At 44.6% G+C, this 72,089-nt stretch overlaps 1 protein-coding gene across 1 annotated transcript; it reads right to left on the bottom strand.

Moving 5' to 3' along the window:
• Positions 1 to 20,061: 20,061 nt before the first annotated feature.
• On the bottom strand, positions 20,062 to 55,318 carry LOC143767528 (uncharacterized). The gene is made up of 12 exons (XM_077255939.1): positions 55,211 to 55,318; positions 55,048 to 55,130; positions 54,840 to 54,965; positions 54,671 to 54,756; positions 54,498 to 54,590; positions 34,687 to 34,767; positions 32,876 to 33,006; positions 32,567 to 32,746; positions 32,358 to 32,484; positions 32,177 to 32,274; positions 29,003 to 29,093; positions 20,062 to 21,845 (listed from the first exon to the last, which is right to left on the bottom strand). The coding sequence occupies exons 7-12, from the start codon at positions 32,945 to 32,947 to the stop codon at positions 20,512 to 20,514; spliced, it is 1,902 nt and encodes a 633-aa protein (XP_077112054.1). The 5' UTR covers positions 32,948 to 33,006; positions 34,687 to 34,767; positions 54,498 to 54,590; positions 54,671 to 54,756; positions 54,840 to 54,965; positions 55,048 to 55,130; positions 55,211 to 55,318; the 3' UTR covers positions 20,062 to 20,511.
• Positions 55,319 to 72,089: the final 16,771 nt, after the last annotated feature.

Genomic DNA, 72,089 nt, shown 5'->3' with positions numbered 1-72,089 from the left:
TTCTGTTTTTGGGCTCCTGTCATGATTCCCCAATGGCATGGGAACATCAGAAACACAAAATAACAGACTAGCCCTCGAGTGATGGAAACTCAAGCTGACCGTGACCTAAATCTACCACACAACTAACAGTAGCCAGGAAGCATTCCTACGGCTGCCTAGATGCCATGCGCCAGCCGGAGAACTAACTACGCCTGGAAGAGGAAGGAACAGACCTGGCTTACCTCTAGTGAAATTCCCCAAAGATGATAGTAGCCCCCACATATATTAACGGTGAGTTCAGAGGAAAAGACATACACAGTATGAAGGTAGATTTAGCAAAGCGAGGTCCACTTACTAGATAGAGGAAGGATACAAAAGAGGACTTCACGGTCAGCTGAAAAACCCTTTCAAAAACCCATCCTGAAATTACTTTAAGACTCCTGTGTCAACTCATGACACAGGAGTGGCAATTTCAGTCCACAAGAGCTTCCAGTAACAGAAAATGACAAACTGTAAACTGGACAAAAAATACAAAACAAAAAGGACAAGAGTCCACTTAGCTGATCAGCAGACTGGTAGCAGGAACATGCAACTGAAAGACTCAGGTTTAGTGTTGAGCGATACTTTCCGATATCGGAAAGTATCGGTATCGGAAAGTATCGGCCGATACCGTCAAAATATCGGATCTAATCCGATACCGATACCCGATCCCAATGCAAGTCAATGGGACGAAAATATCGGAATTAAAATAAACCCTTTATAAACTTGTAGGTTCAATCTACATGAAGGAAAACAACTAAGAATAATGTAGGATGTATTGGGGGACGTGGCGGAGACATTAAAGGCACAGAGGTTTAGCCCAATGTAATAGAATAGCAGGTTTTTTTTTTTTTTATGACGTTCGGCGTTAGAAAGATTTTGACTATGTAAATTTTTTTTTTATTTTGTCAGATATTGATGTTTCACTACTTCCACGCCCTTCACCTTCTTTTTTACTTCTCCCACACTTTCTTCTTCATTATCCTCATCATCAGCTTCTTTGACATCAACTTCTTCACCTTATTCATCTTCTTCTTCATCTTCTACCTATTATTTTTTTGGTTACATTGTTCATATTCTTTTTATTTTACTATTATCTTCATCATATTCTACTTCTTCATCATATTCTTATTTGTGACAGGCATTCCCGTAGTTGTTATCTATAAAAGTTTGAAGATTACACCTTCCGTTCTGCCTGTCACAAAAGAGTTACATTTGTCCGCGTTCAGTTTGGCCTGCAGCATCAGGCTTTATCCAGGGGCACCACGAGGAGGAACGGACTCACCTCCATACACTGCTTAGTCTTCTTCTGCTTATAATTTAGATAATATTTTTTGCTCTGATATTTAGTGTTATGCTTAATGTTCTTCTGCTCTTTGTTCTGCAGCCTCTTGTTCTTCTGCTTCTCGGTCTTCCAGGTCGTCGTCGTCTCCAGGGTCGTCGTCTCCGGGGTCGTCGTCATCGGGGTGGTCTTCAGGGTCGTCGTCTCCGGGGTCGTCGTCATCGGGGTGGTCTTCGGGGTCATCGTCTCCAGGGTCGTCGTCATCACGGTGGTTGTCGTCTCTGGTGTCGTCGTCATCTTAGGGGTGGTCTTCCGGGTCATCGTGTTTAGTCTCTTGAACTTGGAAATGTAGCAGAAGGTACAAGAAGGCTGAGAAAATGCCGAGAACCAGCTGATGGAACTGGAACTCGGATGGCTACCCGAAGGTCCAAGAGCCAATGGAACTACCGAGGACCAGCTGACGTTACTGGAACCCGGTTACTAAGCAGGAGGTACCCATGCCTGAAAGCACTACCAAGGACCACCTGACGTTGGTGGAACTCGGATACCCAGAGGGAGGCACCTAAGCCAAAGGCTCTGCCCGGAACCAGCTGACGGTACTGGAACCAGGATGGGGAGCAGAAGGTACAAGAGCAAAAGACACTGCCGAGAACCAGCTGACGGTGCTGGAACCCGGATGGGTAGCCGAAGGTCCAAGAGCCAATGGAACTACCGAAGACCAGCTGACGTTACTGGAACCCGGTTACTAAGCAGGAGGTACCCGTGCCTGAAAGCACTACCAAGGACCACCTGACGTTGGTGGAACTCGGATACCCAGAGGGAGGCACCTAAGCCAAAGGCTCTGCCCGGAACCAGCTGACGGTACTGGAACCAGGATGGGGAGCAGAAGGTACAAGAGCAAGTGTCTGCGTGGCTTTTGCAGGACACGATGCCGGCTGCACAGCAGGGGAACAGCTGGCGGTGCTGAACCCCACTGACACATTGGCTGGTGTTTTTCTCTGTGCAGCTAGCAGTACCGGGCCCCAACTGGCGGTGTTAGAGCCCGGGGTCAGCAGGAGGAGGAGATGGAGCAGAGTGTAGGCCGAAGTCTGCACTGGCGGCAGCTTTGGGTCTGTTGTGCCTGCGTGGCTGTTGCAGGACACGTTGCCGGCTGCACAGCAGGGGAACAGCTGGCGGAGCTGAACCCCACTGACACATTGGCTGGTGTTTGGCTCTGTGCAGCTAGCAGTACCGGGCCCCAACTGGCGGTGTTGGAGCCCGGGCTCTGCAGGGGGAGCAGAGTGTAGGCCGAAGCCTACTTGAACCAATTTCAAAGGTAACCTTTAACCCCCCCTCAGGGGTTACAAAGTAGAAGAGCCACAGCTTATGCAGCAGTAGTGCTGCACAAGTCAAAGGTTGCTCTTTTAATTTTGCTCCTTGCACACGCTGAATGAAACACGTATAACATTTAGCCCTTTATACAGTCAAACTGTGTTGGAGGCGCGAGTTCCCTTTGTAATGAGACGCAGCACAGATGTCAAGAATCCCACCTTGGTGCTGGGTGCAGCCTCCTGAGCGTTGTTATTTGCTGTACAGGAGTCTGCGCTGTCGTGTTATCCCCTGGCCTAGCGCTGTTAGCGCTGCCCATCTTCTGACCTCATTTAATGTCGGCCGCTGCGGTTCGCGATGACCATGAATCCCAGCCCCGCGGTGTCTTAACATTGTTAAAACACTGCGGGGCTGTGATTCATGGCCTGGCGCAGCACATATGTTCGCCTCTCGCACTCGGGTCCTTACACCCGCTGCAGACTGTGCGGCGTCAGCTGATCCCTTATCGCATGCCACGGCCATGAAGCCGCACAGTCTGAAGAAGGCGGAAGGAGATGAGGGACAGGCGAACTGATGCACTGCTCATGCCAGTCCCCTCTTAAATTTAATTAATGAATCACTCATTACAACATCATACGGCAGAGAGTTCCATAGTCTCACTGCTCTTACAGTAAAGAATCCGCGTCTGTTATTATGCTTAAACCTTCTTTCCTCCAGACGTAGAGGATGCCCCCTTGTCCCTGTCTCAGGTCTATGATTAAAGAGATCATCAGAAAGGTCTTTGTACTGTCCCCTCATATATTTATACATTAAAATAAGATCACCCCTTAGTCTTCGTTTTTCCAAACTAAATAGCCCCAAGTGTAATAACCTATCTTGGTATTGCAGACCCCCCAGTCCTCTAATAACCTTGGTCGCTCTTCTCTGCACCCGCTCCAGTTCAGCTATGTCTTTCTTATACACCGGAGACCAGAACTGTGCACAGTATTCTAAGTGTGGTCGAACTAGTGACTTGTATAGAGGTAAAATTATGTTCTCCTCATGAGCATCTATGCCTCTTTTAATACATCCCATTATTTTATTTGCCTTTGTAGCAGCTGCCTGACACTGGCCACTGAATATGAGTCTGTCATCCACCCATACACCCAGGTCTTTTTCATTGATGGTTTTGCCCAGAGTTTTAGAATTAAGCACATAGTTATACATCTTATTACTTCTACCCAAGTGCATGACCTTACATTTATCCCCATTAAAGCTCATTTGCCATTTATCAGCCCAAGCTTCTAGTTTACATAAATCATCCTGTAATATAAAATTGTCCTCCCCTGTATTGATTACCCTACAGAGTTTAGTGTCATCTGCAAATCTTGAAATTCTACTCTGAATGCCCCCTACAAGGTCATTAATAAATATGTTAAAAAGAAGAGGGCCCAATACTGACCCCTGTGGTACCCCACTGCTAACCGCGACCCAGTCCGAGTGTGCTCCATTAATAACCACCCTTTGTTTCCTATCCCTGAGCCAGCTCTCAACCCACTTACACATATTTTCCCCTATCCCCATTACTCTCATTTTATGTATCAACCTTTTGTGTGGCACCGTATCAAAAGCTTTGGAAAAGTCCATATACACTACGTCCACTGGGTTCCCTTGTTCCAGTCCGGAACTTACCTCTTCATAGAAGCTGATCAAATTAGTCTGACATGAGCGGTCCCTAGTAAACCCGTGCTGATACTGGGTCATGAGGTTATTCCTCTTCAGATACTCCAGTATAGCATCCCTTAGAATGCCCTCCAGGATTTTACCCACAGTAGAGGTTAAACTTACTGGCCTATAATTACCGAGTTCAGTTTTTGCCCCTTTTTTTGAATATTGGCACCACATTTGCTATACGCCAGTCCTGTGGTACAGACCCTGTTATTATGGACTCTTTAAAGATTAAAAATAATGGTCTATCAATGACTGTACTTAGTTCCTGCAGTACTCGGGGGTGTATCCCATCCGGGCCCGGAGATTTGTCAATTTTAGTGATTTTTAGACGCCGCTGTACTTCCTGCTGGGTTAAGCAGGTGACATTTAATGGGGAATTTTTATCACTAGTCATATTGGCTGCCATGGGATTTTCTTTTGTAAATACTGATGAAAAAAAGTCATTTAGCATATTGGCTTTTTCCTCATCCTCATCCACCATTTCACCCAGACTATTTTTAAGGGGGCCAACACTGTCATTTTTTAGTTTCTTACTATTTATGTAGTTAAAGAATATTTTGGGGTTATTTTTGCTCTCTCTAGCAATGAGTCTCTCGGTCTCAATCTTTGCTACCTTGATTTGCTTTTTACAGAATTTATTTAATTTTCTGTATTTATTTAATGCCTCATCACTACCTACTTCCTTTAATTCTCTAAATGCTTTCTTTTTGTTCCTTATTGCGCCCCTAACAGCTCTATTTAGCCATATTGGTTTCCTCCTATTTCTAGTATGTTTATTCCCATACGGTATATACTGTGCACAGGTCCTATCCAGGATGCTAATAAACGTCTCCCATTTTCTTTGTGTATTTTTGTGTCTCAGGATATCGTCCCAGTTAATTGCACCAAGATCCTCTCTCATCCGTTGGAAATTTGCCCTCCTGAAGTTTAGTGTCCTTGTCACCCCCCTACTACCCATCTTATTAAAGGTTACATGAAAACTTATTATTTTATGATCACTATTCCCCAAGTGACCCCCAACCCTTATATTTGATATGCGGTCTGGCCTGTTGGTTAATATTAGATCTAGCAGTGCCCCCCTCCTTGTTGGGTCCTGAACCAGCTGTGAAAGGTAATTGTCTCTCATAGTTGTCAAAAACCGATTACCTTTGCTGGAACTGCAGGTTTCTGTTCCCCAATCTATTTCAGGGTAGTTGAAGTCCCCCATAATAATGACTTCTCCTTGAGTCGCAGCTTCATCTATTTGCTTTACGAGGATATTCTCCATTGCTTCCATTATTTTTGGAGATTTATAACAAACCCCTATCAGTAATTTATTATTTTTTCCCCCTCCCCTTATCTCCACCCACAGGGACTCCACATTTTCATTAAATTCACCTATATTATCACGCAGGATGGGTTTTAAGGAAGATTTTACATATAGACACACCCCTCCCCCTCGCTTATCTGTACGGTCATTTCTGAACAGGCTATAGCCCTGCAAGTTAACAGCCCAGTCATGGCTCTCATCCAGCCACGTCTCAGATATCCCCACCATGTCATAATTATGCTCCAACAACATTAGTTCTAATTCGTCCATTTTGTTGGCGAGGCTTCTGGCATTAGTATACATGAACTTGATGTTACTCTCTGTACCTCTATTCTTTCTTAAATTATTAACTGTTCTAACCCCACCCCCCATGCCACCGCCACTCCCAACTTCCTTATTTGTGCCCAGCTCTCTATCTGCACTATCTTCCCCTCCTATAAAATGAATACCCTCCCCCCCAATCCGTAGTTTAAACACTCCTCCAACCTTCTAACCATTTTCTCCCCCAGCACAGCTGCCCCTTCCCCATTGAGGTGCAGCCCGTCCCTAGCGTAGAGCCTGTAGCCCACTGAGAAGTCGGCCCAGTTCTGCAGGAACCCAAACCCCTCCTTCCTACACCAATTCTTGAGCCACTTATTAACCTCCCTAATCTCCCGTTGCCTCTCTGGCGTGGCACGTGGTACAGGCAGTATTTCGGAAAATACCACGTTGGAGGTCCTTGCTTTCAGCTTGCAGCCTAATTCCCTGAAATCATCTTTAAGGACCTTCCACCTACCTCTAACTTTGTCATTTGTGCCAATGTGCACCATGACTGCTGGGTCCTCACCAGCCCCTCCCAGTAATCTGTCCACCCGATCAGCGATGTGTCGGACTCGAGCGCCAGGTAGGCAGCACACCGTCCGACGATCCCTGTCTTTGTGACAGATTGCCCTATCTGTTCCCCTAATAATTGAGTCCCCCACTACCAGCACCTGTCTGGCCTGCCCTGCTCTCCTATTTCCCTCCTTACTGGAGCAGTCACTCCTCCGGCTTTCAGAGGACATGCCTGGCTGCAGCAGTGCTACCCCTGTACTGGCACCCCCCTCATCTGCCAACTTAGCAAACTTATTGGGGTGTGCCAGATCAGGACTAGCCTCCCTGGCACTCTTCCCTCTAGCCCGCCTTCTATCTGTCACCCAGCTAACTGCCACACTGTCCTGCAGCTCCATCCTACCATCCCCCTCCTCATCTATCCCATTGAGCGTCTGCTCTGTGAGCAGAAGACTCCTCTCCATATTGTCTATGGATCTCAGTGTTGCCAGCTGCACATTTAGATCCAAAATCTGGGCTTCCAAATGGTTGGAGTTACACTAGCGTATAGCATCCGATGGAAGATGCTAATGACTCTCGGCTCCTGCTCTGCTGCGAGCGGGAGCCAAGTGTCATCCTCTCACACAGAGAGGATGGGAGCACAATGGAGGCGGAGAAAGTAATTTCTCCATCTCCTCCTCTGCCAGCGTCGATGTTTATCGCTCCACAATCAGATGATATACGAGTGATGTGCGTTATGTCACTCGCATCCATAGACTCATATGGGTGTGAATGAGTTGAATCTCTGTGCCAATCGCAGCATGCTGTGATTGTTCTCACATGCTGATTCGGCATGAGAAAATAATCGCTGATGTGAGCTGCTCCATAGATTAACACTGGGCCAAGTGCTATGTGATGTTTTTTCGCATAGCACTCGACCATATTGTATGGTAGTGTGACTCCGACCTAACACACTCATTCACAGGTGCTTGCCGCTCTTCGAAAAGTCCTAAGTTCCTCACATCCCATTAACTCTACACAAGCCATAATTAACCATAATACTCTTTATTTTTCACACAACTATATGCACCAATACCAAACATCGCAACACGCCAATCAATAAAACACCCGCTAACTCTTTATATAAACCACCTACACTCTTCCACACACTGTTTGCATAATCACAGTCCCACATCGTATGCCATACAGTCTCACATCCACCATACCCTTCTCTCAGGCACATGTCCGTTCTCATCAGATTTCTTCTCTTCTAAACCTGTCTCACAGGCACCTCATTCCTATATATTTTTTCCATGACATTCTTAGACATTCTAAACTCATTCATCGGAACACTCAGTAAATCATGCTTCCTCACAAACTTCTCAATCACCTCCTACCAGAAAGGACACTTGAAAGCAACAGGCACGCTAGCATCCCTCTTTCTCCAACATAAGCCATACAACATCCAACCAGCTGAAAAAATTGCCATTTACGCTCCCTTATTTTTTTATTCAACAAAATAACTACCGTTTTAATACACTGAAGCCCCCAAAAAATCTCAGTGTTTGGAAAGGCCATGCCACCATGGTGACAAGCCTGAAAAAGACTCTCTAGCTTAAGTTTTTCTATTTTAATGCACCAGAAAAGGGTAAAAACTAACTTCTCCACTCTTGATTTTTCTATAAGTTGGAGGAAAATCTGTCGCAATAAAAAGCAAATCAGAACAATCTCCGCTTTTATGATCAAAATTATGCAAGTCAAGGTCCAGTCTCTCAGGCACCAAGAACATATCTTATATTCTATAAGCAATCCACACTCCTCCCAGGTCTCATTACCTTCCAAATCCTTAGTAAATACTACTCCCAGCACTTTGATAGTACCCTCCTCACACTTTATCCCTCTTACCCCCAAAACATTTAAAACTACATTTATTCCAATTCACTCTTAAGCCAGATGCACCACAGAAAAAATCCAAAGCAACTTAACCCTACTCATAGCCGTAACACTTTCACTCACAGCCACAACATCATCAATTTATCCAAGAACTTTCACATGCTTACCACCATTCCCAGATACCAACAATCCTTGCATCATTATGTCACGTCACACCAAACATAACAAAGGTTCAAACACACATACAACAAGAGAGGGAACATGGGACACCCTGCCTTACACCAGACATAATATTCACTTTCTCACTCAGCCACCCGTTAACAAGAAACTCACTTGACACACGACCATACAAAGACATTATCCCATTTTCAATTTTTTAGGAAATCCCATTCTCTCCAGAGCTTTAAACAAAAACACATGCAAAACCCTATCAAACACTTTCTCAAAATCAATTGCAAGAACCATACACTTCTATTTCCTCACTGTGCAGTCTCCAATCAAATCCCTCAATAATAACAAGATATCACTCATACTCCTACACACTTAAACCTCATCTACAATACAACCCATCACCTCCCACACGATTCGCCAACAATTTGATGTAGTTTTGTAATCGGAATTTAACAATGTTATAGGTCTCCAATTCGCTAAATATTTTCTCTCTCCTTTCATAGATTCACACAACTTACATTCTCCCACATATACTTACATATCTCAGTCAAATCAGCACCCAGAAAATCCCATGGTTTCACATAGAATTCTACCAGCAATCCATCTTAACCTGATGTCTTACTTTTTTTAGCACTCTTCATCACATTTTCCACTTTATCCATAATCACATCCTTATTCAAAATATCACATCCTCCATTATCCAACTTATTCTCTAACCCATTTAGGACTTCTGTAACAAGACCAGAATCAATCCATTTTTTAACATATAACTTGCTATAGAAGCCATTCACCTCCTTTATCACATTCTCACCTGACACACATAATCTGTTCCTATCCAGGACTTTATTCATATCAACCTTCATTCTATTCATTTTCTTAAAAAAGAACCCCGTGCACTTCTTATTTTTCTCAAGATGTTCTATAGTGATGAGCGAGTATGCTCGTTGCTCGGGTATTTGTTAGTGTTTGGAGATTTAGTTTTCGTCCCCTCAGCTGAATGATTTACAGCTAATAGCCAGCCTAAGTACATATGGCCGTTGCCTGGTTGTTAAGGAATCCCCACATGTATTTAAGCAGGCTAGTAGCTGTAAATCATGCAGCTGAGGTGACGAAAACTAAATCTCCGAACACTAACAAATACTCGGAGGTCACCCGATCGTGCTCAGGAAAACCCGAGCAATGAGTATACTCACTCATCACTAATGTTCTATTTTGGTACGATAAATTATTTATTTCCCATTTTCATCCATAACACACTTTAATTCAATCTTCGTCTCAACTCACAAATCAGACACATCCATCACACTTGCTCCACACTTTCTTAACCAGCCTATCGGCCTGTTTAAATAATTAAATCTGCTCCAATAAATTGCAGCTTTTTTTATAGCCCCATTTTTTGAAGAATTTTTTGCAACACACTTTAACCCAGTCCCACAATTCAGAGCATACATGCAAAATTCCTTCCACTTTCTCCGCTCTTTATACTTTGTTTTCAATTAATTTATCACATCCTCATCTTCTAAAAATCCTACATTCATCTTCAATACACCACCCCAATACACACGGTCATCACTCGCACTAAACACAACTCTCAAACACTCATGATCAGAAAAAGGTACAACATTTTGTTCAAAATTCACACACACAAAATTATTTGTGGAAAATAACATTTTATCTTTTCTAGATGCAATACCATCCCTATCACCATGGTATGTCAGCGGTGGTGGGATGCCAAATTCCAGAACAGCAGCATTAGAAGGGTGAAATCACAAATAAAATTGGATAACTTTTTACCAGTTATTTCACAATTCCCTTCTTTAATGCAATTAAAGCCCCCAACTAAAACTGAAAGCATTTTGCCTGGGAGCTTCCATTAGAGCCAGTAGCTCTTTTTTTGTCCTTCCCTGATGGACAGTACACATTAATAATTCTTACCCGCCACCCGCTATAGCTAACATGTGCAGTTATACATCTACCAGCATCTACTACCGTGTAGTTATCTAAACTAATCTACCCGTTACTCATTAATATCCCTGCACTGTTTGTCTGTGGGAATGCCTAAAAAAGCATTGGTGACAGGAGAGAGAGTAACTACGTTCACTCACTGAACTTGTCCAATCTTCACAGGCGTCCACCTAATCCATTCTGGGCATCTCACAGGAAGTTCAAGGCTCCTCGTCCTCGGAGGACCTCACCAAAGTGATTTCACTTTGACCTCCACAACTGGCCATCTCCTCCTCAGTAGCTATCCAAGACACATTGTGGGACTTGCCAAGTGAACTGTCCAACTACCCCTCCCCGCAGAGATCAGTCTGATGAGGGCGCTCACACTCAACTTCAGCAAGTTCCAAACTTGCTGCCTCTGGGTCTGCGAGATTCTGTTTGGGGCAGGACCTCCTCGTGTGCATCCATGATTTCAGGCGGCTCAGGTTCCTCATTAAGATCTGGGACTGTAACCTGTGGAATGTCAACAACAGGGGGCGCAGTCACCCCACCTGAGACTTCAGCATAACACCTAGGACTGGTCCTGGCCTTACAGTCCCTATACTTATGGCCCTCCTCACCGCAAGCATTTGCACATAACGGCCATATGGCCAGAACCATTGCAATTCCTGCAAGTTGGCATCTATCTGCAACTATCCTGGGTCTGGCTAAAATTCTTAGACTTCCTGCAGTACATCGGGGCATTCTGGAAAAAACAAAAACACTATTCTTCTTAAATGAAAAATTAAGAGGGGGTAATGGATGCTTCCTAAGCTTTGGGAATCCATCCCAAATCTCACTAAAAAAATTTGTACTTCCTGGTCCAGAGCCCTTCTCCATTCAGGACCCTGTGGGAGTCCTGAACATAAATACAATGCCTTTTTAAAAATAAAGTAATGTAATTTTGTAGGGAAACAAAAGGGTTACGGATAAAACTACAAGTGCAACACCCCCTTTGCACAGTAAAGGTAAGAGCACAGGAATTGCAACTTCATTTTTCACGGCAGTAAACAAATTCTGGCAAGCAAGCAAAGAAGAGAGCACCAGGACATACCTACATTCCCTCCGGCAGGCATATTATCTCAGACTTCAGAATCTTCAGGATGTCATAAAACACCATGTTGACCAAAATATCCCAGAGAAAAATGCATCTTCTTATCTTCAGCAATGTCAATCCTGAGTCCATTTTTCTCCCAGGTATCCCTGGCCCGGGAACTTACATCAGGAGATGTAAGGATATCGCACCTGCGTGTAGCGGAGACCCCAGATCCCGCCCCGCAGTGTGTTATGATGTATTCACACTGCGGGGCTGGGAATCTGGCACCTGCACAGTGAAGCGGGTCACCGTGCTCCACTGAAGATAGTGCCGATTTCTCGCGAGATTTGTGAAGTTTCGCGAGTCTTCGGCACTCGGCAATCTTCAATGCCCGAGAACAAATTGCAGAGCGCAGGCACCATTGACGTTATGACAAAGAGATGAGGCAGCGCACGGAGGACAGAGGGGGATGATGGACGGCTGCGAGGCGGTTGAGTCAGGGGGAGAAAACATACCTCCCTGACTCAATAGAGGTATGGCGGGAAATTTATAAAAGTCATTATTTCAGCTTTCCTAGGAATAATAAACATAAGAGCCACCTTCACAGAATGAAGCCTTAGTGCTGCTGAAGGTGGCTCTTTTACTTTAACCCCTTCGCGACATGCGCCGTACTAGTACTGCGCTGCCGGCACTGCATTAGTGCCAGCCGCAGTACTAGTACGGCACCCCGATCACCGCGGTCTCGCGCTGAGCGCCGCGGTGATCGGGTGCGGGTGTCAGCTGTATATGACAGCTGACACCCCGCAGCAATGCCCACGATCGGCGCTGTCGCCGATCGCGGGCATTTAACCCCTCTGATGCCGCTGTCAATAGTGACAGCGGCATAGAGGGGGATCGCGCAGGGACGGGGGCTCCCTGCGCTCTCCCACCAGAGCAGCGCGATGAGATTGCGCTGCTCCGGTGACCTGGAAGGAGTCCCCGGATCCAAGATGGCCGCGGGACTCCTTCCGGGTCATAAGATGACCCTGCTTGCCGGCGTCTGCTGAGAATCCTCATAGCAGGCGCCGGCAAGCCTGTGGAACGTGCCTGTCACATCGGTGATCAGACAGAGTGCTGTGCACACTGTCTGATCACCGATCTGTGATGTCCCCTCCTGGGACAAAGTAAAAAAGTAAAAAAAAATTTTTTCCACATGTTAAAAAAAAAAAAAAAAAAAATTCCTAAATAAAGAAAAAAAAAATAAATATTATTCCCATAAATACATTTCTTTATCTAAATAAAAAAAACACCACCCAATAAAAGTACACATATTTAGTATCGCCGCGTCCGTAACGACCCCACCTATAAAACTATATCACTAGTTAACCCCTTCAGTGAACACCGTAAAAAAAAAAAAAAACGAGGCAAAAAACAACGCTTTATTCTCATACACCGCCAAACAAAAAGTGGAATAACACGCGATCAAAAAGACGGATATAAATAACCATGGTACCGCTGAAAACGTCATCTTGTCCCGCAAAAAAAAAGCCGCCATACAGCATCATCAGCAGAAAAATAAAAAAGTTATAGCTCTCAGAATAAAGCGATGCAAAAACAATTTTTTTTTTATATAAAATAGTTTTTATTGTGTAAAAGCGCCAAAACATAAAAAAATTACATAAATGAGGTATCGCTGTAATCGTACTGACCCGAAGAATAAAACTGCTTTATCCTTTTTACCAAACGCGGAACGGTATAAACGCACCCCCTAAAAGAATTTCAGGAATTGCTGGTTTTTGTTCATTCCGCCTCCCAAAAATCGGAATAAAAAGCGATCAAAAAATGTCATGTACCCGAAAATGGTACCAATAAAAATGTCAACTCGTCCCGCAAAAAAAAATATCTCACATGACTCTGTGGACCAAAATATGGAAAAATTATAGCTCTCAAAATGTGGTGATGCAAAAACTATTTTTTGCAATAAAAAGCGTCTTTTAGTGTGTGATGGCTGCCAACCATAAAAATCCGCCCAAAAAACGCTATATAAGTAAATCAAATCCCCCTTCATCACCCCCTTAGTTAGGAAAAATAATAAAATTTTAAAAAAATATATTTATTTCCATTTTCCCGTTAGGCTACTTTCACACTAGCGTCGGTACGGGGCCGTCGCGCTGCGTCGGCCCGACATACCGACGCATACTGTGCAAGCGCCGCACAACGGGGGCAGCGGATGCTGTTTTTCCACGCATCCGCTGCCCCATTGTGAGGTGCGGGGAGGTGGGGGCGGAGTTCCAGCCGCGCATGTGCGGTCGGAAATGGTGGACCGTCAGCACAAAAAAAGTTACATGGAACGTTTTTTGCTGCCGGCGGTCCGCCACAACATGACGCAACCATCGCACGACGCTTGCGACGTGTGTCAATATGTCGCTAATGTTAGTCTATGGGGAAAAAACGCATCCTGCAGATGACTTTGCAGGATGCGTTTTTTCGCCAAAACGACGCATTGCGACGTATGCAAAAAAACGCTAGTGTGAAAGTAGCGCTAGGGTTAGGACTAGGGTTGGGGTTGGGGTTAGGGTTTCAGTTAGAATTGGGGAGTTTTCACTGTTTAGGCACATCAGGGGCTCTCCAAATGCGACATGGCGTCCAATCTCAACGCGTTTGTTTGCGTTAAAAACGCATGCGTTTTTATAGAAAAAAAACAGAACACACACTGAAAAGTCACCCACCACCATCAAGGTGATAAAGGGATCCAAACCCTAACCCTACCCCTAAACTCATCCCTAACCGTTTAATGAACATTTTCTGACAGTCATAGTGCCACGTATTTCAGTGCCACGTATTTCAGTGCCACGTCTTTCAGTGCCACGATATTTCAGTGCCACGTCTTTCAGTGCCACGATATTTCAGTGCCACGATATTTCAGTGAAATACGTGGCACTGAAATATCGTGGCATTATAAGTGCCACGTATATAAGTACGTGGCACTGAAATATCGTGGCATTATAAGTGCCACGTATTTAAGTGCCACGATATTTCAGTGAAATACGTGGCACTGAAATATCGTGGCATTTACGTGAAATACGTGGCACTTAAATATGTGGCACTTAAATACGTGGCACTTATATACGTGGCACTTAAATATCGTGGCATGTACATGAAATACGTGGCACTTATATACGTGGCACTTATATACGTGGCACTTATATACGTGGCACTTATATACGTGGCACTTATATACGTGGCCACTGAAATATCGTGGCACTTATATACGTATATAAACGTATTTCAGTGCCACGTATTTCAGTGCCACGTATTTCAGGTTAGGGGTAGGGGTAGGGTTAGGGTTTTTTGGTTTTTTCTTGTTTTCTTGTGTTTTTCTATAAAAACGCATGCGTCTAAAAAAACGCATGCGTTTTACCGCGATTACATGCGTTTTTTCACACATGCGTTTTTAAAAAAAACGCATGCAGATAAAAACGCAAGTGTGAAACCAGCCTTACCCTTGGGAAAATAAAAACATGGGGGCTAAAATATAATTTTCGTGGAAAAAAAAATATTTTTTATTTTCGCGGCTCTGCGTTATAAACTGTAGTGAAGCACTTGGGGGTTCAAAGTTCTCACAACACATCTAGATAAGTTCCGTGGGGGGTCTAGTTTCCAATATGGGGTCACTTGTGGGGGGTTTCTACTGTTTAGGTACATCAGGGGCTCTGCAAATGCAACATGACACCTGCAGACCAATCCATCTAAGTCTGCATTTCAAACGGCGCTCCTTCCCTTCCGAGCTCTGCCGTGCGCCCAAACAGTGATTTATCCCCATATATGAAATATCAGCGTACTCAGGACAAATTGGACAACAACTTTTGTTGTCCAATTTCTCCTGTTACCCTTGGGAAAATAAAAATGTGGGGGCTAAAATATAATTTTCGTGGAAAAAAAAATATTTTTTATTTTCATGGCTCTGCGTGATAAACTGTAGTGAAACACTTGTTGGTTCAAAGTTCTCACAACACATCTAGATAAGTTCCGTGGGGGGTCTAGTTTCCAATATGGGGTCACTTGTGGGGGGTTTCTACTGTTTAGGTACATCAGGGGCTCTGCAAATGCAACATGACACCTGCAGACCAATCCATCTAAGTCTGCATTTCAAACGGCGCTCCTTCCCTTCCGAGCTCTGCCGTGCGCCCAAACAGTGGTTTATCCCCATATATGAAATATCAGCGTACTCAGGACAAATTGGACAACAACTTTTGTTGTCCAATTTCTCCTGTTACCCTTGGGAAAATAAAAATGTGGGGGCTAAAATATAATTTTCGTGGAAAAAAAAATATTTTTTATTTTCATGGCTCTGCGTGATAAACTGTAGTGAAACACTTGTTCGTTCAAAGTTCTCACAACACATCTAGATAAGTTCCGTGGGGGGTCTAGTTTCCAATATGGGGTCACTTGTGGGGGGTTTCTACTGTTTAGGTACATCAGGGGCTCTGCAAATGCAACATGACACCTGCAGACCAATCCATCTAAGTCTGCATTTCAAACGGCGCTCCTTCCCTTCCGAGCTCTGCCGTGCGCCCAAACAGTGGTTTATCCCCATATATGGGGTATCAGCGTACTCAGGACAAATTGGACAACAACTTTTGTTGTCCAATTTCTCCTGTTACCCTTGGGAAAATAAAAATGTGGGGCTAAAATATAATTTTCGTGGAAAAAAAAATTTTTTTATTTTCATGGCTCTGCGTGATAAACTGTAGTGAAACACTTGTTGGTTCAAAGTTCTCACAACACATCTAGATAAGTTCCGTGGGGGGTCTAGTTTCTAATATGGGGTCACTTGTGGGGGGTTTCTACTGTTTAGGTACATCAGGGGCTCTGCAAATGCAACATGACACCTGCAGACCAATCCATCTAAGTCTGCATTTCAAACGGCGCTCCTTCCCTTCCGAGCTCTGCCGTGTGCCCAAACAGTGGTTCCCCCCCATATATGGGGTATCAGCGTACTCAGGACAAATTGCACAACAACTTTTGGGGTCCAATTTATCCTGCTACCCTTGGGAAAATAAAAAATTTGGGGCAAAAATATCATTTTTTGTGAAAATTAATATTAATTTTTTTACGGCTCTACATTATAAACTTCTGTGAAGCACTTGGAGGTTCAAAGTGCTCACCACACATCTAGATTAGTTCCTTAGAGGGTCTACTTTCCAAAATGGTGTCACTTGTGGGGGTTTCCACTGTTTAGGCACGTCAGGGGCTCTCCAAACACGACATGGGTTCCGATCTCAATTCCAGCCAATTTTGCATTGAAAAGTCAAGTGGCGCTCCTTCCCTTCCGAGCTCTGCCATGTGCCCAATCAATGGTTTACCCCAATATGTGGGGTATCGGCGTACTCAGGACAAATTGTACAACAACTTTTTTGGTCCAATTTCTCCTGTTACCCTTGGTAAAATAAAACAAATTGGATCCGAAGTAAAAATTTTGTGAAAAAAAAGTTAAATGTTCAATTTTTTTTAAACATTCCAAAAATTCCTGTGAGTGCAGTTTTTAGAATGGTGTCACTTTTGGACATTTTCTGTCATATAGACCCCTCAAAGTCACTTCAAGTGTGAGGTGGTCCGTAAAAAAAATGGTTTTGCAAATTTTGTTGCAAAAATGAGAAATCGCTGGTCAACTTTTAACCCTTATAACTCCCTAACAAAAAAAAATTATGTTTCCAAAATTGTGCTGATGTAAAGCAGACATGTGGGAAATGTTGTTTATTAACTATATTATGTGATATAACTCTCTAATTTAAGGGCATAAAAACGAAAAATTTGAAAATTGCTAAATTTTCATAATTTTCGACAAATTTCTGTTTTTTTCACAAATAAATGCAAGTCATATCGAAGAAGTTTTACCACTATCATAAAGTACAATATGTCACGAGAAAACAATCTCAGAATCACCAGGATCCGTTGAAGCGTTTCAGAGTTATGACCTCATAAAGTGACAGTGGTCAGAATTGTAAAAATTGGCCGTGTCACTTAGGTGAAAACAGGCTTTGGGGTGAAGGGGTTAATAGGCCCTGGGGGGTGACAGGTTCCCTTTAAGATGGTTCACATCTCTTTGTACACTTCCATTTTACATATAGGCAGCTTTAGATTGCTAGCTCCTGTTTTCTTGTGCAAATGGGAGAGGGGAGCAGGAAGAAGAGTTTGGTATTGGGTCTTCTGTTACTCTTACAGTAAATTGGTGTGATAAAAAAGAAGGGGGATGGAAGTGACTTCAGAGATTTTTTATATTTCTATGACACCGGGCCATGTCAGTATAATCAAAACTAGAGCATACACAGATAGATAGTGACTGTGAAAGGACTTCTTTAGTACAGTCTCCAAAGGAAATACTAAAGCACCTATCCTGAGGCAATCAGAACAATGTCTAGCTAGCAATTTGCCAAAATGTATTGGTCTTTTTCAAAGAAAACGTCATTGCTCTAGAAATCATCATTCCATCTGGTCCAATTCCCAGGGCGAAGAAAACTCCACATATATGCACACATGGTCAAAATTGTTGGTACCCCTCGTTTAATGGCAGAAAAACCCACAATGGTCACAGAAATAACTTGCAATAATAAATAAAAAAGTAATAATAAATTAAAAAACTATGAAAATGATCAAATAAAAGTCAGACATTGTTTTTCAACCATGCTTCCACAGAATTTAAAAAAAAATAAAACTCATCAAATAGGCCTAGACAGAAATGATGGTACCCTTAACTTAATATTTTGTTGCACAACCTTTTGAGGCAATTACTGCAATCAAATTATTCCTGTAACTGTCAATGAGACTTCTGCAACTCTCGACAGGTATTTTGGCCCACTCCTCAAGAGCAAACTGCTCCTGTTCTCTCATTTTTGAAGGTTGCCTTTTCCAGACGGCATGTTTCAGCTCTTTCCAAAGATGCTCAATAGGATTTAGGTCAGGGCTCATAGAAGGCCAATTCAGAATAGTCCAATGTTTTCCTCTTAGCCATTCTTGGGTGTTTTTAGCTTTGTGTTTTGGGGTCATTATCCTGTTGCAAGACCCATGACCTGCAAATGAGACCAAGCTTTCTGACACTGGGCAGCACATTTCTCTCTAGAATCCCTTGATAGTCTTGAGATTTCATTTTACCCTGCACAGATTCTAGACACCCTGTGCCATATGCAGCAAAGCAGCCCCAAAACATAGCAGAGCCTTCTCCATGTTTCACAGTTGGGACAGTGTTCTTTTCTTGATATGCTTCATTTTTCTGCATGCGAACATAGAGCTGATGTTCCTTGCCAAAAATTTCCATTTTTGTCTCATCTGTCCATAGGACATTCTTCCAGAAGCTTTGTGGCTTGTCAACATGTACTGTAGTTTGGCAAATTCCAGTCTGGCTTTTTTATGATTTTTTTTTTAACAACGGTGTCTTCCTTGGTCGTCTCCCATGAAATCCACTTTGGCTCATACAACGATGGATGGTGCGATCTGACAAAGACTATTTCAACCCCCTTACACCCCAGCAAGACAAGGCATCTCTTCTTTTGGTCACATACATAGGCCATGTTAAACAGGCTAAATAGCCTTTATGGATAGTGGTAATATTGACTATCATATATACCAATATTCCACTTTGCAGTCGGTACACTGAGGAATGTCCGATTGACCGAAACGTTTGCATGTATATCTTTTACTACAACTCGTGGATTACATTAAATTTCTACCTAAGCAATTTCTTGTGCGCCAAGTTTATTCTACAAGTAAAGCACGGTTTGGGAACCTACTTGAGCACCATTCTGTATCTGTGCTTACTTTCAACATTTTTATCTCCTCAGTGCAAGACATATGAAAGCCTGCATAGAGTTTGCTAAAAAACACATGAAGGATTCTCAGACTATGAGAAATAAGATTCTCTGGTCTGATGAGATGACGATAGACCTTTTTGGTGATAATTCTAAGTGGTATGTGTGGAGAAAACCAGGAACTGCTCATCACCTGCCCACTACAATCCCAACAGTGAAACGTGGTGGCAGCATCATGCTATGGGGGTGTTTTTCAGCTGCAGGGACATGACGACTGGTTGTCACTGAACGAAACATGAATGCACCCAAGTACAGAGATATCCTGGATGAAAACCTCTTCCAGGGTGCTCTGGACCTCGAAGGCTTACCTTCCAACAAGACAATGACCCTAAGCACACAGCTAAAATAACAAAGGAGTGGAATCAGAACAACTCTGTGACCATTCTTGACTTTTCCAGCCAGAGCCCTGACCTAAACCCAATTGAACATCTGGAAAGACATGAAAATGGCTGTCCACCAACATTCACCATCCAACCGGACAGAACTGGAGAGGATCCCCAAATCCAGGTGTGAAAAACTAGTTGCATCATTCACAAGAAGACTCGTGGCTGTACTAATTCAAAAGGATGATTCTACTCAATACTAAGTAAATGGTCTGAATACTTATGACCATGTGATATTTCAGATTTTCTTTTTTAATAAATTTGCAAAAATGACTACATTTCTGTTTTTTTTTCAGTGAAGATGGGGTTCAGAGTGTACATTATTGAGAAAAAAAAATAACTTTTTTGAATTTACCAAGTGGCTGCAATGAAACAAAGAGTGAAAAATGTAAAGTGGTGTGAATATTTTCCATACCCACTGTAAATATACAACTGAGAAATATTCAATGAAGACGGAATATTGCATTTAATATGCTTTTTAGATAAGAGGCATATTAGTAACTGTGTTTATTGTTATTCAAATGTAAGTTCTCACTTGCATTCTCATTTTCTTAATTGTCATTACATTGACTGTTATGTATTCTTTTGTACAGTTTGTCAAAAATATATGATTTCTCTCTGTGTGAGCTTTCCTTTGTGGTCAACAAAAAAATGGATTTTTGAGCAAAGCATTTCTGACCTTCTAGGTATGAGAATGACTTTTCCCTTTTTGTGATATTTGGTGTTTAGTAAGACTTCTTTTGTTGGTAAAATATTTCAGACCTTCTGAACATGAACATTTTTTTCTACTTTGTGTGAGTTCTCTGATGTCTAAAAAAATTTGATTTCTTTGCAAAACATTTCCCACATTCTGAACATGAAAATGGTTTCTCCCCTGTGTGACTTCTCTGATGTGTAACAAGAATTGATTTATATGCAAAACATTTCCCACATTCTGAACATGAAAATGGCTTCTCCCCTGTGTGACTTCTCTGATGTGAAACAAGATATGATTTATCTGCAAAACATTTCCCACATTCTGAACATGAAAATGGCTTCTCCCCTGTATGACTTCTGTGATGTTTAACAAAATAGGCTTTATCTGCAAAACATTTCCCACAATCCGAACATGAAAATGGTTTCTCCCCTGTGTGAGTTTTTTGATGTGTAACTAAATGTGATTTAAATGTAAAACATTTGTTACATTCTGAACATGAAAATGGCTTCTCCCCTGAGTGACTTTTCTGATGTGCAACAAGATATGATTTATCAGCAAAATATTTCTCACATTCTGAACATTCAAATGGCTTCTCCCCTGTATGACTTCTCTGATGTCTAACAAGATTTGATTTATCTGCAAAACATTTCTCACATTCTGAACATGAAAAAGGTTTCTCCCCTGTGTGAGTTCTCTGATGTATATCAAATTGTGATTTGTGTGCAAAACATTTACCACATTCTGAACATGAAAATGGCTTCTCCCCTGAGTGATTTTTCTGATGTGCAACAAGATATGATTTATCAGCAAAATATTTCTCACATTCTGAACATTCAAATGGCTTCTCCCCTGTATGACATCTCTGATGTCTAACAAGATTTGATTTATCTGCAAAACATTTCTCACATTCTGAACATGAAAAAGGTTTCTCCCCTGTGTGAGTTCTCTGATGTGTATCAAATTGTGATTTGTTTGCAAAACATTTCCCACATTCTGAACATGAATATGGCTTCTCCCCTGTGTGAACTCTGTTTTGTCCAACATGCTGCAATGTATGGTTAAAATATTTCCCATACTCTGAGGAAGAAAATCCTTTCTCTGTGTGAATTTTTGGTTGTGTAACACAAGAAGTTTTGAAGGTAAAACTTTGTTCATATTCTAAACTTGAAATTTGCTTGTTTGCTGTCAGAGCACTACAATATTTAACTCCGCTTTTGTGAATTTTATTTTTCTTAATCGTCTGTGATGAATCAAAAGATAGCAAATGTCTAAAAGGATCAAATGATAGATCTTTGCTGTGAAAGGATGACGGTATATCTGGAATAGTGGCATAGACATCAGTTACATCTTGATTGATATCACGGTCATCTGATTTAAAAATTGTAGATGCCAATTGTCCCTCTGATCTCCCGTTAAAATCATCTGTCAAGAGAAAACATTATTTTTAAATAAATTATGATGAATTATATTTTTGTAACATTCTGAAAATACCTAAAGAAATTGTAAGTTATGTAGAAAAATTCAATTATTTGCTAAGACAAAATCAGTTAAAAGTCTATCAATAGACTTTGAAAAGCAATATGGCTTCTGTAAACCAATTCAGGAAAATCTGGAGTCTCAAAGCTAAATATCCCCCTCGATCCTGAGCCTTAGGGTATGTGTCCACGTTCAGGATTGCATCAGGATTTGGTCAGGATTTTACCTCAGTATTTGTAAGCCAAAACCAGGAGTGGGTGATAAATGCAGAAGTGGTGCATATGTTTCTATTATACTTTTCCTCTATTTGTTCCACTCCTGGTTTTGGCTTACAAATACTGATGTAAAATCCTGACCAAATCGTGGTGCAATCCTGAACGTGGACACATATCCTTACAGTGTGCCCAAAGTCTGTTAGCTTCCATGTTTAGCATTGCAGTAACGAGAAGACTCCACTTAAACATTTACAGTGTGCGTGTCCCCAGAAGCACAAGCTGGGCACCACTTATCGGGCACTAAAATGGCATATTTGCAATTTTCATTCTCCAACATCCAGTGTATGCTAGTTTACAGAGAATATCCGTGGAGTAAAAATAGTCACTACCCCTTAAGATGAAGCACCTTAGGTGATCTGCAAATGGTGCTCCCCAAATATTCAAGCAAAATCTGTATTCCCAATGCCAAATGGCATACCTTTCCTTCTGAGCCATGTCATGTGCCCAAACAGTATGATATTTATTATTATTTAGGAGAAGCTGCAAAATATTTTGTGGTGTCCATTTTTTTCGATTTCCCCTTGTAAAATGTTTATAAAATGAAGCTATATCAATATTTATTGTGATAACCCTTTAGGTGTACATTTCCTGAATATTGCTTATGATGCTATGAGGAGTGCAATTTTCTACAATATAGGCCCTAAAAATAACTCAAAATGTGATTTGGTCCCCAAAAAGTCTTAGTTACTTACTGGTAATGGGAATTTTTGGAGCCCATGACAGCACCATAAAAGAGGTCCGCCCTTCAAGGACAGGAAACCTACAGACATAAAATGGCGACACCTCTCCCACGCATCAGTTGGATTACAGAGCATGAGAGGACTTTCCATGGTTAATTGCAAAATATATGCCAATCCAAACAAACTAATTTCTCAAAAGTGATTATGTACAATGAAGAAGTGTTCACCCACACGTGACGGGAGGGAATACAAGGGTGCTGTCATGGGCTTCAAAAAGTCCTGTTACCGCTAAGTAACTAAGACTTTATTCGATCCCCCATGACAGCGCCATGAGAGAATTACAGAGAGGTAAGAATTTAGGGAGGGACCACAGCCTGAAGCACCCCTCTCCTAAATGTGAGGTTGAAAGGGACATCTAGATCAAGCATATAATGTCTATAAAAAGTTGAAGGAGAAGACCATGTAGTTGCCTTACAAATTTATTCGATCGAAACCTCCCATCTTCTCGGTCAGGAGTCAGCCCATGTGGAGTGCGCCCTCAAACCTTCTGATGCTGCCTTACCACTTGATGTATAAGCTAATGAAATGATCCACCTAGCTAAAGTGCCTCTTGAAATTTTAAGTCCCTTCCTAGTACCCTGGAAGGACACGAATAAAGAATTATCCCTTTTCCAAGGATTAATAACTGACATGTAATCTAATACATCTAGCGAATGGAGCTTCTCCTCTTTCCAATTCTTAGCGTTGGGAAGGAAGAACTATCTTCTGTAACCTATGGAATTTAGAAGCTACCTTTGGTAGGTAAGATGGATCTGGCTTCAAGAAAACTCTATCCTCCAAGTAGTGGGTGTATGGTGGATTCTGGAATGGACTGAATATCACTAACCCTTCGGGCAGATGTCAAGGCTATGAGAAGGGCTGCTTTAAGGGAAAGAATCTTTATTGGGGCTGACTCAATGGACTTAAAAAGTGATTCTGTAATAGCTGTTAGGACTAGGTTAAGGTCCCGTGGCATTATCCTCGCTTTAAGTATGGGCCTAGTTGTAGCTGATGCCTTAATAAATCTAGCTACCCAATAATTCCCTGCCAGATCATAACTAAACAGGGTCCCCAGAGCAGACATCTAGACTTAGAGAGTTTTAGTGGATAGTCCCATCTCAAGACCATTTTGTAGGAACTCCAAAATCTGACCTATAAGGACTCCCCCTCCCCCAAAAAATCTTTGAATTTGAGGTGGACATAAATTTCTTCCAGGTTCTGGTGTAAATTTTGGTGGTGGACACTTTCCTGCTCCTTAGTAGAATGGCTATCAGATTAGAAGAAAACTATTTTTCCCTCAACAATGCCCTCTCAAATTCCATGCTGTGAGATGTAGGCTGGACACTCTTGGATGGCAGACTGGCCCTTAAGGAAGGAGATCTGGGAGCTCCAGTAATAACCATGGATCGGTGATTGACATAGTCCTCAGCCACGAAAGACATCATCTTTTGGGCCAAAAGGAGGCAATTACAATAATCCATGCCTTGTCCTCTCTGACCTTCCTTACTACCAATGACAACAGGGCTAACGGAGGGAAGGCATAAACCAGAATGAAGTCCCACCGGACAAGGAAGTCATCCACCACCAGTGGATCTTCTTTGGGGTCAAGAGAACAGAACTGTTCTACCTTCCTGTTCCCCCTGGTGGTGAAGAGCTCTATGTTTGGACCACCCCACATCTCCACAATCTGCCTGAAGATGGCCTGATAAAGAACCCACTCTCCCTTCCTGAGTTGTTGCGACTCAAAAAGTCCCCTCTGATGTTCTCTCTTCCTCTTATGTGAAGAGCTGTTAATGACAGGAAATGGTTATCTGCTATCTTGTATATCCGATCTGCCACTTCCATTAAGAGTGTGAATAGGATCCCACCTTGGACAATGACCTCACCAAGATGGGCCCCCCAACTGTAGGGCTAGCGTCTGTAGTGACTACTTTAAATATATGATTCACCCAGGGAACCCACCTGGATAGATTAGAGAAATCCAGCCACCACACAAGGCACTGTATTGAGGATGGAGATATAGATATTATACCTTCCAGGTACCCCCCTAAGAGAACTGTCATTAAGCAAGACGTCCCACTGTAAGGCTCTCCTATGAAATGGATCCCTCCGGGCATGCCCCACCTGATACCAGCCCATGCGGGGCGCCTTTGGGCCGCGTCACCAGGACCCACCCAGAACGCGTCCAATGGGCCTGCCCTGGGTGCGTCACCAGGGCCCACCCCGAATGCGTCGTGGGAGCATGCCTCAGCCTGCAGCCACAGCCTGAAGACACCGCCAGCTGGCTCCAGACCATACTTATCTGTCTTCGGGGCAGACCGCTACCGAACTGGTACTCCGGATACCTGCTCCGTCCACAACCGTGCACTCCCACTGGCCCAATGTGGTGCTTCCAGGGACTCTGCACAGGATGAGGCAGAGGACCCCTGCTGCCTGAACCAACCAGCCAGACTTGGGAATAACTCCTTCTTCGACAGATATGTCTGTAGAAGTTCACCCGTCAAGGGCAGGAAACCAACTGATGCATGGGAGAGGTGCTGCCTTTTAGGTCTTTAGGTCTCCCATCCTTGAAGGGCGGATCCCCTCTCTCGTGGTGCTGTCATGGGGCCTCGAATTAAATAGGTTTTGTAAATTTCTTTGTACATATGATAATGGGTTGTTTAAGCCTTTTAAAGTCCTAAAAATATAAAAGGATGTTTGAAAAATGCTCTTGATATTTTAGTAGAACTACAGAAGTGCTATTTATTCAATATTTTGTGTGGTATTACTATTTGTTTTAATGGAATACAACATCAATGTTTAAAGTTTCTAATTCTTCATAATATAGGCAAATTTCAGATTTTTCCATAAATAAATTCAAAACAAATTAAGCTAAAATTACCAGTAGCAAAAAGCACAATGTGTCACGGAAGCAAAACCCTACAATCTTAGAATCGCTTGTATCAGGTTAAAAGGAAGGTGCCGCATTTTTATATTATTAAAAAAAACTAAAAATGTTAAATTTCTTAATTTTATGACATATTTTCAAGTGCACAGTATTTATATTTTTTTTTAGAAATTTATTTTGCAGACTCTGGGGGCTGCCATTTTGCTTTGCAAGAGTGTAAGAGTCGCTGCACGACACTTACACTTTCCAAATACGGCTGCCCTGGGCATAGAAATCAGTGGTCAGATGCCAACCCTATCTATAACACTGTATCTGCATTAGCTGTGATCTGGGCACACCCTCCTGGGCTGTCCAGGTCACAGCTATGGGAGGAGATCGTGGCCATTTTGTTGTAGCCCACAGCGTATCCTGTAGGCTTTAGTTTACCCTGTCATTGCACACACAGCGCTGCGAGATCATGCTGGCAAATATCACCATTACCCCGCAGCTGTTACTCACACCCACGGTAATACTACCGACCGTCACCCGCTGTAACGCCACCGCCGGTACTGTCGGTCACAGCGCTGTGGAATCATGCTGACAGATGTCAGCGTGACTCCGCAGCTGACTGTGACTCGCAGCGATGACTTGCGGTAAAAAAAAGCTGATGAGACTACTTCTCCCATTGGCCTATGTCTGATGGTAGAGTAGTATCATCTGCTGGCGGCTGTGCTCACAGTTAAAAATAAAAACCCATTATACTCACCTCACACCAAATCCCCGACGCTCTCGTCTCCTAGAAATAATGTAAAATAATAAACCAACCTATAATCCTTGTCTGCCATAGTCCAGGTAATCCAGATTGTCCCACGATGATCTCACATGTAGAACAGTCACATCGGGAGATATGACCGCTCTACTCGGCCGCCGGCGATACACTGGCAGGAGGTGATCTCCCCTCCAGTGCATCACTGCATCACTATGAGAGTTCACCGGAGTTCATTAGCTCGGTGCTCTCACTTACGGCACCGCTGTGTGAGAATTTTCCCATACAGCAGTGGTGCCGTAAAAGGAGAGCACCAGAGCTAATGCACTCCGGTGAACTCTACCTTACCTCCTATCAGTGCATCACCGTCGGTCTTTGAGAGCGGTCATATCACTGATGTGACTGCTCTTAAAGTGATCAGGATCATCATGGGACATTATGGATTATCTTCTTGTCGGACAGGTGAGGAATATTTGTGGCTTATTTTATTTTTGTTGCAGGAGACAAGGGAGTCAGGGATTAGGCATTCGGTAAGTGCCTGTGCCTGGTCACTATCCCTGCTATGCACTCCTCTCCCGCTGCATATCTCTCTCCCCATAAGTCGCTCTCCCTCCTATGCACTCCTCTCCCCCTTACATGTCTCTCTCCCCATGGGTCGCTCTCCCTCCTATGCACTCCTCTCCCCCTGCACGTCTCTCTCCCCATGGGTCGCTCTCCCTCCTATCACCTCCTCTCACCCCTGCATGTCTCTCTTCCCATGGGTTGCTCTCCCTCCTATGCACTTCTTTCCCCCCTGCATATCTCACTCCCCATGGATCGCTCTCCCTCCTATGCACTCCTCTCCCCCCTACATGTCTGCCTGATATAGCGAGCAGCACCAATCAACAGAATCCTTGCTGCCTGCCATCCTCGGTGACTGTCTACTTGTCAGTATAACTTTGCAGACATCACACACATGTCAGCAGATTCAGCCCATAATTACTGCAGTGCAGTAATGTGAGCTAGTTGTACACTAGGTTTTTGTCAAATTTCAGTAGCTGCTCCCCCTAGTGTTTAAAAGTGGAAATACCAAACCTTTTAAAATTATTTTTCACACTTTACTAAATTATAAACAAATGCTAAGAATTTTAAAGAAAATGCAAACATTAATTCTTTACATATTGTCAATTGCTGAAAAAAAAATTTTTTTTGATGCCACCTTACCCTTAAAGCATTTTAAAGTTATTGCTACTGTGGTAGATCAAGACACTGGACTACACACTGAGTTAAATAAAGGAACACTGTCTCTTTAAGTCTCTAACTGGTTTATTGGGGGTTCTGAGTAAGCCAGTGCCGAGGTAGCAAAAATAAACAAGGCCTTTCTGGTCTAAGGAAAAACAAAACAGACCATTCAGGAAAAAAACACACTGGTTCTGTTTCCTTGTCAGGACACACACAGTACTCGAGTTCCATTCTCCAGGTCTACTGAACCCCTAATGACTCAAAAGGCTGGCTATTGATATCCCAAACCACACCATGGAGTGGAGATATAGTGAACAATCTCCCACCCGCTCTATGGTTGTTCACAAAAACCCAGCCCTTAAAATGGCCGATTAACCCCTCTCAACACATTGTGTGCTGGAGGAAACTTCAAAGTTTCAAATCACTGAAGCTAGTAACCTCAGTGAAACATATCTCTCCTCCAGTACTTTGCTAGTGACTTGGCATGGTGTGACAAAGTGACACATGTCAGATGAGAAATATGGGGCTTGGTAAGGAACAAAACTGGCTGCAGCAGAAAACGCAACAGATTTAAATGAGAGGATTTTGTGCAATAACTACTGTAGACAAAAACTGTGACTTCTCTGGATAATTATATTATGTGACCTGCTAGCTGTCAACAATCCAAACTACCGTAGTGGACAATATTTTCTGTCAAATAAGTTTCCTTAAGAAATATTAGAGATTTAGAGAGAACTTTTCAACATAGTGCACTAAACAGGAGTTGCACTCATTTATGATGGACCATTGGAGCTCCTATAAGTCCTGACTAGAAAGGTAAAAAAAGGTATTAGTGCTCCCTGTTTCAGGAGAGATTGTGCAGTAATTTTCATTCCAGTCATTAGAGCCATTAACCATGCACAGCTTAGACATATGGCATAGGTGGAACGTTATTTCATGTAATTTATTGTGAACCTCTTTGAAGTTAGACAGATCTTTTCTCACAGAAACTTAAAACTCAGGATAAATGGAAACTCTGATGTTATTGTAGAGAAATTCACAATTGGACAACATGAAAAAATATTACATTAAATTTACTCTACTAATAAGGGGGATATTTCTGACCTCGTAGATTCAACAGCGGATGACCATTCAGTGGTCTAGTGGCAGAATGGTGACCTTCAAATGTGATATGACCGGACAAGACCACTGATAAAGCAGTGTCAGCCAGTGACTGAGGAGAATCTGTAACCTCTCTGCCTTTAGCGGTTACTCACCTGGGTAGTCATATGTAGGAATCTCCTCTTTACACCGCTCATCACCCCTCACATATGTCTCTGTAGTACTAATATGGGTCAGATCTTTACCCTGAAACAAATATTGTAAAAGTCACAGACAGATGGAGAAGTCACATCTATGATCAGCTCTAATCCTGCCATCTCCACCGTTCTCATTACACAAGTATAAAACATATACCGTATATACTTGAGTATAAGCCGAGATTTTCAGCACATTTTTTTAGGTTAAAAGTGCTCCTCTCGGCTTTTACATGAGTCATTGTCCCAGGGGGTCGGCGAGGAAGGGGGAGCGGCAGCTGTCACATCATACTCACCTGCTCCCGGTGCGGTCTCTGCACTTTCACTCTTCTCCGATGGTCTCCGGCGCCCGCAGCTCTTCCTGTGTTCAGCGGTCATGTGGTATCGCTCATTAAAGTAATGAATATGGACGGGACTCCACTCCCATAGGTGGAGCGCATATTAATTACTTTAATGAGCGGTACCATGTGACCGCTGAACACAGGAACAAGCTGGCGGCAGGCGCCGGAGACCATCGGAGAAGCAGGAACATACAGAGAGACAGGAGGGGGTGAGTATGACGGGGGAGGGTGAGCCATGCAATATTCACCTGTCCCCGTTCCACCGCTGGGCTCTGTCTTCCGCATCCTCTGGCTGTGATGTTCAGGTCAGAGGGCGAGATGACGTGGTTAGTGCGTGCCCTTTGCCTGAACAGTCACTGTAGAGACGCGGAAGACACAGCGGCGTGCGGCGGTGGAACGGGGACAGGTGAACATCACAAGTGCCGGTGTCCTGAGCCAGTGGTGACTCCCACACCTGGCCCCCATAGCGCACCGGTGTCCCCGCCTGCTCAGGCCTCCGGCACCCAGCGATGAGAGGGGAGTACATATTATTCTATGGAGCATCTTATGGGGCCATCAAACTTTATGGAGCAGCATCTGGGGCATAATATGCTATGGAGCATCTTATGGGGCCATCAACCTTTGTGCAGCATTATATGGGGCATAATATTCTATGGAGCATCTTATGGGGCCATCAACCTTTATGGAGCAGCATATGGGGCATAATATGATATAGAGCATCTTATGGGGCCATCAACCTTTGTGCAGCATTATATGGGGCATATTATTCTATGGAACATCTTATGGGGCCATCAACCTTTGTGCAGCATTATATGGGGCATAATATTCTATGGAGCATCTTATGGGGTCATCAACCTTTGTACAGCATTATATGGAGAATATTATTCTATGGAGCATCTTATGGGGCCATAAACCTTTGTGCAGCATTATATTGGGCATAATATTCTATGGAGCATCTTATGGGGCCATCATCAACCTTTTATGCAGCATTATATGGGGCACATTTTAATATGGAGCATCTTATGGGTCCCATCATGAACTTTATGGAGCATTATATGGGGCTCCTGATTCAATATGGATATTCAAAAACACTTAACCTACTGATGTCTCTGAAGATGGTGGCTTGGCTTTCCCCAACCTTGAAGTATATTTTCTTGCAGCCCAGAGTCAGCATTTAAAGGGTTGGGGGCATGAGGTGTCGTCCAGTGCGGTACAGCATTTGATGGAAAAGGTGACGAAAAGAAGTCCAGTAATACAATGTCTGGAAGATGGTTCCCTGGGGGAATTGGGGAAACTGTATTGTAAGCTGTGGGGTAGATTGAAATAAATTTGTGGGGTTACGGGTCTGACCAGGTTCTCCCCGTTATGGCATAATAATAATTTACCAGAGTTTGTGGCATTGGGGGTATTACCAGAGTGGCAGGCCAAGGGAATTCACTACGTGTATCAGATAATTGAGCAGCGAGAGCTGAAATCCTTTTCCCAATTGCAGGTGGAGTTTGGTCTCAGGCCCTCGGGGGAATATCAGTATGTGCAGATGAGACACGCATTTGGAGCTCAAAACAGGGGTGAATGTATTAGAATCCAAGGAGATATAGTGTTGGAATATGTGTGTGGTGAAGGGACTACGAGTGGGGTTATTTCCACCCTATATAAAGATTTACTACATACTTACCTATTGGGATTTCCGATAAATGCAAGAGCCAAGTGGGAAAGGGAACTGGACCCACTGGAGAATGAAACTTGGGAGTCGGTGCTGGAGTGGGTTCCACGGCTGTCACTAAGTGAACCGTATAGGCTGTCACAGCTCTATATAATACACAGAGTCTACAAATCTCCGGAAATATTGTATAAGGCAGGTTTGCGTGCTGATTCTGAATGCCCGAGGTGTAAGACTGTAAATGCTGGAATATTTCATATGATGTGGACGTGTCCGAGACTGACTGCTTTTTGATTGGTGGTTTTGAGTGGTGTGGAAGGAGCGTATAGATGCATGGAACCAAGGGATCCGACGGTGTGTTTGCTGGGTTATGTAGATGAGATTGGAGTTGATAACACCCTGAAGATAGCAATTGCCAGATTGTTGTATATGGCCCGAAACGTAATAGCACAAAATTGGATAAAGGATGAACCGCCCACATGAGGAGAATTCCTTCAATATGTGAAGCAGGGTCTGACATTGGAAAAAGGGATTTATAAGAAAAGAGGGAAAATAGAAATGTTCGACAAACTGTGGACTTTGTGGCTTGAAATGGGATAGAGGTTAGGTAAAGGGGATAGGAGAGTTGAGGGCCTGACTCGGTGAGAACAAAACATGGCATATGCGGTCCTAATTGGGATAAAATCCATTAAGTATCATTGGTGGAAGTGTTATTAAAAGAGGTGAGCTGTCTTATTGGGGTGGGGAGGGATAAGGTGGGAATATTGGGGTTTTGATACTGGCAAAATTTTATATTAAAAACAAGACTATAATATGTAAAATGCAATGTTATTCTTATCTATTTGAGTTAAAAAAAAAACTACTGATGTCTCAATTAATTTTACTTTTATTGGTATCTATTTTTATTTTTGACATTTTCCAGTAGCTGCTGCATTTCCCACCCTAGGTTTTCACTCGAGTCAATACGTTTTCCCAGTTTTTTGTGGCAAAATTAGGGGTCTCGGCTTATACTCGGGTCGGCTTATACTAGAGTATATATGGTAATACTGGTGGATAAAACAAGACTGAGCACAAGACCTTCACCGCCATCTACACATCATAGTGGAGATCTCATGACACCTTCTCTCCATCTACCTTATGATCCTGAGGAACATCGGGATTTTCTTGTTTACAGTCCTGTGGAAGAAGAGGATGAGGACATCTCTCTGGTGTTGTTCTCTTACTGGATAGAACTGGAGGAAACACATACAGGGACTGAATTAATTCTTTACATACAGATAATTATAGGCTGTGTGCATTTAGTCCTGTCCATTACCTGGTGATGTGAGGGGCTGGGGATCCTCCTCCATCATGATGTCCTTGTACAGATCTCTGTGTCCTTCTAAATACTCCCACTCCTCCATGGAGAAATAGACGGTGATATCCTGGCACCTTATAGGAACCTGACACATACAATGATACCGTCATCACCCCGATCCCTCATAGCGTTACTGTATAATGTCCCACCATTCCCAGCAATGTCACCTCTCCAGTCAGCAGCTCAATCATCTTATAGGTGAGTTCTAGGATCTTCTGGTCATTGATGTCCTCATGTATCAGGGGGTGAGGTGGAGGCCCCATGATTGGGCTCATGGTTCTTCCCCATCCCTCAGACACAGGGTCCTGACAGTGGTCACTAGAGGTCTTCTTCACTACTGTGTAATCCTGGTTATGGAGAGACACATTAATAAAGCTCACTACAGACATTTCCAGAGTCCTCACCTCTCCAGTTCTGTCCATCTGTTATTCCCATAGATAAGAATGATGTAATGTGACGTCATCAGAATCTCTCACCTCTCCAGTAAGCCGGAAGAGGATCTCTAAGGTGAGTTGTAATATCCTCTCTGTTATCCTGTCCCTGTCCATCCTTGATGAGTAAATCAGAAAAAAAGATCTCCACTAGGAGGATCCGTTCTTGTAGGAATCTGAGTGGGGACAAGATGAGTGGTTGTAACATCATAAATAATCCAATAATCCAATATAATAAAACAATTACAGAAGATATTCAGGGTAAATGTATCAGGAGATAGAACGTGCAGATGTTGTCTTCTCTGTCTTGCATGGACTGGAAAATAAGTTGAATTGCTGACTAAGGGTATGTTTCCACGGTCAGTAAACGCTGCTTGTTTGACGCTGCAGCGTCAAACAAGCAGCGTCCAGATGTTCCAGCATAGTGGAGGGGATTTTATGAAATCCCGTCTCCACTATGCGTGGAAACCCGCACGCGGCGGCCCTGCGACTCCGGACATGCTGCGCGTCTTTTCAGATCGCAGCATGTCCGTACACCTTGCGGGGACGCAGCGTCCCCGCAAGGCATATCACAGGGCCCTATGGCGAGGGGTGCGATGATCCCGGATGTGTACTGTACACATCCGGCACCATCGCGTCCCAGGAAGGGGGCGGGGCTTAGTGCCGAGCGGCTTCGCCGCTGCGGCGATACCGCCGCCCCTCCGGACCGTGGAGCCATACCCTAAGACATCTCATCCATGCTCCCAATCACTAGCTATGTTGGCCAACTGCTTGGCTGTAGGAATCGCAAGTCCTTTGGGACTCAGCCGGAATTAGATACCAAGCAGTGGTGGTACATTTTGTTATTTTGCAATATTCTGTGTAACAAAACTTTTAAGGCTCCTATACACATTAGACTAAAGTCGGCTGGAATTGCAGATGCTGTCAGGTGAGAAAAGGATCTGGAATTTTAATTTCTGAAGCTGATCCCTTTGTTTTCCCTAAGGGTATGTGTCCACGTTCAGGATTGCATCAGGATTTGGTCAGGATTTTTCATCAGTATTTGTAAGCCGAAACCAGGAGTGGAACAATTAGGCCGGAGACACACTGGTGCGATAGACGGCCGAGTCTCGCTGGTTAAAAGCAAGCTGTGGCACCTGCACTCCGGAGCGGAGCGTGCGGCTCCATAGCAATACATGGAGCTGCACGCTCAGCTCCGGAATGCAGGTGCCACAGCTTGCTTTTAACCAGCGAGACTCGGCCGTCTCTCGCACCAGTGTGTCTCCGGCCTTAGAGGAAAAGTATAATAGAAACATATGCACCACTTCTGCATTTATCACCCACTCCTGGTTTTGGCTTACAAATACTAATGAAAAATCCTGACCAAATCCTGATGCAATCCTGAACGTGGACACATACCCTTAAGATAAGCCTTTCTAAAGTAGTCTGCCAAGGACTCTCTCACAGAAACCAAAGAAAAATCCAGCTGAGCAGAAAGGTTTACTATATGGGGAAGTCAGAAGAGACAGCTGTCAGCATGATCATTTGGCCAACAGTTATCTCATGTGTATGGGGTCATTAATATTACACTGACTGGCCGGAATAATAACTCTGCACTACTGTAGTGCAGAGTATCGTCTGAACAATCAAATGCTTATATGTTATAAGATCCCACTAATGAGGGTTGTTGAAAAATGTCTAAAAAAGATTTTAAAGTGAAAAGAAAAATCACAGTTTTAGAATGAAAGAAAGAGAACGTTCTCTTTATTGATGAAGACCTAGAGAAGACATCTTCCACACATTTCAAATAACTCAAAAAAAGGATTATTTTATTTGAGGCAGAAAGAAAACGAGAGACCCTCATACATCCATGGTACCTGCCAACTGTCTGAGATCCTAATTTTCATCTTTGGGAACCTGTCCAGGACGTCGCTGGTATTTGCCGGGTTCATATGTATCTGCATCAAGAATGGGGATAAAGGAGTACCAGTATTTATTTTTTAGCTGGTGGAGTGGATGGTAACATATTGTGGGGGGCAACTTGTAGTGTCATAAAAAGTGTGTGGTGTGTTACAGGGTCACTGGCGCCGTACGTCAAGGGAGATATGTGTTGCAAAGGTTGCTTTCCTGTGTGATATGAAAGCCATAAGTTTATCCTCCAGCATGATATTTGCTGAGAGCATTCCAGTCGCTATATGGGTCTGGCTTTCATGGTGGGTAGGTCAGAGATGGGCAGGAGGCTTACCCACCATATCTCCACCTCCAGGGTATGGCTGGAGGGAGTAAGGCTACTTTCACACTAGCGTCGTACGTCGCAATGCGACGTGGCAACGTACCGACGCAAACTGTGAAAGAAAAACACAACAGGGCAGCGGATGCAGTTTTACAACGCATCCGCTGTCCCATTGTGATGTAACTTTTTTTATGCCGACGGTCCGACGCAACACGACGCATGCAACGTGTGGCAATCCGTCGCAATGCGTCGCTAATACAAGTCTATGGAGAAAAAACGCATCCTGCAAGCAATTTTGCAGGATGCGTTTTTTCTCCAAAATGACGCATTACGACATGCGTCGTACGACATGCGTCGTACGACGCTAGTGTGAAAGCAGCCTTAAATGTCCAGCCAGTTTTTTTCTCTGTGTGTGTTGTGTGGAGGAAGGAATCCAGAGCATGTTTCCATATTTCCCTCAGAAAGCTGATTACAAATTTCACATCCAGATAATAGGGCACACTACCACCACAGGCAAGGTTGCAGAGTACACAGAGGTGCTTAAAGGGATAGTACTCAGACAGATATGGGTTAAAGAATACACATAGCAGCTTTTTGCACAGCAATCCCACAGATATGGGTTAAAGAACACATACAGCAGCTGTTGACACGTTACCATCACAGACATGGCTGCATAAGAACAAAAAAATATGTTTAGATGCACATCACTCCCAATGACACAGTTAAAGATTATAAAAAACTTTTTGTTACACATGGTACTCTCACAGACACAGATGCTGAGTACAGAGAGAGACCTCGAGTTTTTGAAAAACTGCCCACTTGCAAAAGCTAATACTGTCCCTCACTACTGCATCCTGTCCCTATGCTAAGTATTGCAATGGAGGAGCAGGTGGACATGGCAGTATAGGTGGAAGAGGCAGAGGAGGAGTAATCCAACACTTTTTTTTGTTTATTTTTTATTTTGATTTGTTTTTTATTTTTGTTACGGAACTGACTTTAAACAACCTAGAATTTGCAAAACTAAAACTAGCTATCTAAAACCAAGAGGTATAGGTCCAAGTGAAAGAATAGGTGGACGTAGCGGTATGGTGTTAAGAGGCACGGGAGGAGTATTCCAACATTTTTTTGGTTTCTTATTTTTGTATTTTTCTGTGATTTTGTTTTATATTTCTTTAATGGAACTAAAACTAACTAGATTTAACTAAACTAAAACTCGCTATCTAGACTCACCAGGCGTATAGTGGGTATGGAAAGTATTCAGACCACTTTAAATTTTTCACTCTTTGTTTCATTGCAGCCATTTAGTAAATTCAAAAAAGTTAATTTTTTTTCTCATTAATGTACACTCTGCACCTCATCTTGACTGATCAAAATAGAAATGTAGACATTTTTGCAAATTTATTAAAAAAAGAAACACTGAAATATCACATGGTCATAAGTATTCAGACCCTTTGCTCAGTATTGAGTAGAAGCACCTTTTGAGCTAGTACAGCCATGAGTCTTCTTGGGAATGATGCAACAAGTTTTTCACACCTGGATTTGGTGTTCTCTGCCATTCTTCCTTGCAGATTCTCTCCAGTTCCATAAGGTTGGATGGTGAACGTTGGTGGACAGCCATTTTCAGGTCTATCCACATGCACATGCCTGAATAGTTTCCGCACCCACTTTAGGTCCAAGTGGAGGAAGCGGTGGAAGTGGCGGTTTAAGTGGAAGAGGAGGAGAACTATGTAGCCAACACAGTTGTTTGGGTTTTTCATTTGTGGAAGAGGAACCCAAATTAAACTAATGACAAATAGAGTTGAATATTAGCTGTGTGCGACCTGTCTCCTGTTTGCAAAACCCTTAAGGTAGCTTCACACTAAGCGACGCTGCAGCGATACAGACAACGATCCCGATCGCTGCAGCGTCGCTGTGTGGTCGCTGGAGAGCTGTCACACAGACAGCTCTCCAGCGACCAACGATGCCGAGGTCCCCAGGTAACCAGGGTAAACATCGGGTTGCTAAGCGCAGGGCCGCGCTTAGTAACCCGATGTTTACCCTGGTTACCAGTGTAAAATGTAAAAAAACAAACAGTACATACTCACCTTCGCGTCCCCCGGCGTCCGCTTCCCTGCACTGACTGAGCGCCGGCCCTAACAGCAGAGCGGTGACGTCACCGCTGTGCTGTACTTTTACTTTACGGCCGGCACTCAGTCAGTGCAGGAAGCGGACGGCGAGGGACGTGTGACAGACATCAGAAGGTGAGTATGTACTGTTTGTTTTTTTTACTTTTACGATGGTAACCAGGGTAAACATCGGGTTACTAAGCGCGGCCCTGCGCTTAGTAACCCGATATTTACCCTGGTTACCATTGTAAAACATCGCTGGCATCGTTGCTTTTGCTGTCAAACACAACGATACATGGCGATCTGACGACCAAATAACGTTCTGAACTTTAACCAACGACCAGCGATATCACAGCAGGATCCTGATTGCTGCTGCCTGTCAAACTCAACGATATCGCTAGCCAGGACGCTGCAATGTCACGGATTGCTAGCGATATCGTTTAGTGTGAAGGTACCTTTAAACTTCTTCTGAGCCTCCTCAATGTTCCTTTGGACCTCCTGCCATAAATCCCTCAACTGCTGTACAGCAACAACAGCCCCAGACCACCTGGAGTTCAAATGAGAGAACTCCCCGAAGTGTGGATTGAACCCGTAATTGCAGAAGAAAGGGAGATGCCTGTGGAGTGATTCACACGGTTATTAAAAGCAAACTCTGCTAATAGCAAGGCATCACACCAATCCTCCTATCTGGAAGTGGAAAGACAGCGCTAAATTTGTTCCAACGACTGACTGGTCCGTTCCGTCTGACCATTGGTCTTCGGATGGTATGTGGACGAAAAAGACAAAGCAATACCCAATTTTTTGCAAAACGCCCTCCAAAACCTGGACACAAACTGCACTCCACGATCAGACACCACACTAAAGGGCACACCATACAAACGAACCACATTATGTACAAACCTTAGATAGGGTTTTTCCAGAAAGGTAAAGCCACCAAGGGTATAAAGTGTGCTTGTTTAGAAAACCTGTCCACAAACTACCCATATGACAGTATTACCCTTAGAAGAGGGAAGATTGGTGATAAATCCATGGACAAATGTGTCCATGGTCTATCAGGAACTAGCAAAGGCACCAATTCCCTGCCGGCCGATTATTATGAGAGCTCTTAGCATGGGCACAAACTTTAAATGCAGAAACAAACTTCTTCAGATCATACGAAATCGAGGACCACCAGAAAACCCTCGCGATGGCCACACGAGTAGCCAAGTGTTATGACCCCAATGGCGAGGGTCTCAGAGGAACGTGGAAGTCTGCAGAATACAAAAATCCAGCTCATAGGGCAGTGGTAACTGGGTTGACCATATATCTACTCCTAACGCCAACACTAGAAGTAGCCGGGGATCATTCCTACGTTGATTCTAGACACGCGCCAGCCGAAGAATCTAGCTACCCCTAGTAGAGGAAAACAAAGACCTTTCTTGCCTCCAGAGAAGGGGACCCCAAAGCTGGATAGAAGCCCCCCACAAATAATGACGGTGAGGTAAGAGGAAATGACAAACACAGAAATGAACCAGGTTTAGCACAGAGAGGCCCGCTTACTGATAGCAGAATAAAGAAAGGTAACTTATATGGTCAACAAAAACCCTATCAAAATCCACACTGGAAATTCAAGAACCCCCGAACCGTCTAACGGTCCGGGGGGAGAACACCAGCCCCCTAGAGCTTCCAGCAAAGGTCAGGATATAGATTTGGAACAAGCTGGACAAAAATACAAAACCAAAACAAATAGCAAAAAGCAAAAGGCAGACTTAGCTGATATAACTGGAACCAGGATCAGTAGACAAGAGCACAGCGGACTAGCTCTGATAACTACGTTGCCAGGCATTGAACTGAAGGTCCAGGGAGCTTATATAGCAACACCCCTAACTAACGACCCAGGTGCGGATAAAAGGAATGACAGAAAAACCAAAGTCAAAAAACTAGTAACCACTAGAGGGAGCAAAAAGCAAATTCACAACAGTACCCCCCCCTTAGTGAGGGGTCACCGAACCCTCACCACGACCACCAGGGCGATCAGGATGAGCGGCATGAAAGGCACGAACTAAATCGGCCGCATGAACATCAGAGGCGACCACCCAGGAATTATCCTCCTGACCATAGCCCTTCCACTTGACCAGGTACTGAAGCCTCCGCCTGGAGAGGCGAGAATCCAAGATCTTCTCCACCACGTACTCCAACTCGCCCTCAACCAACACCGGAGCAGGAGGCTCAGCAGAAGGGACTACAGGCACAATGTACCGCCGCAACAAGGACCTATGAAATACATTGTGAATAGCAAACGACACAGGAAGATCCAGACGAAAAGATACAGGATTAAGGATTTCCAATATCTTGTAAGGCCCAATAAAACGAGGTTTAAATTTGGGAGAGGAGACCTTCATAGGAACAAAGCGGGAAGAAAGCCACACCAAATCCCCAACGCGTAGTCGGGGACCCACACCGCGGCGGCGGTTGGCAAAGCGCTGAGCCTTCTCCTGTGACAACTTCAAGTTGTCCACCACATGATTCCAGATCTGCTGCAACCTATCCACCACAGAATCCACCCCAGGACAGTCAGAAGGCTCCACATGACCCGAAGAAAAGCGAGGATGGAAACCAGAGTTGCAGAAAAAAGGCGAAACCAAGGTGGCGGAACTAGCCCGATTATTAAGGGCAAACTCAGCCAACGGCAAGAATGTCACCCAATCGTCCTGATCAGCAGAGACAAAACACCTCAAATAAGCCTCCAAAGTCTGATTGGTTCGCTCCGTCTGTCCATTAGTCTGAGGATGGAAAGCAGACGAAAACGACAAATCAATGCCCATCCTACTACAAAAGGATCGCCAGAACCTGGAAACGAACTGGGATCCTCTGTCTGACACAATATTCTCAGGGATGCCGTGCAAACGAACCACGTTCTGGAAAAACACAGGAACCAGATCGGAAGAGGAAGGCAGCTTAGGCAAAGGAACCAAATGGACCATCTTGGAGAAGCGATCACATATCACCCAGATAACGGACATGCCCTGAGATAGCGGAAGATCAGAAATGAAATCCATGGAGATATGTGTCCAAGGTCTCTTCGGGACAGGCAAGGGCAAGAGCAAACCGCTGGCACGAGAACAGCAAGGCTTAGCTCGAGCACAAGTCCCACAGGACTGCACAAATGACCGCACATCCCTTGACAAGGAAGGCCACCAAAAGGACCTGGCCACCAGATCTCTGGTGCCAAAAATTCCCGGGTGACCTGCCAACACCGAGGAATGAACCTCGGAAATGACTCTGCTGGTCCACTTATCCGGGACAAACAGTCTGTCAGGTGGACAAGACTCAGGCCTATCAGCCTGAAATCTCTGCAACACACGTCGCAGATCCGGAGAAATAGCTGACAAGATAACTCCATCTTTAAGAATACCAACAGGATCAGCGACTCCAGGAGCATCAGGCACAAAGCTCCTAGAAAGAGCATCGGCCTTCACATTCTTTGAACCTGGTAAATACGAGACAACAAAATCAAAGCGGGAGAAAAACAATGACCAGCGGGCCTGTCTCGGATTAAGGCGTTTAGCAGACTCGAGATACATCAGATTTTTGTGATCAGTCAAGACCACCACACGATGCTTAGCACCCTCGAGCCAATGACGCCACTCCTCAAATGCCCATTTCATGGCCAACAACTCCCGATTGCCCACATCATAATTTCGCTCGGCAGGCGAAAACTTCCTAGAGAAAAAAGCACAAGGTTTCATAACAGAGCAACCAGGGCCTCTCTGCGACAAAACGGCCCCTGCCCCAATCTCCGAAGCATCCACCTCAACCTGAAAGGGAAGTGAGACGTCAGGCTGGCACAAAACAGGCGCCAAAGTAAACCGGCGTTTCAACTCCTGGAAAGCCTCCACGGCAGCAGGAGCCCAGTTAGCTACATCGGAGCCCTTCTTGGTCATATCCGTCAAAGGTTTCACAATGCTAGAAAAATTAGCGATAAAACGACGGTAGAAGTTAGCGAAGCCCAAGAACTTCTGAAGACTCTTAACTGACGAGGGCTGAGTCCAATCAAGAATAGCTCGGACCTTGACTGGGTCCATCTCCACAGCAGAAGGGGAAAAAATGAACCCCAAAAAGGGAACCTTCTGTACACCAAAGAGACACTTTGAGCCCTTGACAAACAAAGAATTTTCACGCAAAATTTTAAAGACCAACCTGACCTGCTCCACATGCGAATCCCAATTATCAGAAAAAAACAAAATATCATCCAGATAAACAATCAAAAATTTATCCAGATACTTCCGGAAAATGTCATGCATAAAGGACTGAAAAACTGAAGGCGCATTGGAGAGCCCAAAAGGCATCACCAAGTACTCAAAATGACCTTCGGGCGTATTGAATGCGGTTTTCCATTCATCACCTTGCTTAATGCGCACAAGGTTGTACGCACCACGAAGGTCTATCTTGGTGAACCACTTGGCACCCTTAATCCGGGCAAACAAGTCAGACAACAGCGGTAAAGGATACTGAAATTTGACAGTGATCTTATTTAAAAGCCGATAATCAATACAAGGTCTCAAAGATCCGTCCTTTTTTGCCACAAAAAAGAATCCCGCACCAAGAGGGGAAGAAGACGGACGAATATGTCCTTTTTCCAGAGACTCCTTGATATATGAACGCATAGCGGTATGTTCAGGTACCGACAGATTAAACAGTCTTCCCTTAGGAAATTTACTGCCTGGGATCAAATCTATAGCACAGTCACAGTCCCTATGAGGAGGCAGTGCACTGGACTCAGACTCACTGAAGACATCCTGATAATCAGACAAATACTCCGGAACTTCCGAAGGCGTAGAAGAAGCAATAGACACAGGCAGGGAATCCTCATGAATACCACGACAGCCCCAACTTGAGACTGACATAGCCTTCCAGTCCAGGACTGGATTATGGGTCTGTAACCATGGCAGCCCTAAAACGACCAAATCATGCATTTTATGTAAAACCAGGAAACGTATCACCTCGCGGTGTTCAGGAGTCATGCACATGGTAACCTGAGTCCAATACTGCGGTTTATTTGCTGCCAATGGTGTAGCATCAATACCCCTAAGAGGAATAGGATTTTCTAATGGTTCAAGAGTAAATCCACAGCGCTTAGCAAATGAGAGATCCATGAGACTCAGGGCAGCACCTGAATCTACAAACGCCATGACAGGATAAGATGACAGTGAGCAAATCAAAGTTACAGACAGAATAAATTTAGGTTGCAAATTACCAACGGTGACAGGACTAACAACCTTAGCTATACGTTTAGAGCATGCTGAGATAACATGTGTAGAATCACCACAGTAGTAGCACAAGCCATTCCGGCGTCTATGAATTTTCCGCTCATTTCTAGTCAGGATTCTATCACATTGCATTAAATCAGGTGTCTGTTCAGACAACACCATGAGGGAATTTGCGGTTTTTCTATCACATTGCACCGAATTAGGTGTCTGTTCAGACAACACCATGAGAGAATTTGCGGTTTTGCGCTCCCGCAACCGCCGGTCAATTTGAATAGCCAGTGCCATAGTATCATTCAGACCTGTGGGAATGGGAAAACCCACCATAACATTCTTAATGGCTTCAGAAAGGCCATTTCTAAAATTAGCGGCCAGTGCACACTCGTTCCAATGTGTCAGCACGGACCATTTCCGAAATTTTTGGCAATACACTTCAGCCTCGTCCTGCCCCTGAGACATAGACAGCAAGGCCTTTTCTGCCTGAATCTCAAGATTGGGTTCCTCATAAAGTAAACCGAGCGCCAGAAAAAACGCATCAAGATCAGCCAATGCCGGATCTCCTGGCGCCAGCGAAAAAGCCCAATCCTGAGGGTCGCCCCGTAAGAACGAAATAACAATTTTTACTTGCTGAGCAGAATCTCCTGATGAACAGGGTCTCAGGGACAAAAACAATTTACAATTATTTACGAAATTCCTAAACTTAAACCTGTCTCCGGAAAACAGTTCAGGAATCGGTATTTTAGGTTCTGACCTAGGATTTCTGATAACATAGTCTTGTATGCCCTGCACACGAGTAGCCAGCTGGTCCACACTTGTAATCAAGGTCTGGACATTCATGTCTGCAGCAAGCATAGCCACTCTGAGGTAAAGGGGAAGGAGAAAAAAAAAAAAAAAAAAAACTCAGAATCTTCTTTCTTATAATCCCTCTTCTGCAATGCATTAAACATTTAATACTGGCCTGGCAAACTGTTATGACCCCAATGGCGAGGGTCTCAGAGGAACGTGGAAGTCTGCAGAATACAAAAATCCAGCTCATAGGGCAGTGGTAACTGGGTTGACCATATATCTACTCCTAACGCCAACACTAGAAGTAGCCGGGGATCATTCCTACGTTGATTCTAGATGACACGCGCCAGCCGGAGAATCTAGCTACCCCTAGTAGAGGAAAACAAAGACCTTTCTTGCCTCCAGAGAAGGGGACCCCAAAGCTGGATAGAAGCCCCCCACAAATAATGACGGTGAGGTAAGAGGAAATGACAAACACAGAAATGAACCAGGTTTAGCACAGAGAGGCCCGCTTACTGATAGCAGAATAAAGAAAGGTAACTTATATGGTCAACAAAAACCCTATCAAAATCCACACTGGAAATTCAAGAACCCCCGAACCGTCTAACGGTCCGGGGGGAGAACACCAGCCCCCTAGAGCTTCCAGCAAAGGTCAGGATATAGATTTGGAACAAGCTGGACAAAAATACAAAACCAAAACAAATAGCAAAAAGCAAAAGGCAGACTTAGCTGATATAACTGGAACCAGGATCAGTAGACAAGAGCACAGCGGACTAGCTCTGATAACTACGTTGCCAGGCATTGAACTGAAGGTCCAGGGAGCTTATATAGCAACACCCCTAACTAACGACCCAGGTGCGGATAAAAGGAATGACAGAAAAACCAAAGTCAAAAAACTAGTAACCACTAGAGGGAGCAAAAAGCAAATTCACAACAGCCAAGATCCCAGGATGTCCACCCAATGCTGAGTCATGAAACTCCTGAAGAACCCTGAGACGAAATTGAATTGGGACAAACAGCTTATCAATCGGTTTGGACAGGGGGGGCATGAGATTGAGCCTCCCGAAACTCCCATTCCAATCCAGACGACACATCAGTCACCACCACCCCAGATTGAAGGAGGAGAAACCGCATCCAGGCTCTGGGACAAGGCATCGGCCCTCACATTTTTGGATACAGGACGAAAAGTGATCAAAAACTGGAACCGGGAGAAAAACAGAGACCATCTAGCCTGCCTAGGGGTTAACCTCTTAGCCGATTTAATGTATGCCACGATTTTGTGATCTGTAACCACCATAATGGGATGAGCTGCCCCTCCTAAAAATGCCTCCATTCCTCAAAAGCCAACTTGACCGCAAGAAGTTCCCCATTACCCACGTCATAATTTCTGCAGGGGAGAACTTCTTGGAGAAGGCGCATGGTCTCAGATTGGTCAATGTGGTGTGCCCCTGGGACAACACCTCCCCCACCCCCACCTCTGAGGCATCAACGTCTACTATAAAGGGCTCAGATGGATCTGGCTGTACCAGAACCGGGGCAGTCATGAAACATGATTTTTAACAAAAACGCTGCTACTGCTGAGGCAGGCCTGTTCTTAACGTCAGCCCCCTTCTGTGTCAAATCGGTGAGGGGCTTGATTACCTGTGAGAGCCCTTAAAAGGGAACCTATCACCTGAATTTGGCGGGTCCTTTTTTGGGTCATATGGGCGGTGTTTTCGGGTCTTTTATTAACCCCTTTCTTTCCCACTGGCCGCACGCTGGTCGCGAAATTGACTTGACGTTGATTCGCTTTCCTCCCTAGTTAACGCGTGCGCAAAGCAATCTTGACTTGCGCACGCGCAGTATACTTTGCCCAACTGCGGGCAAAGCCGTAAACCATTAGTGCGCATGCGCCGGCGCACTATGTCCCGGAAGTATTTCGCTGTGTTCCGGGACATAGCGCCGAGTCATTCCAAGACACTTCTGGTGCCCACCGCCTGTACTCAGAACAGTACCACTTGGCAGAGAGCTTCCCTTGAGTGAGACCCATAATCGTGTCCTCAACCAATCTCACTCGATCGAGTTCATTGTAAATGAGACACAAGCCCTCGAAAAACTGATCCACAGACAATCTCTCAGGGGAGGTAGGGGGTAGGGAAAAGGCCCAGGACTGAGGTCCCTCACGTAACAAAGATATCACTATCCTTACCCTTTGACTTTCATCCATTGATGACCTAGGACGCAGGGAAAACAATAACTTGCAACTCTCCCTAAAGACCCAGAATTTACTTTTATCCCCAGAAAAGGTGTCCAGTAATTATACAGAGGGTTCAGGAGAAGAAAAGAAACCATCTCAGACAGCCCCATCCATACTGCAAGATGGAAGGGAGGCACCCGAAACCGCACTAACTGTATCCACCAACTCCCTTTGCACCTGTCGGTGAGAAGCAACCAAAGTTCTTTACTCCACAGACAGATTCGGCATAATTTTGGTCAGGTTAGCTACCTGATCTGACAGAGCTTGGTGCAGATCCATACCAGAGGAAAAAAGAGAAAAAAAGTGCAGAATCCCCTTTAATGCTTTGGGTCGGTTATAATGTAATGAGGCTGCCTGGTGTCGTAGAGAGGCAGCCTTAGGAGTGAGTTGCTGAATTGTGAATTGCTGAGTGCTTTTTACAAGTTTAATTTTGTTGGGCTTTCTTAACCTATTTTTTTCCATTCAGGTTTTCAGTTTTCAGTCTCTTATTTTACTGTTTGTTTAAGGGTTAACAACATTGCACTTAAATCCTGAGGTGTAGCTATATTCACAAGGGGTTAATTAAGGGTGGGGAATCATAATTAAGGGTTTTGTATGTGGCAGCTGGTGGGGGTTTCAGTCCTTTGGAAGTGCATTGAGCTTTTGGTTGGGTTAGTGCAAAAGAAAAAAAAAATCTCTTTTAGGGTATGTGTCCACGTTCAGTTTTGCTTCAGGCTTTGGTCAGGATTTTATGCAGGTAAAATCCTGACCAAAACTGCACCTGAGGTCACTGGCAGGTCACCTGCGGTGTACCTGCGTGTTTTGCTCATAGTAGCAACATGCTGCGTTTTGAAAAAACGCACCGCATGTGCGTTTTCGCGGCAAAAACGCATGCGTTTTTTAACGCATAGTGGAGTCGGGATTTCATTAAATCCCCTCCACTATGCTGTAACATCTGGACGCTGCGTTTTTGACGCTGCGGAACAACGCTGTGTCAAAAACGCAGCGTTTCCTGAACGTGGACACATACCCTAAGGGTATGTGTCCACGTTCAGGATTGCATCAGGATTTGGTCAGGATTTTTCATCAGTATTTGTAAGCCAAAACCAGGAGTGGAACAACTAGAGGAAAAGTATAACAGAAACATATGGTCCACTTCTGCATTTATCACCCACTCCTGGTTTTGGCTTACAAATACTGATGAAAAATCCTGACCAAATCCTGATGCAATCCTGAACGTGGACACATACCCTAAGGGTATGTGTCCACGTTCAGGATTGCATCAGGATTTGCTCAGGATTTTATGCAGGTAAAATCCTGACAAAAAAGGCACCTGAGGTCACTGGCAGGTCACCTGCGGTGTTCCTGCGTGTTTTGCTCATTGTAGCAACATGCTGCGTTCTGAAAAAAAGCACCGCATTTGCGTTTTTGCGGGAATTCCGCATGCGTTTTTTAATGCACAGTGGAGACGGGATTTCATTAAATCCCCTCCACTATGCTGTAACATCTGGACGCTGCGTTTTTGACGCTGCGGAACAACGCTGTGTCAAAAACGCAGCGTTTCCTGAACGTGGACACATACCCTAAGGGTATGTGTCCACGTTCAGGATTGCATCAGGATTTGGTCAGGATTTTTCATCAGTATTTGTAAGCCAAAACCAGGAGTGGAACAACTAGAGGAAAAGTATAACAGAAACATATGGTCCACTTCTGCATTTATCACCCACTCCTGGTTTTGGCTTACAAATACTGATGAAAAATCCTGACCAAATCCTGATGCAATCCTGAACGTGGACACATACCCTAAGGGTATGTGTCCACGTTCAGGATTGCATCAGGATTTGCTCAGGATTTTATGCAGGTAAAATCCTGACAAAAAAGGCACCTGAGGTCACTGGCAGGTCACCTGCGGTGTTCGTGCGTGTTTTGCTCATTGTAGCAACATGCTGCGTTCTGAAAAAAAGCACCGCATTTGCGTTTTTGCGGGAATTCCGCATGCGTTTTTTAATGCACAGTGGAGACGGGATTTCATTAAATCCCCTCCACTATGCTGTAACATCTGGACGCTGCGTTTTTGACGCTGCGGCTCAACGCTGCGTCAAAAACGCAGCGTTTCCTGAACGTGGACACATACCCTAAATCTTCATTCTTAGCGAGTGTGCACAAGCTAAGTGTGTCCTGAGTGTTAGGCAGTGTGCACACGTTGCAGATTTTTTGCGTTTTTTCCGTGTTTTTTTCGCTATAAAAACAAGAAAAAAAACCGCATACATTATGTATGCCAACATTTAGAATGCATTCCGCAATTTTTGTGCACATGATGCGTTTTTTTCCCCGAAAAAAAACGCATCGTGGTAAAAAACGCATCATGTTCATTAATTTTGCGGATTTTTTGTGGATTTCCCACTATATTATTGCATTGGGAACCTCCGGAAAAATCTGCAAAAAAACCACACCAAAAACGCGGTAAAAACGCGGTAAAAAATTGCGCAAAAAATGAATGCGGTCCGGTTTCTCTCAGTAAATTTCTGCAAGAAATCCTGAACATCAGTGTGCACATAGCCTAAGTGTGAACGGAAGTAAGTATGTGACTTGTGATTCAGTGACTTTGGATTCAGGGAGTTTGCAAGGGAGAAATCACTGAATTGCTGTTTGCATTTTTATTACTATTTCGTATTACTTAACATATCTGTCTGGTACAATCCCAATTAGGAAATGAGCTCCACTATTGTTAATGCCATCCAGTGTACATCTTGCCACATGTATGCAATCCTTGAACAGCTGGTCGAGGGTGCATACTGCTGTGCGAGATGTGAGCATGTTGTGCATTTGGAAGCCCAGATACTGGATCTAAATGTGCAACTGGCAACACGGAGATCCACAGATGATATGGAAAGGAGTTTGCTGCCCCCTGAACAGACGCTCAATGGGAGAGATGAGGGGGAGGATGGTATTATGGAGCTGCAGGAAAGTGAGGCAGCTAGCTGGGTGAGAGTTAGAAGGTGGGGTTGAGGGAAGAGAGCCAGGGAGGCTAGTCCTGACCTGGCACACCCCAAAAAGTTTGCACAGTTGGCAGATGAGGGGGGTGTCAGTGCAGAGGACCCAGCGGTCATGGTGCACATTGGAAGAAATGACAAAGTTAGAGGTAGGTGGAAGGTCCTTAAAAACGATTTCAGAGAATTAGGCTGCAAGCTGAAAGCAAGGACCTCCAAGGTGGTATTCTCTGAAATACTGTCTGTACCACGTGCCACGCCAGAGAGGCAAAGGGAGATTAGGGAGATAAATAAGTGGCTCAGGTATTGGTGTAGGAATGGGGGGTTTGGGATCTTGGAGAACTGAGACGTCTTCTCATTTGGCTACAGGTTCTGCCCTAGGGACGGGCGGCACCTCAATGGGGAAGGTGCAGCTGTGCTGTGGGAGAAAATGGCTAGAAGGTTGGAGGAGTGTTTAAACTAGGGATGAGGGAATGTATTCATTTTCTAGGAGGGGAAGATAGTGTAGATAAGAGACCTGGGCACAAATAAAGAAATAGTGGGTGGAGATAAGGGGAGGGGGGAAAAATAATTAATTACTGATAGGGGTTTGCTTTAAGTCTCCAAAAATAATGGAAGCAACAGAGAATATCCTTGTAAAACAAATAGATGAAGCGGTGACTAAAGGAGAAGTCATTATTATGGGGGACTTCAACTACCCTGAAATAGATTGGGGAACAGAAACCTGCAGTTCCAGCAAAGGTAATCGGTTTTTGACAACTATGAGAGACAATTACCTTTTACAACTGGTTCAGGACCCAACAAGAAGGGGGGCACTGCTAGACCTAATATTAACCAACAGGCCAGACCGCATAGCAAATATAAGGGTTGGGGGTCACTTGGGGAATAGTGATCACAAAATAATAAGTTTTCGTGTATCCTTTAATAAGATGTGTAATAGAGGGGTTACAAGGACACTAAACTTCAGGAAGGCAAATTTCCAACGGATGAGAGAGGATCTTGCTGTAATTAACTGGGACGATATCCTGAGACATAAAAATACTCAAAGAAAATGGGAGACGTTTATTAGCATCCTGGATAGGACCTGTGCACAGTATATACCGTATGGGAATAAACATACTAGAAATAGGGAGGAAACCAACATGGCTAAATAGAGCTGTAAGGGGCGCAATAAAGGACAAAAAGAAAGCATTTAGAGAATTAAAGGTAGTAGGTAGTGAGGAGGCATTAAATAAATACAAAAATTTAAATAAAAATTAACTAAATTCTGTAAAAAGCAAATCAAGGCAGCAAATATTGAGACAGAGAGACTCATTGCCAGAGAAAGTAAAAATAATCCCAAAATATTCTTTAACTACATAAATAGTAAGAAATTAAAAAATGATAGTGTTGGCCCCCTTAAAAATAGTCTGGGGGAAATGGTGGATGAGGATGATGAAAAAGCCAATATGCTAAATGACTTTTTTCAACAGTACTTACACAAGAAAATCCCATGGCAGACAATATGATCAGTGATAACAAAAATTCCCCATTAAATGTCACCTGCTTAACCCAGCAGGAAGTACGGCGGGGTCTAAATATCACTAAAATTGACAAATCTCCGGGCCCGGATGGGATACACCCCCGAGTACTGCAGGAATTAAGCACAGTCATTGATAGACCATTATTTTTAATCTTTAAAGACTCCATAATAACAGGGTCTGTACCACAGGACTGGCGTATAGCAAATGTGGTGCCAATATTCAAAAAGGGGACAAAAACTGAACTCGGAAATTATAGGCCAGTAAGCTTAACCTCTACTGTGGGTAAAATCCTGGGGGGCATTCGAAGAGATGCTGTGCTGGAGTATCTGAAGAGGAATAACCTCATGACCCAATACCAACATGGGTTTATGCGTGACCGATCCTGTCAGACTAATCTGATCAGTTTCTATGAAGAGGTAAGTTTCGGCCTGGACCAAGGGAGCGCAGTGGACGTAGTGTATATGGACTTTTCAAAATCTTTTGATACGGTGCCACACAAAAGGTTGATAAATAAAATGAGAACAATGGGAATAGGGGAAAATATGTGTAAGTGTGTTAAGAACTGGCTCAGGGATAGGAAACAAAGGGTGGTAATTAATGGAGCACACTCGGACTGGGTCACAGTTAGCAGTGGGGTACCACAGGGGTCAGTATTGGGCCCTCTACTTTTTGACATTTATTAATGACCTTGCAGAGGGCATACAGAGTAGAATTTCAATATTTGTAGATGACACTAAACTCTGCAGAGTAATCAATACAGATGTGGACAATTGTGTATTACAGGATTTATGTAAACTAGAAGCTTGGGCTGATAAATGGCAAATGAGCTTTAATGGGGATAAATGTACGGTCATGCACTTGGGTATAAGATGTATAGTTATGTGCTTAATTGTAAAACACTGGGCAAAACTGTCACTGAAAAAGACCTGGGGGAATGGGTGGATGACAAACTCACATTTAGTGGTCAGTGTCAGGCAGCTTCTGCAAGGGCAAATAAAATAATGGGATGCATTAAAAGAGGCATAGATGCTCATGAGGAGAACATAATTTTACCTCTATACAAGTCACTAGTGCGACCACACTTAGGCTAGGTTCACATTAGCGTTTGAGTCCGTAGCGTATCATAAGCATGTGCAAACACATGCTTACGCAGCGTTTTTGATCCGCATCATCTTATGCATAATGGCAAAGAAACGCTGCATGTGCATACATTTTTTCATGTGTTTGCGTTGTTTATGTGCATGGGTTCAATATTTCCAATGTTTTCCAGTAGCTTTTCCTTGACATCAGACTCCCAAAGGGCGTGTCTCATGGGATTTCTTTGGCTGCTGTATCCTGCTGCAAGATGGACCTTCACATGGAGAGTTTCTATGCTAATCTGGATTTACAATTGAAATTGGCTGTTGCCTTTGCTTGTCAAGAAGAAAGAAGAAGACAAAGACTGAGAAGACATCGTCATCGCTACTGGCAATACCCTATCCTTGAACTCCAAGAGAGCCGTGGAACCTACCACTCGTTATACACAGAGCTGTGTGCAAAACCTCAGAAGTTTTCTGACTACACGAGGATGTCTGAATGGAGTTTCGATGACTTGCTGCAATGTGTCCATTACCATGCATGACACACAACTCCGTAGAGCAATTCCTGCTGAGGAATGTCTGTTGGTGACCCTGAGGTACGTAACTGTGAAAAAGAAACACAAGTTCATAGTATTATTGTTAGAAAACCCATGTATTAATTTTTTGATTTCCATTTTCTGCTCGGCAGATTCCTGGCTACCGGAGAGACCTTATCATTTTTCCATTTCCAGTTCCAGATTGGAGTGTTCACCCTTTCTGGGATTGTTGGAGACACTTGCAGGGCTTTATGTGATGTCAGGAATTCCTCCCCCAACTCACAACTGAACTCTGGCTTGAAAATGCTGAAAAATTCCAGGACATTTATAATTTTCCTAACTGTGTGGGGGCTGTGGACGGCAAACACATTCAGATTATGAAACCTGCTGGAAGTGGAACCGAGTATTTTAATTACAATAATACTTTTCTATTGTTCTCATGGCGATTGCAGATGCTGAATGTCGAAATGTTGCCGTGGACGTTGGCTCATTTGGACAAGGAAATGACTCTCAGACTTTCAAAAACTCTGACATGGGCCAACGTTTGTATCATAATAATTTTAATTTTCCACAACCACGACCTCTTACCAACACTGAAGGCCCGCCAATGCCGTTTGTTGTGGTTGAGGATGAGGCCTTTCAAATGTGTGCCAACTTCATAAAACCATACTTAAGTCGGGACTTGAATCACACCAAAGGATTTTCAACTACCGACTGACAAGGGCACGAAGAACTGTGGAGTGTGCCTTTAGCTTGCTGGTATCTAAATGGCGCATTTTGGGAACACCAATAAATCAAAAAATTTAGACAAATGAGGAGGTTGTGAAAGCATGTGTTATGCACAATTCCATCCTGGAAAAAGAGTGACCCAACTTAGAACCTGAGGAACCTGTTACATTGCATGATTACCAAGATCACCATCTGAGGACTACAGTGGAAGTTGCCCAGATGAGGGATAAGTTTGCTGCATGCTTTATTTCTGATAATGAACATGTGGCATGGCAAGACGGAATGGTTTAAGCCGCTAAGTATGTACCTGTAATATAAAAATGTACGTGTAATGTAAAAATGTACCTGTACTGTTTAAATGTACCTGTACCTTTACAAGTTCCCTCAACAATACTGTACAATACACACGTGTATGTTTGCGGCGGCAGTGCTTAAAGAGACAAAGAAAACACAGATATTGTGAAAAGAAAATAAACATTTATTTAACAAAAAAAATAATTGGGTTTAGCATTGGGGTCTATCTGAGGGTGGAGTTGTGAGAATTGGGTGATAGTTGATGAGGAAGCGTTTACAGGGGAAGGGGCAACAAATTAAAGGATGGGACCATGGATGGAATCATGGGAATGTATAGACAAACTGGAAGGGACAGACACAAGGGAAGGTAGTGACACATTTGACAACGGAGACACATTGGTAGGTGAGGGTGGAGGTGGTGAGTCCAATTTTGGCAGGTTTTTTGCCTCAAGGTCTATGTCCTTGTGGGAATGTGTTTAGTTTTGGAACTTTGTTTTCTTGGCCGAGTGGGAGTGGTGGCCTCTGTAGCGGTCTTCTGGTGTGGTGCTAGACTGGGCAGCATGGTGGATGCTGCTGGCTGCAGGGGTACTGAACTTGGGAGCGTGGTGGATGCTGCCAGCTGCAGGGGTGCTGAAATTGGGAGCATGGTGGATGCTGCCAGCTGCAGGGGTGCTGAACTTGGGAGCGTGGTGGGTGCTGCTGGCTGCAGGGATGATGAAGTCGGCAGCGTGGTGGATCTGTGAACTGGAGGCGATGGTGGTAGAGGATAGTTCGGTGCTGTGAGAGTTTGAAAGTAGATGTTCGGCTGCTGGTAATATCATCCAGCCTGTGGATTGTAGCTTTGGGACTTCTGCTGCTGCAATGCTTGGCTATAAGCAGCCTGGCAGGCCTGCATGACGTTGATCTGGAATTGAGGGGTAGGGTTTTCCGTCACTTCCCACTCTATTGAAGAAAAAAAAATGTTGTGCCGGTCTCTCTAGGTCGGCTTCCATGCGGTCAAGGCGTTTGTTGACATCCTGTAGAAGTGTGTTCACATGGGTGAACCCACTCTTCAGTCTATCACCAAGCACATCAATCCCATCATGGAAGACCAAGCTTAAGTGCATAGACTCGGGTATGTGTGACCTCTGCCGCTGACGAGAAGACCCAACAAAAGCAGCGGCAGAGGGCTGGGAGAAGGGAAAACCTGATGGACCGGCGGCTGCCTGTTCCTCAGCCTGTGAGGCCTGACAGGTTGCTACATCGCTGGTGGATGATTGGGATTGTGCCTGTTCGTTGGCTGGTCGATGAGGGGCCACTCCAACAGAGGACGATCCAGGTAGTGTGGTGCTGCACCAGGTTCTGTGGTGAAAATAAAAGAAAAACATTAGTTAAAAACAAAAAAAAGATAAATTATAGCAAGACAACACAAAAGATACTCACTTTCGTGTAGCAAACGCAGGCCTCAGAAAAGATTACGGTGGTATTTGTATTTTCTTATTATCCTTTGAACAGCACCACTTTTAACCTGGTTCTCCTGTCTCATGTCCTTGTTGAAGCGATCCTTCATCGAGCGCCAATGCACTCTTATTCTCTTCACTGTGAAGGGGGAAAAAAAGGAAAAAATTTCTTGTAAAACAATGCACCTACATTTACAGTTTCACTGGCGCATCACACCACATTGCAATACTTACCAAAATCATTTCTGGTACGTGGCGTGGCACAGTCCCAATCATGCAGCAGCGATCTGGCCACTTCTTCCCAGTGTCGTCGAATCACAACAATGTCGGAGTGCTGATGATCACGGGTGTCCCACAACATTACTCGCTCTTGCACAAGGTAAATTAGTTCCTCGTTTTCAATGTCCTGTTTGGCTTCTTGCCGTTGTGGAACGTATAGATCCAATAAAACAAAATAATTTTAAGTAAAAATAAAAAAAAATCAATTGCAACTCTGATGAAAAGAATACTTACACCCCATCTTTCCTCCTGAGACACATGAGCCCGACGACCCTGGGAAGAATCATTTCCACTCAACTGCTCTTGCTCTTCATCAGTGGTACGTACCTGTAAAGAAATTACATGATTTAACACAGGTATAGTATTGCCAGTCAATTCATGCCTATCAGCATAGCAAATGTGATTACATAATCGGTGAAATGTCCACCCTGGGAAGCAGTCAGTTCTTCACTTGAGAACATGGCTGAAGAGCAGGCAGCAGTCAAGTGAAACACTACAAAAAAAAATAAAACAAAATTTAAAATTGTTAAGAGCCAAACACAATGTAGCCCCCACAAAATGGACACCAATACTTACATTACAGGAAGTAGTCCAACAGCACAGCAGTCAGCACAGGACAGGGACAGATGGCAGCACCAGGACAGACACCAGCACCAGAGACAGCAGCACGAGTAAAGACGCCAGCACCAGGAGCCAGCCAGTCTAAAGGAACAGAAAAAAAAATTAAGAGAGACAGACATTTTCAAAGACATTTTCATACTTACATAGCCAGTGTTGTCCTCACCAGGATGGCAGCACCAGGGCAGATGCCAGCACCAGCAGAGACAGCAGCACCAGCAGAGATGGCAGCACCAGGAGACAACAAGTCTAAATGGAACAGATAAAAAAAAATTGAGAGACAGACATTTTCAAAGGTTCTGTACTTACATAGCAGGTGTTGTTCTCACCAGGACGGCAGCACCATGAGAGACGCCAGCACCAGCAGAGACCCCAGCACCAGCAGAGACGCCAGCACCAGGAGATACGGCAGCAACAGGAGACAACCAGTCAAAAAGGAACTGAAAAATAAATTAGTACAAAGTACGGACAGCAGTGAGAGAGACAGACATTTTCAAAGCTTCTATATTTACATACAGAGTCTTGTGCTTCCATCCAGAGTCTTGAGAGTAATGGACTACCTGTCTCCAGACCCCCTTTATACATCAGTGATTTTGCAGGTGGTAACATAGTTTCCTGGACATGATTCGTGTGAAGTAAGCATTGCGTATCGAAAGCATGCATATGCATGTCCTTATGTACCAATGCGTTTCCCATAGACAGTAATGTGTTTTTTGATGCAATGATCCGCATGTGGATGATTGCGCAATATTTGACTCCTCAAAAAATGCAGCATGTTGCGTTAGCCGTGCCCTGCCACACACCGCGAAATGTCCTTGCGTACACCATGTTAAATATATGTACGCATGACGCATGCGGATCTATGCGGATCAAACGCTGCGCACAAAGACGCAAATGTGAAACCAGCCTTAGAATATTGTGTACAGTTCTGGCCTCCGGTGTACAAGAAAGACATAGCTGAACTAGAGCGGGTGCAGAGAAGAGCGACCAAGGTTATTAGAGGACTGGGGGGTCTGCAATACCAAGATAGGTTATTACACTTGGGGCTGTTTAGTTTGGAAAAACGAAGGCTAAGGGGTGATCTTATTTTAATGTATAAATATATGAGGGAACAGTACAAAGACCTTTCTGATGATGATTTTACTCGTAGACCTGAAAGGTCTGGAGGAAAGAAGGTTTAAGCATAATAACAGACGCGGATTCTTTACTGTAAGAGCAGTGAGACTATGGAACTCTCTGCCGTATGATGTTGTAATGAGTGACTCACTACTAAAATTTAAGAAGGGACTGGATGCCTTTCTTGAAAAGTATAATGTTACAGGTTATACATATTAGATTCCTTGATAGGGCGTTGATCCAGGGAACTAGTCTGATTGCCATGTATGGAATCGGGAAGGAATTGTTTTCCCTGATGAGGGGCTTACTCTTTGCCACATGGGTTTTTTTTTGTCTTCCTCTGGTTCAACATGCTAGGTTAGGCTATGGGTTGAACTAGATGGACTTAAAGTCTTCCTTCAACCTTAAAAACTATGTTACTATGTTACTAAGGGGGCGCTAGCAGGAATGCAGGGAAAGGGAGGAATGAGGCACGCAGTGCACACAGGACCTGAACTAGGCTGGTCACGTGATCACTGCAGGGACGATCGGGCGGAGCTACCACACGAAAATGGAGGGTCTGCAAAAAACACAGGACACAGAGTAATAAGACAGAGACTTAGTCAGAGGCTAAGCCGAGGGTCGGGAGCCAGACGGGAGCGAGGTACCAAGGGGCAAAACAGCAGATTAGTCAGAGACAAGCCAAGGGATCAGAAAGCCAGGACAGACAGAGAAGTACCAAGCAGAAAACAGAGGCAGTAGTCAGGAGACAAACTGGGTCACACACAGCAAGGCACACACACACACACACACACACACACAGAGGCACAACGATTACCGACAAATAACCTGGGTCAGCTATCTCAAACTGAGTAGACGGAAGTATAACCGACTCAGAACCCAGGAACCACCAGCATTAAATAGCCGCCCCAGAACCAAAAAGAGGCAGACTAATTTAACCCAGACCTGACCAGGACGGAGCTAGAACCAACCCATCCAGAGTCATGACACCTTGTACCTGAATGGACTGTCATCTTCCTAAGCATGTTGTTACCTTTTTCTCTATGTGCATGCCACAGGTGGCGCAATCGACCCTCGAAGATGAAGCCAGGTTGTGACCTTCCGGTCAACAGGCCTTATATCTGAATGGACTGTAATCTTCCTACGCTTGTCATCACCTCCTCTCTGTGCATGCCACAGGTGGGGTAGTCGACCCTGGGAGCTCTGAAGTAACAACTGCTCTTATTCCAGCAAGTCAGAGGAAGGGTGAGACTCTGTAATGAGCACCATCTTGGAGTATTTACCTAGAACTGTTCAGTGTGTTGTCCGTTTTGTGGTTCAATAAATTATTGCCACACTGTTTTACCCTCACCGTGTTGTCTGAGTACCATTACGTCCATGTTAAAGAAAGAGCGGCCGTTCGGTGGGACAATTCCTTGTCTATGGGGTTTCAGCTAGAGAACCAGGGTGCCCACCGACCCCCGTGTCTTCACATTAATTCATAAAAAAAAGTCTGAAAATGGCGAATAAAAGAAGAGCTGATACTGCACAGGCAGTGCCATCTTGCTAGAGAAAAAAAATCCTCCTTCAAGATGGCACTGCCGCTGCATGCGCAGTAGCAGCTATCGGATCGCTGATAGCTGCTACTGCACACTTGGCTCCATTTTCAGCTTTTTTTTAATGACTTAATGTATACCATAAAGAAAAATTATTAACTGAACATTACACATGCAATCAGGCTGCAGCATAGGCGTCACAGCTGGGCCTGCCTGCAGAAGGGGATTTTGTGCTTGAATATTAATAATATTCATTAAGTAAAAAGGTGTCAGGTCACTGAGGGATCGGTGATCTGTCAGAAGCCATACTGATGAATACCTAATCAGAGCACCACATAAAGCCACCATAGGCCACCCCAGAGCACGAGCATATCATTAACTCAAAACTGAAAATAAAGATTAAACAACAACCACAAGACGGATTTCATCACCAGGTAGCACTGTAATCAGTATAACAGCGCCAACCGAACACTGTCTGATACTGCTGACAGGTTCCCTTCAACATTTATGCCTCACTTCAGGGTCTGACGGCACAACATGCAAATCACCTGTCACTTGTCTGCAGCACTTTCCCTGAAAAAATGCCATGCCGGCAAACTCTTTTGAGTTGGCTTTGGTGTGCTCATTTCAGTGACACTTTGGGCAGTAGCAGCCGACGTGCTGATTAGGGGTAACCCACTGTGCCTTTGCACCTTGCTGCCTTATTTTGCTGTGCTGCTTGGGCAACATGACAATCACCTATTCCTCCGAACTGCGCACATCACTAAGATTGCCTTTGCTCCATGTGAGGTCTAAGACCTCACCATCCCCCGCATCTTCTTCCACCGACTCCTCAAGCCTGCCCTCCTTGCCAGTCTGCACACTGCAGAAAATCGCTGCAGTTGGCAACTGAGTTTCGTCATTATCTGACATGTCCTGCAGTGCTCCACTGACCGTGCACACTAGCCCTTCCACTTACTCATCCTCCAACATAACAAGTGGTTGGGCATCAGTGCACTCAGTCTCCTCCACTTCTGGGGCAGGGGCAGGTGGATGGGCCACAGAACCACAGCCAGAGGAGTCATCAAAAAGAAAAAGAGACTGCTGCATGACTTTGGACTTCGACTGCTCGGCTGATTTGCAAGGGGTGAGGTGGAAGCCAGATGACCATGGCCGTCAGGTGGGTGGAAGATAATGCGAAGGAACAGGAGCCACTCTCAGCCATCCAGTCTAACACCTTGTGGCCTCAGCATTCGTGCAGCGGTATTCGGGCCTACGAAAGGATGCAGAACATCCTGTCACCTGCATGTACCACAGAAAGGTGTTGTATTTTGGCACATAGCAGGTACAAAATGACCACGTCCTGTCCCTGCATCTGCTATACCACCACCATCAGCAGCACCACAGGCACGTGATGCTCTCATTTTTGGAAATGGTTTCTCTAAACACTAATCTCAAAGAGGCGGCGGAAGAGTAGATTTGTTTATTTGCAGCACTACTTGAAGACACACAGCTGTCCTGAAAAACTATTTATTTGACTTATAAATGGCAACGAGGTGGCTGATGCCAATTATTTACTTCCCAGACCACTAAAAAACACACAGCAGCCTAAAGGCACAGTACTCCAACAGGCGGGTGGTACAGAGTAGACACAGCGGCTTTTTGCAGAGTGCGCAGTCAAAATCTGTCCTTACATTAATGAGAGCATAATCGTGATTTGACCTTTATACAGGCCGGGTAGCATGCTGCGCCGGCCAACCACAGCCATGCCAATACTTGGCATGGCTGTGATGGCTCCGTAAGTGGCCACAGCCTATTAGCATGTTGTTTGGCTGTACTACAGCCTTTCAACAAGCTTTATTAGACTGGGGAACCCGAATAGGAAAACAGATGTACAGTGTTCGGGGTTTGGTAAGGGACACTAGGTGCGTACGATGTACTTTACCATCCGGGTTAGTTCATCCCTAGTAGCAGCAGAAAAATACCAAAATAGTGTCAGCACTGAATGGGTTATTGCCCCGCCCAGTAACGGGGAATCTCCAGCACCTACCTCCACCTGCAGAGCCGCACACCACATATATGGCTGTTCTGTGCGCACAGGACCTGTGATGAGGTCACAGGGAGGAGGAGTCAGGGGTCACATGATCATGGTGCTGGATGAGGGGAAGTTTATGTGGGGTCAGGAGGGGTTACATTGTGGATGTAGCAGAGCCGTGTGTGTACGAGGTGTATGGAGCGGAGCCGTGTGTGTACGAGGTGTACGGAGCGGAGCCGTGTGTGTACGAGGTGTACGGAGCTGAGCTGCATGTGTACGAGGTGTACGGAGCGGAGCCGTGTGTGTACGAGGTGTACGGAGCTGAGCTGCGTGTGTACGGGGTGTATGGAACGGAGCCGTGTGTGTACGAGGTGTACGGAGCGGAGACGTGTGTATACAAGGTGTACAGAGCGGAGCCGCGTGTGTACGAGGTGTGTGGACGAAGTGGAGTCGTGTGTGTGCGAAGTGTTGCTAAACAGTCCGGTGATGTCAGTGCAGACATCCTTAAGAACCTGCACCTGCCATGCATTGGCCGGAGGCAGAAGTAGCACTCTGGAATACTCAAGGATACCCTCGGTGAGGCTGGGGCGCATACACATCGGCTCACTGCACATGACTTAAGGCTACGTGCTCACGTTGAGTATTTCCTTGCAGAAATTTCTGGAAGGTTTCTACATCTCTCTGTATGCGTTTGTGGAAAGCAATGAAGGCTTTTTTAGCTAAATAAAAATATTTTAAAATAAAGTTTTCTGATGTAATTTCTTGGTTCAACACCACCTTTTTATTTCCGATGCAGTGTGGCATCATGGTAGTGGGATTAGTGCTATGTGTAAGCAGCTGTCATTGACACCTAGCCCTAGACTAAGGGTACCGTCACACATTGAAATTTTCATCGCTGCGACGGCACGATTCGTGACGTCGCAGCGTCGTATAATCATCGCTCCAGCGTCGTAGACTGCGGTCACACGTTGCAATCACGGCGCTGGAGCGATGCCGAGGTCCCCGGGTAACCAGGGTAAACATCGGGTAACTAAGCGCAGGGCCGCGCTTAGTAACCCGATGTTTACCCTGGTTACCAGCGTAAACGTAAAAAAACAAACAGTACATACTCACCCGTCGGTGTCCTTCAGGTCCCTTGCCGTCTGCTTCCTGTTCTGAGTGCAGCCGTACAGTGAGAGCAGATCACAGCACCGCTGCGCTCTGCTCTCACTTTCCGGCCGGCACTGTCAGAGCAGGAAGCAGACGGCAAGGGACCTGAAGGACACCGACGGGTGAGTATGTACGGTTTGTTTTTTTACGTTTACGCTTGTAACCAGGGTAAACATCGGGTTACTAAGCGCGGCCCTGCGCTTAGTTACCCGATGTTTACCCTGGTTACAAGCGAAGACATCGCTGGATCGCTGTCACACACAACGATCCAGCGATGTCAGCGGGTGATCAAGCGACGAAAGAAAGTTCCAAACGATCTGCTACGACGTACGATTCTCAGCAGGGTGTCTGATCGCAGTAGCGTGTCAGACACAGCGATATCGTAACGATATCGCTAGAACGTCACGAATCGTAACGTCGTAGCGATGGAAATTTCAATGTGTGACGGTACCTTAAGTAATGAAAAGGTGTCAACCCGGCAACCTCATAACTAAGTCGGTAAGTAAACACACACATTGTCACCAGCCTATGTAGGAGCTTTAATAGAACTAACCCACATAGGCTGTAGCCAAACAGCAACTGTTAATTTTAAAGAAAAAAAATTGTGTGGGCTCCCGTGCAATTTTCACAACTAAGGCTACTTTCACACATCAGTTTTTTCGCCGCCTGCCGATTCCGGTTTTCAGCCGGATCCCATGTATGGATCCGGCGAGAAACCGGATCCGTCCCATCCGGTTGGCATCCGTTTCGTCCGGTTTTCCATCCGGTTTTTGACGGATCTGGTTTTAAGAACACCCCTAGGAGCCTCCAAAATGTGATTGGCCCCCTCAAAACTATATATACCGTCTTCCTACAGCCCATCAGTCACAGGTTGGAGAGGAGCAAGTGTTTGGAGAGATGGATGTCGTTATTGCGAAGATTCTGCAGAACAACGTGGATTTCATTGTGGAGGCGAATCGCTTGAATGCAATTGTTCTGGAGAAGGAGTGAGAGAGACAATGCATCATGCGTCTGCGCCGACGCCGTTTGTGGATCCACCCCATCACCACACAGAGAATGACACATGGGGTGTTTTCTACTCTGCACAAGGAGCTACGAGGAAACCCAGAGAAATTTTTCTCATATGTGCGGATGAAAGCAGAGAACTTTGATCTATTGGTGGACCGAATTGAACATCTCATCCGACGGAGTGATACGTATTGCCGATTCTCTATTTCACCAGCCGAGAGTCTGATGGTCACTCTTCGGTAAGCCATTTTTATTGTATGTACTCCTGTAGTATACTTTAATTGATTGTAATTTGATTTTGTAGTAATTTCTGCCTTGATTTTGATCGCAGATTCCTTGCTACTGGAGAATCCCTTTCGTCACTACATTTCCAGTTCAGATTGGGAATTTCCATCATCTCTGGAATTGTAAAGCACACTTGCCGTGCACTGTGGGACTCTTTGCACAATGAATTTTGTACCACATCTCACAATGGAGAATTGGTTGGAAGTAGCCGAGAAATTCCAGCAAGTGTGTCAGTTTCCCAATTGCTTGGGCGCGGAGGATGGGAAACATATCTGTATTGTGAAACCGGCTGCATCTGGATCAAAATATTTTAAATATAAAAAGTACTTTTCCATTGTGCTGATGGCCATCGCCAATGCGGATTACAAATTTGTAGCGGTGGATATTGGGGCGTATGGCCGCTCTAATGATTCCCAAGTGTTCAAACTGTCTGCAATGGGGCATCATTTGTATGGAAACACCTTTCAATTCCCCCCCAAGACCACTGCCTCAAACCTCTGGGCCACCAATGCCTTTTGTTTGTGTTGGGGATGAAGCCTTCCAGCTGTCAGAACATCTGCTGAAACCCTACTCCAGTCGTGGATTAACCCAAACTAAAAGAATTTTTAACTACCGCCTCACACGTGCACGGAGAATGGTGGAGTGCGCTTTTGGGATTTTGACCGCCAAATGGAGAGTTCTACTGACATCTATAAACTTGATTACAGACACTGTTGATGAGGTGGTGAAAGCTTGTGTTGTCCTGCACAATTTTGTGATTTCCAAGGAACAGATTTCCATTGAGGACCACTCAGAAGAAACCACCTTGGCTGATTATAACAACATAACGTATAGAAGTTCTGTGACAGTTTCCCAAATTAGGGACCAATTCGCAGAATACTTGATGTCACTGGAAGGAAGAATAGACTGGCAGGATGAAAAAGTTTGAACAATTTGTCTTTGACCTTGTAACGGTATTTGACCTACTTTTACTCAAGTTGTGTACCTGTTTGTGTTCTACCCAAAGTATTTTACCTTCTTTTCCCAAGTTATGTACCTCTTTGGGTTCTACCCAAAGTATTTTACCTTCTTTTACCCAAGTTGTGTACCTCTTTGGGTTCCACCCAAAGTATTTTACCTTCTTTTACCCAAGTTGTGTACCTGTTTGTGTTCTACCCAAAGTATTTTACCTTCTTTTCCCAAGTTATGTACCTCTTTGGGTTCTACCCAAAATATTTTACCTTCTTTTACCCAAGTTGTGTACCTCTTTGGGTTCCACCCAAAGTATTTTACCTTCTTTTACCCAAGTTGTGTACCTGTTTGTGTTCTACCCAAAGTATTTTACCTTCTTTTCCCAAGTTGTGTACCTCTTTGGGTTCTACCCAAAGTATTTTACCTTCTTTTACCCAAGTTGTGTACCTCTTTGGGTTCCACACAAAGTATTTTACCTCTACCAATAAACCATCTTTAACCCAAGTGTTAACTATACCTTATAAAATAAAATACAAATTTGCTGTAAAAACACAGTTTTATTACAATTTTTTTAACAAAACAATAATAAAATTCTGTTTGGCAACACAAAAAAATAACCTCAAACTTAGAGGTTTGAATATGTCGGGGTGGAGATAGTGCTGGAAGGGCTGTCAGATAGGGACACTTCGACAGTGGGAGTGTGGAGAGAGGAATGTGGTGGTGGTGGTGGGGAAGGATCAATAGGTAGTGGTGAAGGGGTGGAGAAAGCAAGTGAATGGGTAGACAGGAAACTGGGAGTTGGGTTAGGAATTTGGTATGATGGAGGGGTGTAGCTGATGGTTTGGGAGGATTAGGAGGCTGAAGCATTGAGGGGTGGAGAAAGGGGTTGGGACATGAAGGGTGAATGAGGCTGGTGGTAATGGGCAGGGAGAGGAGGCGCGGAAGATGTTGTTGGAAATTGGTATGGGGAGGGATGTTCATACTGGTCTAGATGGTGGGAAGGGGCACGGGCGGGACGCTGGTAGTGGTCTGGATGGTGGGACGGGGCACGGTCACGATATGGGTGATGGTGAGGTTGGTGGAACGGAGCTCGGGCACGTTGTTGGTACGGGTCAGGAGGATGGTAGTGGCTGTAGCAAGGGACAGTGGCTGAAGGGGGGGCAGGTGCAGGAGGGGTGGCAAGTGCGGTGACTTTGAAGGCAATGAGCGCTAGAGTAGACTGGCAGGCATCCATTACTTGCATCTGCTGATCAGTAGATAGCTTCTCCATTTGCTAGAATACCGACCAGAAAAAAGTGTGGTTCGGTGACTGACATGCCTCTGAACGCATCGTTAGCAGAAGTGTTTGCAACTTGAGTATGCTTTTATTTATTAAATTGAAACCTGCAGCCATTTGCTCGGACAAAACTTTGAGACAGTTCTGAAAGGATGCGTTCAGGTGCAAGAGCTCGGGCGCATAGCTCTGTACCTGACCCCTCTGCCGCTGGCGCCCCAAAGCCACAGGTGTACTAGAGGTGGCAGCAGCAGAGGGGTGGGGTACAGGAAAAGCTATATCCTCACAGCAGATTCATGCAATGGAACCAGCCAGGATGCTCCAGCGCTGGTGGATGGGACCGAGGGATCAGATAGGTGGGAAGGCTGGGAAGGTGCAGAGTGGGAAGGTGCAGAGGGGCCGGAACTGTCGAAGTGTCCCTCAGTGGCGGACTCCTGAGGGATCGCCCCAGAAGAGTTCAAAGCAGCTGTAGGCTCCCGAGTGCTCCCGACAGTGCTGTGGAACAAAGAAAAAATAATATACTGATATTGCATGGCCCTTGCTGAAACAACAAAAGAGGGTTACACATGTAAAACATTGCTTATTACATGTGGTGGGTAATATTTACCTTCGGGTCACCATCGTTGACCTGAGGAATGACAGGGCTTGGGCATATTTGTATCTGCTCCTGCATCCTCCAGAACCACTCGGGGCCCACATCTCTTTGTTGAACTCCTTCTTAAAGTGATCCCTGATAGACCACCACCGCTTCACAATCCTCTCACCTGTAAAAAAAGGAGAAACACAAATTGGTTAAGATACTATCCTTTGAATGTATCAACATAACTGAACTGTGTATATTTACGTTCTTGATTCTGGGCCCGAACATCAAGGTCCTCCCAGCTCTCAACTAGCTGTTGGCATACTTGTTCCTAGAGTCGACGGGTCACTATGACATCAGCATGGCGGCGGTCACCCATGTTCCACAGCGGCTCCCTTTCTCGGATCAGATCGATGAGGAGGTCAATATTGAGGCCGACCTCCTCACCGTCCGAATCAGGAGCACGCTGTGAAGCCTGTTATAAAAAAGGCCCCAAAAAAAAGAAAATTAGATTCAAAACAAAGAAAATACCAAAAAAAAAAAAAAAGATGCTTACACGATGACGGCCACGACTCTCACGCCGACGACCCTGGGAGCCACTCGAAGGACCTCTTGATGGAGCACCAGAATCTGAACTCTAAAGAAAAACATAACAATTATGTGCTTGTAGTTTGCCTGTTTATGTGTTGTGTACATTTTGATATCTATAATGATCATTCTGTTCATGTTGTGCGATGTGTCCAATGATCTGTTTCTATGTGTTGTGTGTATTGTTCTTTCTGTAATCTTTAGTTTTTATGTGTTGGGTGTAGTGTGTGGTTTGTGGTTCCGCGATGCATGAAAGAAACATACCAATTGTGATCCCGCTCCAGATCTTTCTCCACCCCTTCGGTCTTCTTACGGAAAGCCCCTTTTCTGCAGTAGCAGCTTCCGACAAAAATGAAAGATAGTGAAATATATATATATATATATATATATATATATATATATATATATATATACACATACATACAGAGAGAGAGAGCGAGACAGAGAGAGAGCTAGACAGAGAGAGAGGGACAGAGAGAGAGCTAGACAAAGAGAGAGAAAGAGCTAGACAGAGAGCTAGAGAGAGAGAGCAAGAAAGAGAGCGCAAGAGAGCTTGAGCGAGAAATTATATAAAAAAGATATATTCACCTCAATGCACTGCCGACTAGAGGGAGTGCTCCCAGAAGAAAACATGGCTGATGGCAGGTAGGCTCTTGCTGGCAGGCAGGCAGGCAAGGCTCTTGCTGGAAGGCAGGCAGGCAAGGCTCTTGCTGGAAGGCAGGCAAGGCTCTTGCTGGCAGGCAGGCTAGGCTCTTGCTGGAAGGCAGGCAGGCTAGGCTCTTGCTGGAAGGCAGGGTGTGGCAAGGCTCTTGCTGGAAGACAGGCAGGCAAGGCTCTTGCTGGAAGGCAGGCAGGCTAGGCTCTTGCTGGAAGGCAGGCAGGCTAGGCTCTTGCTGGAAGGCAGGGTGTGGCAAAGCTCTTGCTGGAAGACAGGCAGGCAAGGCTCTTGCTGGAAGGCAGGCTCTTGCTGGAAGGCAGGCAGGCTAGGCTCTTGCTGGAAGGCAGGCAGGCTAGGCTCTTGCTGGAAGGCAGGCAGGCTAGGCTCTTGCTGGAAGGCAGGGTGTGGCAATGCTCTTGCTGGAAGGCAGGCAGGCTCTAGCTGGCAGGCAGACTCTTGCTGGAAGGCAGGGTGTGGCAGGGTGTTGGCTCTCTTGCTGGAAGGCTGGAAATGAGCAAGGGTCTCAATGGCATTCTTTTATATATGTGTCCTGGGGGCAGCCCTATAGGTTCTGAGCATGCTCAGATTAAAAAACTGGATCAGGCCGCCGGATCCACCTTTTTCCGGATCCAGCGCATTCCGGCGTCCATAGACATGCATTGTAGCGAAAAGCCGGAAGAGCCGGATCCGGCCCTTCTGGCTTTTTAGCCGCAGACAAAAAACGTTACAGTAGATTTTCTTTCCAAACGCCGGAATCGAAATGTTCGCCGGACCCAGAAAAAAATTGATGGAACGCTAGGCCATCGGGCGCTAATACAAGTCAATGGGGAAAAACCGGTTCCGGTTTTTATCTTTGCCGGTTCCGGTTTTTATGACAAGAGCCGTAATCAGCTGGAATGAAAAAACCTGATGTGTGTAAGCAGCCTAACAGAGGGAAAGCTGAGGGCTGATGTTAATATTCTTGGAAGGAGCCAATAGCCATACAGGTTTCCAGGCTATTACTATCAGCTCACAGTTGTTTGCTTAGCTTTTTTCAAGCTGGTGTTATAAAGTATTCTAATTTACTGAGATAATGACTTTTGGGTTTTCATTGGTTGCAAGCCATAATCATCAACATTAACAGAAATAAACACGTGAAATAGATCACTCTGTAATGACTCTATATAATATGAGTTTCACTTTTTGTAGTGAAGAACTGAAATAAATAAACTTTTTGATGATATTCTAATTTTGTGAGAAGCACTTGTATATATTGGTTAATTATTTTACATTATTTCTAGGGGACGAGGGCATCAGGGATTTAGTGTTAGGTGCGTATAATGTTTTTTTAATTTGAACATGGATGTAATTATTTTACTTTTTTTTTTTTTAACTATGAGCACAGGCGCCAGCTCGGGTTGATCGAGTTTTCCCGAGCACGCTCGAGTGGTCTCCGAGTACTTGTTAGTGCTTGGAGATTTAGTTGACGAAGCTGAATGATTTACATCTGTTAGGCTACGTTCACATTTGCGGTCAGCGCCGCAGCGTCGGGCGCCGCAGCGGCGCCGCATGCGTCATGCGCCCCTATATTTAACATGGGGGCGCATGGACATGCGTTGTGCTGCGTTTCGCGCCGCATGGCCGCAAGCGTTGGACGCAAGAAACGCATCAAGTTGCATTTTTTTTGCGTCCAACTTTCGGCCAAAAACGACGCATGCGGCGCAAAACGCAGCGTTTTAGCGTGCGTTTTGCCGCGTTTTTGTTTGCGTTGTGCGCTGCGGCGCCGACGCTGCGGCGCACAACGCAAATGTGAATGTAGCCTTAGCCAGCCTGAGTACATGTGGGGGTTGCCTGGTTGCTGGGGAATCCCCACATGTATTCAAGCTGTCTATCAGCTTTAAATCATGCAGCTGAGGCAATGAAAATGAAATGTCCGAGCAGTTACAAATACTCGGAGACCACCCAGCGTGCTCTGGAAAACCCAAGCTCGTCACTAGCACCAGCAGATGATACTAAGTCTCCCATCAGCGGCACCTGCTGTCACTGTTACCAGTGACAGCTGACGTAGCCCGATGGGAGCAGTAGTCTCATCAGCCCACGCCTGCTGACCTGCGGTCAGCTTTTTACTGCAGGTCACAGTCACAGCTGCGGGGTCACGCTGACATCTGACAGCATGACCCCGCAGCGTTCTGACCAATGGTCTTACCGGCAGTAGTGCTAATGCCGATAAGAACCTTCGTGCCGGTGTTTCCCACGCTGTCACACAGATGACAGCTTGGGAACACAATGGGAAATATGTGAAAACGCAAAACAAAAACTCTGCAAATCCGCAAACATTTTTATACCTGCATTTTTGCTGCAGATTTGACTGACTCAATTGAAGTCAATGGGTGAAAAACGCTGCAGAAACACACAAATAATTAACATGCCGCAGACAAAAATGCGCTGCAGATACTCAAGGAAAATTACTGATCATGTGCACAACACTTCAACATTGTCAGTGAATTAGCTTGCATAAAGATTCCATAGCGTTTTTGGTCATTTACGTGCTGAAAAAAACGCTACAAAACACATTAAAAAAGCAGAGTGTGCACACGTGTGTTCAGAATAAGGATTTGGTGAGTTTTTGATGCTGCAGATTTTCTGCTCCCATTAGGTTACGTATTTTTATTGCATTTTTTGCTTTGGTTTTTGTCATGTTATAATAAAGCTTCTGTGTTTCTGACACTTCCACGTAATTGTATATGACAGAACTACACTCACCGGCCACTTTATTAGGTACACCATGCTAGTAACGGGTTGGACCCCTTTTGCCTTCAGAACTGCCTCAATTCTTCGTGGCATAGATTCAACAAGGTGCTGGAAGCATTCCTCAGAGATTTTGGTCCATATTGACATGATGGCATCACACAGTTGCCGCAGATTTGTCGGCTGCACATCCCAAAGATGCTCCATACAAGGCAGGATGGATCCATGCTTTCATGTTGTTTACGCCAAATTCTGACCCTACCATCCGAATGTCGCAGCAGAAATCGAGACTCATCAGACCAAGCAACGTTTTTCCAATCTTCTACTGTCCAATTTCGATGAGCTTGTACAAATTGTAGCCTCAGTTTCCTGTTCTTAGCTGAAAGGAGTGGTACCCGGTGTGGTCTTCTGCTGCTGTAGCCCATCTGCCTCAAAGTTCGACGCACTGTGCGTTCAGAGATGCTCTTAGGCCTACCTTGGTTGTAACGGGTGGCGATTTGAGTCACTGTTGCCTTTCTATCAGCTCGAACCAGTCTGCCCATTCTCCTCTGACCTCTGGCATCAACAAGGCATTTCCGCCCACAGAACTGCCGCTCACTGGATTTTTTTTCTTTTTCGGACCATTCTCTGTAAACCCTAGAGATGGTTGTGCGTGAAAATCCCAGTAGATCAGCAGTTTCTGAAATTCTCAGACCAGCCCTTCTGGCACCAACAACCATGCCACGTTCAAAGGCACTCAAATCACCTTTCTTCCCCATACTGATGCTCGGTTTGAACTGCAGGAGATTGTCTTGACCATGTCTACATGCCTAAATGCACTGAGTTGCCGCCATGTGATTGGCTGATTAGAAATTAAGTGTTAACAAGAAGTTGGACAGGTGTACCTAATAAAGTGGCCAGTGAGTGTATATTGTTACAGTCATTTGTTGACTACCTACATTTTTATTGCATTTCGACAAAGCTCACACACTAAAATTACATTTCCATTTTTTATCCTGTGGATTCCAGCAAGATACATTTACATGTTGCAAGTTCACATGAAATTGGAGAAAGAGGCTCTTCTACAAGATGTCACCTCTGCTCCCCACTGTCAATCAATGAACAGAGGGAAGTGCTTGTGGGGAGAAGGTAAGAATTGCCGTGGACTGATGGGTCCACCAATGCCTTTTTTATGCCTAATTTGCATATGAATAAAATGTGAATTTCTGCGCCACGAGGCACCTATACCAGTAGCTCCATTAGAACTTCCTTCACTGATGTTTAGGGCTCACACCGAGAGTGTACAACAATATAGATATCTAGGAAATGAGGTCAGTAGATTCCCATTACACTTTTAGGACTTGAACCTACAATGGTTGTTACAAAAGATAAAACAATGAATCATTACATGGAAGAAATAATGTTTATCTGTAGTGAGAAGGCTGAACCTTATAAAATGCTGATAATGCCACAGTTAGGGTATGTGCACACGTCAGGATTTCTTGCAGAAATTTCCTGAAGAAAACCGGAAATTTTCTGCAAGAAATCCGCATTTTTTTGCGTTTTTTTTTCCCGTTTTTTTTAGCGTTTTTTTAGCATTTTGCAAGCGAAATTAGCTTGCAGAATGCTAAAGTTTTCCAAGCGATCTGTAGCATCGCTTGGAAAACTGACAGGTTGGTCACACTTGTCAAACATAGTGTTTGACAAGTGTGACCAACTTTTTACTATAGATGCTGCCTATGCAGCATCTATAGTAAAAGATAGAATGTTTAAAAATAATTAAAAAAAAATGGTTATACTCACCCTCTGCAGACAGCCAATCTCCTCAGCGGCGTCCGTTCCTATAGATGGTGCGTGCAGGACCTTCAGTGACGTCACGGTCACGTGAGCGGTCACATGAGCGGTCTCGCGACCAATCACAAGACCGTGACGTCATCGCAGGTCCTTCACACAGAGCATCTATAGGAACGGAAGAGAGCATGCACCGGAGAGGCGGGAACACTTCGGGGGCCATCAGAGGGTGAGTATATGACTATTTTTTATTTTAATTCTTTTTTTTTACCAATTATATGGTGCCCAGTCCGTGGAGGAGAGTCTCCTCTCCTCCACCCTGGGTACCAACCGCATATAATCTGCTTACTTCCCGCATGGTGTGCACAGCCCCGTGCGGGAAGTAAGCAGATCAATGCACTCCTAGGTGTGCGGAATCCCCGCAATTCCGCATTTTTAATGAACATGTTGCTTTTTTTTCAGCGATGCGATTTTTTTGCGGAAAAAAATGCAACATTTGCACAAGAAATGCGGAATACACTGTAAATAATAGGAGGCATATGTTAGCATTTTTTTCGCGTTTTTATAGCGAAAAAAACGAGAAAAAAACGCGAAAAATACTAAATGTGTGCACATGGCCTTACTGCACATAGAACATAATGCTCCTATTTGGCTTCCACTTAAAGGGAACCTGTCACCCCCAAAATCGAAGGTGAGCTAAGCTCACCAGCATCAGGGGCTTATCTGCAGCATTCTCTAATGCTGTAGATAAGCCCCCGATGTATCCTGAAAGATGAGAAAAAGAGGTTAGATTATACTCACCCAGGGGCGGTCCTGCTGCGGTTCTGGTGCTGGGAAAGGTCAGAGAGGCCCGGCACCTGCACCCTGCAGTACTTTGCTCTGCCCTCAACAGGGTAGACAAAGTACGCCTGCACCAGAGCCGCAGTGTGAAGACAAGAGGACGTCATCCTATGAAGATGGAAGGCGCCGGACCGGACCGCGACTCCCATCGGACCAGACCGCCTGTCCGCCCAGGTGAGTATAATCTAACCTCTTTTTCTCATCTTTCAGGATACATCGGGGGCTTATCTACAGCATTACAGAATACTGTAGATAAGCCCCTGATGCCGGTGGGCTTAGCTCACCTTCAATTTTGGGGGTGACAGGTTCCCTTTAATCGTCTTCACCATATAAATGTGTATTTCACAGATCCTTTTAGCAGAGGTCACCGGAGTCTAAAACTAGGAATGTTACAAAGGGTTAAGGATGATGGAGGACTGGCACTTCCAAACCTGTGGCTCTATTACCTTGCAGCAAAAGCCAATATTTAAAGGGGTATTCCAGAGAGATAAAGCATTCTCCTGAACAAATCTTCATAAAATGTAGAATTGATATCCATAGCCTTGTTTCTAATCCTGACCGTATCTGCTATTCACAGTGACGTTGCAGCTGCTCTTTTGTGTTCCCCCTCCCTTCTGACATGTGACATGACAGATCAGGGAAATGAACTGCTCCTCACTTCTAGTAATATCCAGCCCCTTCATAACATCTCCTTTTTAGTCTGAAATCAGAGGT

Source organism: Ranitomeya variabilis, chromosome 4 (assembly GCF_051348905.1).
Source record: "Ranitomeya variabilis isolate aRanVar5 chromosome 4, aRanVar5.hap1, whole genome shotgun sequence".
Classification (NCBI taxonomy): Eukaryota; Metazoa; Chordata; class Amphibia; order Anura; family Dendrobatidae; genus Ranitomeya; species Ranitomeya variabilis.
The sequence above is the reverse complement of the archived record's forward strand: the minus strand, read 5'-3'. Positions and strand labels throughout refer to the sequence as shown.

Bases quoted from the DNA above. Each gene is read 5' to 3' on its own strand.
- LOC143767528 (XM_077255939.1), bottom strand. From the start codon at position 32,947: ATGGACAGGGACAGGATAACAGAGAGGATATTACAACTCACCTTAGAG. The intron at 32,485-32,566 runs GTGACATTGCTG...TGTATGTGTCAG, and splicing joins TTGAGCTGCTGACTGGAGAG to GTTCCTATAAGGTGCCAGGA. The intron at 29,094-32,176 runs GTAGATGGAGAG...TATTTGTTTCAG, and splicing joins ATGTTCCTCAGGATCATAAG to GGTAAAGATCTGACCCATAT.